Raw genomic sequence first — 72089 nt, 5'->3', positions numbered from 1 at the left:
GGTCCTCGGGGGAATTGCCTCTGGGTACCTGGTGGCATGATCCACTACCACCAGGATAAATCTGTGCCCAGATGCAGCTGGAGGGTCAAGGGGACCAACAATGTCAATCCATACCCTTTCAAAGGGTACCCCCACCACAGGTAGTGGTATCAGGGGGGCCTTTGTTGTGCCACCTGACTTGCCACTGGCTTGGCAAGTGACACAGGAGCGTCAAAACTCCGTGGTGTCCTCTGACATATGTGGCCAATGAAAATGTGGAACAAGCCTATCCCAGGTCTTGTTTTGGCCCAAGTGTCCTGCTAAAGGGATGTCATGTGCTAGGGTCAAGAGGAACCCCCTAAACCTCTGAGGTATTACCAACCTCCTGGTGGCTCCAGGGGTAGGATCTCTAGCCTCCGAATATAGGAGTCCCTCATCCCAATAAACATTATGGGACCCACTAACACTCCCAGCAGCCTCAGCAGCAGCCTGCTGTCTGAGCGGTTCAAGAGAGGGGCAGCACTTTTGGTCCTTACTCAGATCTTCCCTAGAAGGTCCCCCTGCCCCCAAGAACTCAACCTGATCAGGCTCAAGTCCCTCTGGGGCAATGCCTTCTTCGGGATCTGCTTCTCCTCCCTCAAGAGGTGAATCTGTGATCTGAGACAGAGGGGAAGGCACTGCCTTAACCCTACTGCTCATCTTCTTGGGTAGCACCTGGTCCATATTTTCAGGATCCAGAGCTGGTTCAGTTTGATGCATTTTAGCCGGTGACCTGGTCACAGCAAATACCTCTGCAGGGATACCCAACATCTCAGCATGAGTCCATAACTCTACTTCAGACCAGGCTGAAGTCTCTAGATCATTGCCCAATAGACATTCGACAGGGAGGTCTGCACTGACTACTACTTTCTTGAGGCCAGTTACCCCTCCCCAGGAGAAATTCACAACTGCCAGACTATGGTTGGTCCTGACATTGCTTGCATTGGTAACCTGGTACATTTCACCCAGGATGATCTGCCCAGGGTCCACAATATCCTCTGCCGCCATTTATTACAGGCTGCTGTTTGTATTTGCCCAGATTACTGGGGCTCACTAGGAAGGACATATCAATGTCTCCATCACAAATCAGCAATGCCTGAGTGGGTACTCTGACTAGGCCAGAGTCCACTTCAGAACCCAGGGTCAACCCTAATACACCCTTATTCTGATTACCACCTCCACCAGTAGCTGCACTAGGGGGAACAGTTGCCTTAGGGGCAAGAGTGGTGGTGGTTTGGTCTTTGGACTTAGTACAATCAGAAGTCCAGTGCCCTTTCTGTTTACAGAATTTGCACCATGGCTTCTTTTGGCCTTTTCCTTTGTTGGATTGTGAATCCCCACCAGATGCAAATTTTTGGGGCCCGTGTGAAGACTTCTGGTCTTTTGAATTATCCCCACCTTTCTCAGAGCCCTTAGAATCCTGCTTCTTAGTGTCACCCCCTTGGTTCTTGGTTTTCTGCCTCACCCTGGTTCTGACCCATTTGTCTGCCTTATTTCTCAATTCTTGGGGAGAGGTCAGATCAGAGTCCACCAGGTACTGATGCAACAACTGGTTCTGGCAATTATTAAGGCTCTGTCCTCTCATCATAAGATTATACAATCCCTTAAAATCAGAAACTCTACTACCAACCAGCCAACCCTCCAGAGCCTTGGTTGCACAATCTACAAAGTCAGTCCAGTCCCGAGTCTGTGCTTTCTGGGTGTCTCTGAACTTCAACCTGTACTGTTCAGTGGTTAAGCCAAACCAATCTATCAGTGCACTCTTCAGGACTTCATAATCATCAGCATCCTCTTCTCTAACAGCGAGGATCTTGTCTCTGCCTTTATCTGAAAAGGAGAGCCACAAGATTGCTGCCCACTGCTTTTCGGGGACTTGTTGTACTCTACAGGCCCTTTCCATAGCAGTTATCCATTTATGGATATCATCCCCACTCTGGTAGAGGGGAACAACCTTGGACAGGTTCCTATGGTCTGGAATATATTCTCTAACTCTAGGGACACTGTTGCTGCCACCAGGGGTTTCTAACCCCTCTCTTCTAGAAGCTCTCTATAGCTCAACGGCTTCTCTATCTAATGCCAACTGCTTGGCCTTGAGAGCAAATCTTGCGTCCTCATACTGTAGCAGTTTGTACATTCTGTCAGAGGAGGTCTCCCTTCTAGGAAGGTAGGAGTTCCTCTGCTGGACAGATTCTCTGCCAGAGTGATAGGAGTGGTCAGATTCCCTAGAAAGGAACCTAGGCCTCTCCTCCACTCTGTCAGTTCTCTTAGGGAGAATTCCTCTGTCCTTTTCAGACCCTTGTGGGTCTGGCCCTTCAACCACAGAGTCCAGGTCATCTTGATTTTCATTATCTGACCCAGACACTGTAATTGACCCACCCCCTGATTCAGACCCCTTAGCTCCTAGAGCTAATCTAAGATCATCTGCTGTCAGCAGATCTATCAGGTGAAGAGTGGAGGGACTCTGTCCTATCCTCATGTGCCTTGCAGCACACATGGCTTTCAAGTCAAAGAAAGTCATGTCCTTATACTGAGGTTGGGTGGACCCACTGGTTCCAACCCTTAAGAACATTCTAGTGTTGTGCAGTGTTGTACTACCTACACTAGTTTGTGGCCTACTGATCCTAGCTTGAGCTGTAGAAAGGGAGTGCTATCCCTTGACACACAGCTCTAAGTTCAGTAGAACTTATTGATACTAAGCTTGACTTTATATGTACCTTGAGTGCCTTTAGTGGTTTTCAGTTAGTGATTCAAATAGAGATGGTCTGGTAAAACAATGGCAAGCTGTAATCCCACACGCTGCCCGCCAATGTGAGACGTTGGCCTGGTATATGCTGGTCACTAGTTAAAGTGGCCACCTTGCACCAGTACAATTCGACTCTTATGGTAGATAGGTTTGAGATAGCCTTTTAAAGAATGCTATCCTAGTGGTAGCTGTGGAGAGCAGCCTTCAGGCTAAGTCTTTAGAGGAATGTAAAGCAGCTTGTTGAACCTTATAATCTCTTGATTCACTAAATGAAAGGGCACCACACAGGTATATATATAAAATATATATGTATTTATTACTAACAACTCTCTGCTAATCTCTTTATGAGATTAGAAGTCAGGAACATATTGACAAATCAACACTTCACAACAAGTTAAGCACAAATATGGCTGGGGCCCTAGGGGCGTACCAGACCATATACTATGAAAGAGACTTAGAGATAACGACTTGAGAAGGGACAAGGCCTAGGGCCTTCAGAAGCGCTGGGGCCTCACTAATCCATCAAACCAAAAAAGGCTTGGCATCCAGAGGATTCACAATTTTGCTTAGGACCTACACCTCTAGTGGGAATAATTATCTCCCCCCAGTCTCTGGTATTATATCCAAATTAATGTAGTCCTAGACCTCTTTAATTTCCGAAAAACCCTGTATAACAACCCTCCGCTGCCTAATAATCACTCCACAGTCACCAGATCAGGAAAACTCAGAAGAATAAAGGTGAGAGTGAGAGGGCACCTCACGTACGCAACACCAGGGAGGCTACCAGCCGGTTCTCGCCAGTATGCCCACGTTTTATCATCATTGGTTGCTTGTTATACAGGTTTTTTCGGAAATTAAATAGGTCTTGGACTACATTAATTTGGATATAATACCAGAGACTGGGGGGAGATAATTATTCCCACTTAGAGGTGTAGGTACTAAGCAAAATTGTGAATCCTCTGGATGCCAAGCCTTTTTTGGTTTGATGAATGTTGAGAGGAGGGCGGCTTGGCACTTACCCTCTAAGCTCCATGTTCTGATGAGTGCCTCACTAAAATCCACCCAAGGCAGGTAAGTAAAGAACCCACGGGAGACGCATGCAGTGTGAGAACACAGCTGCGGATCCCAATTGACTTCAATGGAGCAAGTCGCGATTGGAAATTTAGAGTTTTAGGATACTTTGGGAGAGTCTACAAGCAAGTCACTTATAGGGTAAGTAGTTCTAGAGCCAACACCCACAGGAGCACCGTAGTGCTGGAGTTACCGCACCCAGGGAAGCCGGGTGCATAGGTGTCTTTTGGTGTCGGGTCGCGGCATCGTTTTCAATGGGAGCCAAAGAAGACTTGCTGCTTGTGAAGACAGGAGAAGTGTCCGGTGGAATCCAAGTCTGGATTCAGAAGAACGAAGACCTGAAAGTAGAGGAGACAGTGTTCAAAGTCACTTGGCAGTGACCCGGGGCAAGGAAGCTGGATGCCCACAGTCGTCGGGTGATTTCAGGTGATCACAGGTGTCTTGACTCTTCAGCCACGAGGTCCAGGAGGTGTTGACGACAACCAGGAGCTGGATTCTGCGTATCACACGAAGTCTGCAGCTTACTGCGGTGTCGGCGACCAGATTGGAGCCAACAAGCCTTGGCAACAGCAAGTCTTGTGGAAAGTGTAAAAAGTCAGCAGTGCAGACCAGCAAGGTTTGAGGGATTCACCCAGCGAGGGTTAGTCAGGGCAGGCCTGGAGCAACCAGAGGAGCCCTTTGGTTTTGTAGAAAAGTCTTCTGGGGACCCAGAAGCCAGCCGGCAAGGGATCGCAAAGATGCCTTGGGAGCAGTGGCGGCTGGTGACATCTGAAAGTGGTGTGGCGTAAAAGTTTGTCAGGAATTCCATGTGGAGAGCAAGTGAAGAGACCATGCCCGACTGCCTTTAGAGAGGCCTGGTGGGGGATCTCCCCCAGTCAATTGTTTTTAAAAAGAGTGGGCAAATGGTGCATTTTCAAGCAAATTTGAGAAATCAAGACGGTTAATGAATCCATTGTGAAAGTTTAGTTATGACATCAAAGAATAGATTTCATATGATAATGATGTAGGTAGCTGCTTATTCAGTATAACCATTCTTAACATACCTGCTCAGTGCTAGCTCAGTGCAGTGGCCTGTTCACAAGAGCACAGTGCACCAAAGGCAAGTGCGATCTCCTGGGAGCTCCATTCTCAAAGATTAGATTAGACTAGAAAGGAGTACAACCTAAGGCAACATGTCTGTGCCAACCCATGGAATCTGTTACCACCAGGCCCTGTGTTTTTTGTTTATTTCCAGACAAATGGCTTGCATTTGAAAGTGCCTACTTTCAGCAAACCTGTTTATGTAGGCTGCATGAAATCCATTTGTCAGGCCATAAAGATATCACACAGCAGGGGTGAGGGCTCAGGAGGAGTCAGATGGGCTGGGAACTGTTTTGCTGGCAAAGGAAATCGAGAACAGAACAGCCTGAGTCCACTGTGAAAAGTAAAACAAGATTTATTTACATGGGAGTCTGCAAGCATTTGTACAGTTTTATCAAGCTTCCTATGGAGAGAGACGGCTGTGTGACCTGGTGCTGCAATTGGAACCAGTTAGGGGTGATATATGTCACTTTTCCAAATTAAGCTGTTCAGCACAAACAAAACATTCTGTACGAGCGGTGCTGCTTATAAATGTTTGTGTTGGTCCCTGTTACGTGCGAACAGATCGCAATACTGAATGCCGTCCTTTAAATGGCAGTGGTTTGATGAACAGGGACATTCAAAGATGCATCGAGCTACACAAATAATAAAAAAAGTGCATCTTTCGCATGGCGCTGCCGAACAAAAGCTGATCCGCAAAGTGTCACTCTGAATGCCATTTGGCCTGGAAAGTGAATTCTTATCGCGCTGCCATAAGTTTAGGAATTGACTACTGCTGCTGTATCTGCATTTAAATTTGCAAGGCAACATCACTGAATGATATATTTCACATGCATTTCACAAAAACGTGTCTAATAATACAACATTCATCTGTCTTGTCACAAAGCTTGTGTTTAAAAAAACACAAAGTCTATTTCACTGTTGTAACCTTACTAGACACAGTGGTGTTCCAAATACACTTTCCAAGCACCACACACTCTCTACATGGAGTATCATACACATCACGTGGGCAAGTGCTTCAACGTCTGGCCTGTTGTGGAAAGCACTATCTAAATGTTATTGTACAATGCAAACGTATAATGCAGTCAAGACCAAAGAGTGTATGGCTCATTCTACCATCAGAAAAAATAATTTGTAGTAGATTCAATATAAAGTATTACAGCCTGGTGAGTTCACTGTGTTCAAACACTGATAATATGTCATTATTATTACCAAATTCAACAGTATTCTTTATCGACAACTGAAGGATGAAAAGCTATGACTGGCTCAGTGACCCTGCCGAAACTTGAATTGGGCCTGGTATTCGCACACAGGTATCTGATTGCAAGTGGTCCCTCTAGCCTTTCCGAAACATGTGGAGTAAATCACGTGCGTTTCAGGAATGTGTGTGCCTCAGTTTCTGCCACTGACGTCCTGGTAGAAGAGTTTGGAGATGTGAAAGGGAATATGTTGTTGTCCCTTTAGTCACCATCGCCATTTGAGGCACCGCTGTTCACAGGCACATGTGCATACTGACAACCATAAAAGCGTACAACTATTGTACTCGCAATTTTTAAACATTTTTCAAAAGTATGAACGGGTGTTGAAAATGATATGCAGATCAAATGGTGATACAATAACATTGTGTACTGAATACACCATGTATATAGTACTATTTCTTGCCTCATTTTCCAAAGCTCTTTTGTATTTGATAATTGATTGCAGCAAAGGAGACCCCGGAGCGCAATGACTCATATTGTCAAAATAAACTAACATGTTCAGGACAAACAAAACATCCTGCACGGGCGGAGGTGCTCATTTAAATTTCTGTTGGTGTCTGACCCTTTCATTCATGTGCACACATACATATCGAGGTCCTGGCAACCGAAAATTACATTCAATCAAATACTGTACTCACATTACAAAGCTCTTTTTGTGTTTGATTAGTAAATGTTCCATTGGAGCGATTTTTGCGCCTACAGGAAAGAAAACCCCGGAGCTCAATTGCTCGAATCCTTAAAATAAAGGAACATGTTAAGCACAAACAAAACATCCAGTACGAGCAGAGCTGCTGTCGCGAGCAAGGGGTTCTAGGTAAAAAAACACAAAGTGCTGTGTGAGTCTCAGAGCTCGGCCCAAGTATACCCTGTGATTCTGGGCAAATCGCTAAGCCTTAAAAAATCTGACCTTGAGTAATGTATCCCGGGCGCTCCTTTAATGCGCGCCAATACTGTTGAGTTGTGTTTAACTACAAACTCTCCTGTGTGAACACCGCATGGCTGCTTAACTGCGCGCACATAACATCCACAAAAAGTGAAGTATATTAACAGCTTAAAGTAAAAATAGGCACCTACCAGCCTGTATTCTTTTGAGCCTACGTTGTAACAAAGACAACAAGACATGGCTTAGCTTCAGCTGCATAACGCTTTTCAAAAGTGAAAGCACACTCGACTACACGTGAGGAAAGGAATGAGCTGCACCCCTCCTACAGCCCGGCCCCTCTCGTGATGACTGGTAATTGTTGCCACCCACTATTCCTTCTCCCTCTCAGCCTGCCCCGCCCCCTGCCATTGAAATGAATAGAGTTCTGCCAACTCCTCCCAGGGCCATTTAGTAAACGCCCGATAAGCAGCCTTATCCATGGCATTCTAACTAGGCACCGGCACGATGATGTCACTGCTGTAGCTTGTGCCTGCAGGTCGAAAGATTACCTCGCCCTGGCAGGCACATGCGCAGCAGGACGTCTGCAGTTTATCACAGCTGCCCCATTAAAAGTAATAGAGCAGCCAGCAAGTGGAAATTTCTTTTCGGCTGCTTGTTTTTTTAAATTTATTTCTTACGTCTCCCCTCAGGCTCTGGATGGCAGGGCAACGCCCCTTTTGCCCCTATACACCAGCCGCCCCTGCTTGGGAGGTTTCACTCACCAGGAGCCCACGGTCACTCGGGACGAGGTAGGCCTCTGATCTTCAGAGGAAGTCCTGCTGGAGGCTTGGACCACACGTGGTCCAATGCACAAGTTCGTAGAATGTCGTGAAGGGGTTGCACTCGAAAATAGTGCCCGTACCCAGGTATTGCGGTTCCTCGTCACTCGTGGGGTCCACTTGCCTCAGCGTCGCTGGGGACTCACGATGACCTTGGAGAAGTCAGGAAATCTACTTTCAGGGCTGCAGGGACTTCAGACTCTGGCAGAGCGGGAAAGTTTGTAACCGTTGATTCAAAGTGTTGGTGCCTGACTCCACTCCTTGACTCCAAGGGAGATTCTTCAGTCTTCCAGAGGTAGTGGAACGTCGAAGGTCCAGGATTCTTTTTCAGAGCGTCATCCAGGGATATCTAGTTTGCAATGGCAAGTGTTCCCTAACTTATACTGCAAGGAAGGGAGGGACTAGCTCTATGACCCCTCCTATGGGACTCACCCACCCAGACCCAATACACTAAACCCTGTCTGGGAGGTGACCACACCTCCATGTGACAGGATGCCTATTGTTGGGCCTCCTCCACTGCGAGTTTCGGTCAGAAGCAGGAGGGCAGCCCAGTGTCTGTGACTGGTGGCATCCATTTTGGGATGCCAGGGCTCTTTCAGATTTCTACCATGTTTCCACAGTAGGTACATGTTTTCCCCTCTAGAAGGGTGGGATGATTCTCCCACACCAGTTACTGGTGTGGGGGTATGATTCCAAAGCGTTTGACACCAAACACGATATGTTTTGATGCAGCCATTCCAAAGTTAGCATTTACCGCTAGGTTATAATGCACTTAAGAGTATATGGTTTAACCACATCCACAAACAGCCACAGAGAATGGACTCTGAGAGATGCAGAGGGGCCCTACTCAGGCAAAGGCACCCCCTCACATGGAAACCAAGCACCCTGCCCTCAGGATTGATAGGGCCTGCCTTAGAGGTGACTGATAGGTTTATATGTGTGTGTGCAGGTAGAGAAATAGTGTACCTATATCTCAGTGAGGAGTGCTAACACCACCTCACCCAGGCTGCAGTAGCAGGCCTGTGGTGTCAGATTTAGTCTGCTTCCCATGGGTGGCATAATACATGCTTCAGCCCCTGGTAGGCCTGTGAAGTACCTATGCCCTTGGTACCTAAGGTACCATATACTAGGGGCTCATAAGGTACCACAGTATCCAATCACTAGTGCATCTAATATGCACTCCAAGTCAGTGGCGGCTGCTCCATTCGGGGCGTTGGGGCAGCGCCCCACAAAAGAATCGGGCAACAGGTGAACAGGAATTTAAACAGATGACTTGACAGCTTACAATTCGTCTGTTTACATTTCCGGACCCGCCTGTGCGCTTCATTGGTGAAAGTGTGCATGTCACGCACAGCGTATGCAGGCAGAGACGAGCAGGAGTTCAGAAGATGGTCTGCACATGTGAGAGAGGAGCAATGCCCCTCAATCACATTCACAAACCATTAGGTTTGCTGCGCATGCCCTGTGTGGAGCAGGAGTTTGAAGATAGGCTCCTGCTCAGGCGGTGATGCGTTTTGTGCAATGTCGCCCCATGCCCTATCAAATACCAGGACAGAGTAAACAAGGTTCAGCCGCCCGGCCCCCCAGTCTCCTAATTGGCAAAAGAAAAGAGCGGGGAGAAGTTACTTCCACCACGTTGCAGAGCAGACGTGATGCGACGCGGGACTGGAGAAGATGCCTGGTAAGTTCTTTTATTAATTAAATTAACCCCCATACCCTCTCCAGTCATGCCGGCAGCGCCTGCTTATTATCCTGTACCATGTAATGTAATGCCTGTGTTTATTGCAGTGCATGTTAGTATTGTATAACTATGTGTTATTGAGGGGGTCCTAGTTGGAACATGGAACGCTGCCATCCGGGTTCCATGTTCCAGGGCGCTTGGAATGTTAGCGTTCAAAGTTGGGGCCGGTTGTTCAAGGCACGAATTAACCTGAATAAACATGAAGTAGAGACCCATCTTGTATCTGCTCTGCCCCGTGTTTTCATTCGTGCCTTGAGAACTTTTCACCTTTCTATTCCTGCGCTGAGAGCTCCTGTAAGTAGAAGCGGGGAGATGCTTATCTTTTCATTTGAAACGCGGCGCGCGCTGGACGGGGTTACATTCCTAAAGCGTGATCCAGTGGATGCTTTTCCCATATTTTCTTTACTTGCCAAATTGTTCGGGTGTATCTTAATTACAGCTTCTAAGATCCAGTCAGTCACAGAAGAAAGGTTCTTTAAGGGCAAAGCAGTCTCCGATACGGTAAAAGATTTACTGAAACACAGCCTGGGCTGCCTTGCGCTGCTCGCGGTAAGGTCTCACAAAACCAGGTCGCACGATATTAGCAGAGAGGGCAGTGAAGCGAGGGGAAGGCTGGAGTTCAGAAGGTGCATAAGCCGTAAAGATGCTTTTTAATTTTTTTCTTTTCTTGTCACATTTGCTGTGCTTTAACCCGTTCGACGCGCATGACGGAACGGTTCCGTCATGCACGTCGGTTAGGCTGTGCTTATGACGGAACCGTTCCGTCATGGCCCCGCCCGCGCACGGAACCTTCAGCGTGGCGCGGAAATCCGCGCCGCGCTGAAGGGGTTAAAGACCGAGGGCCAAAAGTCAGGCTATGTCTTCTGACTAATTGCTGCGTGTTCTTTTAACATGGAGATTGGTGTTTACTTTCTCGCACTGCAAAGTGAACTGTATGACCATCTTGCTGGGGTCCTGGGAGTGTGAGAGGAAAGGATGTAGGATGTCATTTTTTTAAGACACAACAAAATGTACATACTTGTAAATAAACGGTACAAATATTTCAGCAGATCAGCAATTACGAAGTATATTTTTATATAATTCGGAAGTGTGATGGACACAAATATTTTAATAGCATCAAAACAAACCAAGACACCTTACTTGCTGATACATAAATGATAAATATTCACTGAAACTCGATTTCCATACATTTTCGTTTTTTGGCTAAATCTTTTCTCAGCAAAACTATACATTTGTTCTGATGTCATGGCTATTTCAATAGAAAGTATGCTGTCTGTAAGTGTATGAGAGGGTGATCCAAAATGCACACCCAGCTACATCACACCCTTGCTGAATCCATTTGCTATACTTGTTCTATGTGTGATGCTTGGATTTTCATAATCCCTATGACGTAACACTGCTGGCGGCACCCCCAGTCTGAGGACCCAACCTGTACCCCACTTTTGCTCGCTTCGCTCGCGGCTTAAAAGTCATGCTCAACTTTTACGCCTCACTGCTTTCAAATGTCACCCGCCGCCACTGCTCCAAGTTGTTTAGAGAGAACAGAGAGGCTGGGGCCCTGATTAGCAGGGTCCCAGCCAGACTATAGCCAGAAACCAGTGTAAACATCAGAAGAAAAGGTGGGGGCAACATAAGGTGCAGATCCTACTCTCCTACAGTATTTAAAAGTAGGGCATGTAAAAGTTTAATGTTAAACATTTGCTTGCAGTGAAAAGCCCCCACAAGCTTTTTTCACTGTAACAAAGCTGACTGTTCCGTAGAAAAGCACTAGGGTGCAATATTACATACTAATAATGTATCTCAGAAATGGGACTAGCTAGAAAAATAATAATTAATTATTGTTAATAGTAGATAAAAAACAAGTCAGTGGTGAGGTTGGATTTTTACTAAATATTAAGGAACGAAAACTTTTGGAAGGTTACGTTTTGCCTACCTTTTAGTACTTGGAGGCTAAACTACATTTTGCTCTCTCACGTCTGCCGGCCAGTAATCAACCTTTGAATAACTCAATTGATGAGGTGTGAACTTGCTCCCAGAGTTGAGACAAAGGCCATGGGTGTGGGAGGTATTGTGCTGTTGACAGCATGGCCTGTGGAATGGGAACAGGAACTAGATTAATTTCAAAGAGGACTATTCTGTCATAAATATATGTAGCTAACATCCAGGCCTGCCCACTTCCTTTGTTCCCACGCCAAGCAGACTCCAATCACAGTGGCCTTCTTTTTGACATTACAGTGTCAAATACTGCTGGAGTGTCAAATCCTTCCTGACAGGTCTGCTGGGATTTTACAGATAACACTTGGGGCACACTTCAAAGGGCAAGAACTGGATACCAAAACAAGTCTTGTGTATCACTGTCCGGTTGCTGGAAAACTCAGCTTTTGGTTTGCCAGGCTTCTGTCTCTGAGTTTGTTGGCGGTACAGGACCTGTTTCAAATTGGATTTTAGTTTAGCGTTAGTTGTGGAAGAACATTAGGATTATCATAGTACACTCCCCACTTTCACACTCAGCCCTCCGAGCCCAAGTGTAGTGTGGTTAAAGCATTTTTCCATTTTGAAAATACCCAAAGTGGACATGGTTAGCTTCAGTAACCTTTACCCCATTGGTTACGGTGTGCCGAAGGTCATTCCTAACAACTAGCCTGTGCCAGGGATAATGTGGCATCTTCAGTCACCCAGTTCAGAACGCTCCTTTTAGAAGACCTGAAGAAGACAGGTCTTGCTGTAACCATGACAGAGAAGTGGACTCTAAGGGTCAGAAAGCTAACCTCCTATTCAATAAGAGGCCTTTTCTGCTGTTGCCCAGCTGACCAGTAACAACTGGACCTGGATTGCACCCAGCCGTTGGCTTCTGCCTGACACCCAGTAAGTCTCTAAGCACCTTAGTGTAATCATGTAGTAAACTGGTCTTAAAGGACCTAGTCAGAGGGTAAAATTGTTTAGTCAGGATGAACCTAGTTATTGTATCAAAGCCTCACTCCGTCACAATCAGTGTCAAATTGTGCCTAGGTCCTGTTCTACTGCAACTATTGGCTATTATCGGTACTTTGTGCTTCTTGGTGCTCTTTCCACCTAAAACTTTAAAAAATCAAATCTCGCCACAAACATCTGCACCTACCTGTTGGCCATAGCAAGGGACAAGTCCTACCTGCTAGCCCGCCATGAGGGAACGGCAATCCAGGTCTCCAAGCGCCGTGAGGGGAACGGCCGGCGAAGGATCTAACAGACGCTAAACTACATCTCCCAGCAGCCCCAGTCCCAGCCCAGGTGCCTGCCATTGTTGTCATCAGGCTGCGCCAGGGCTGTTGATAAGCGCAGCCGGTGCCCCGCAGCGCGGGACGCGTCGCCACACACTCCTGCACCTACCTGTTGGCCATAGCAAGGGACAAGTCCTACCTGCTAGCCCGCCGTGAGGGAATGGCAATCCAGGTCTCCAAGCGACGTGAGGGGAATGGCCGGCGAAGGATCTAACAGACGCTAAACTACATCTCCCAGCAGCCCCAGTCCTAGCCCAGGCGCCTGCCATTGTTGTCATCAGGCTGCGCCAGGGCTGTTGATAAGCGCAGCCGGTGCCCCGCAGCACGGGATGCGCGCGGGCAGCGTCTGGGCCAAGGCCAGACCTGTCTTTGCCCGTCCGTGGCCGGTAGAGGCCGGGCTGGCCACCTCCCTTTCTATGATTTCAAGGTACTGTTGATTTCTTAAAGAGACTCAAGTGATACCGATTCTTTCAAGCTACAAAATCCCAGGTGCCTCAAACAAGGTCCATATTATGGGAAAAAGGAAGTGCACTGAGGGAGGGGGTGAGGGTTTAAGTGTGTTGACCAAGGTAAAACAAGCATTGGCATAGCCAATAGGTCTCGCCTTTGGGGCCTTATAAGTGTTTAGCTATGCAACATTGCATAACTAAATACTTATAAGGTCCCAAAAGCGAGACCTATTGGCTATGCAAAGCGGAAAGTGAAAGTGATCGCGATCACGATCACGATCAAATATCAAAGCGGCCGTGCGGCCACAAAAGTGAAAGTAATCGCGGTAAAGCGCGGCGTGCGCGCCCGCGCACATGCACTGTTACTCTAGGCTGGCCTGGTAGCACTTTTTGGAGCCCTCTCAATAAGTCTCGCCAGACCAGCGCATGCGCTGGGTCAGGCGAGACCTAAAAAGCAAGGAAGGCAAGGAAACTAGCCACACATGCGGGGAACAATTGCGTTATGGACCGTATTGATGATCTAATCGAGGAATGTGGAGACCTACTTATAGCCAACCCCCTTCCAAGAATGATGGTAGAAAAAGGGTGTAAAAGTCCAGTCACAGCATCGAGGGTTGGCAAAAAGCAAGGCCCAGTAGTTCCTGAAATGTTTGTAGCTAGGAAAAAAGGTGACAATCTTAACAAAGGGCCAGACCAACAGAACGCAGAGGGGGGGAGTGTAACCCCCAACATCAATATCGAGTCAAGAGACATTTGCCCTCTTGTGGTTGACCCCATTATTGTATGTAAAAACAGATTCTCAGCTTTAGCAAATGCAGAGAGTGGTAATCACATGGAAGGCCACGATCTACCTCTATCTAGTGCATGTGAGTCTGATGTTCCCCGGGGTGGCAACGAGTTACTATTGGGTGACGTGCTTGATTTCCCTGCACTCAATGTGGATGGTCGTATTGACCTGACCTCTATGGTTCAACTACTATGTAAGGCAGTTGAGTGCATAAAAATTAAGATTGACAATCTCACGTCTGTAGTGAGCAGTAGCTTATCAGATGAAGGCAACTGTCCAACCTGTTTAGCAAACAAGCAATTAAGCGGGAAATTTAAAGCTCAGGAAAATGTGATAATGCAATCCATTATGCATGACACGTGTAGGAATAGTGGCCTGACCGAAATTGCTGCCCTATATAGTGAAGTGGCCAAATGTAGAAAGGGGGTTGAGAACGCTCATAGCGCCAACCAAAAAAGCGATGGTCCTAGGAAATTATTGCGCAGAGAAAGGAGTGGTAGACAGCAAGTAAGTGATAGGCATAGCAATTTTTCGTTTGCATCTAAGCAAGCTAATAATAAACCTGCCACTGATGCTAGGAGAGATCACCCGAGTGTTGTAAAGACGCCTAGCGTACCCAAAGTTTATATGGTGAATGTCCCGAGACTGGGCCCAGGAAATGACACAGAATCAATAGATTCTTTAATAAATAAGGCTATTCATTGGATTAGGCATACCAGGGGCTGTTGCTCTGTGATCAGAGAAGATATCATTAGGGCGCGTAGGCTTACTCATTGTGGGGAGTCAACCGATTGTATCGAATTGACATTTAAGCAGGCGGTCATGGCTGAAAATCTAGTCTTATTGGAGTTTAGAAGTTGTTCCCCAGATCACTCGACTATACAACTCAGACCCACACCCCCTCAACATTGGCACGATAGCCCGATAAAATGGTTAACCGAGAAAGGTAAGGGCTGTTCGGGCCTTGAGCTTAATGATTGACTAGTGGGGCCAAGCGACCTATTCGATTCACCCCAGGGTAAGGTAGCTGAAAGTCAGAGCAAGCATGAAGCCCCCGATTTAGACATTACCAGCACTTTAGTAATTCCACGGTTATTGGAAGGTTTATCATTCTCCAGGTTAAGAAATTGTCCAAGTGGTCTTAACGAGATTGAGATTCTTAAATCCCCTGATATTTTAGAGAGATCATGTTCAATTCTATCTTGGAACATCGCAGGATTGAATTCAAAAGTACTGATCCCGGAATGGACTACTTTTATTAATTTGCACAGTATTTGCTTATTCCAGGAAACATGGCTTCTCGATCCACAATTTTTTGTAGGGTATTTAAATTTTAATATACCTGCAGTGAAGGGTGCAAAAGGGCGTCCCTCAGGGGGATTGACCATTTGGATCCAGCAGGATCTGGAAATGAGTGTGAAGATACTTCCATCTAATCATAGGAATATCCAGATTGTCAATCTTAAACAAGGGCAGTCTAAACCTGTGGATATTTCTAATGTATATGCTAGGAGCACAGGGGGCAAGAAATCTGAGACAATAGCTGCTTTAGAAGAACTTCTTGAAAGATATTCCACGCAATCACATATAGTCGTTGCTGGTGATTTTAATGTGACATTTGAGCCTTTGCTAAATTGTGACTGGAACCTTTCAATGGAAAAAGATACACAATGGGGTATTCCAAAATTGGAACTTGCGCCAATTAAAAGATGGACCGAGGTGGTAATCCAGATTAATTCAATCTGTTTAAACAAAGGCCTTAGGGCAGCCAATGGTAGGTCTGCGCAGGACAGGTTGGGGGTAAGCACCTATAGGAGCGGTTTGTGCCAAAGTAGAATAGATTATATTCTAGTGAGTCTAAGATTGTGGAACTACCTAGAGGATATGTTGGTTATTGACCGCTTGGAGAGCGATCATAACCCCCTATGTATGTTTTTATCCTACTGGGTGCTGACCAAACCTGAAAGTGGGTACAACGAATCGTCCCCCCCAAATATAGTTCCTACAAATGATATGCGCCATTTGAAGTGGGCGCAAATGGTAGATAACCAGGTGAAAATAGATTTTATTTCCAGTAAGCTAGCACACGCAACCCATGAGATGGGGACCATTCTTAGTAGCGGCTCAGATCTTGAGTCTTTTACCAGGGTTCATGAAACGCTTTTTCAATAACTAAAAAGCCTCTTCGTTAGACCACACAAGTCAAGTAAGGAATTGCCCAATAATTCGCCACGCTGGTATAACAAAGAATGTAGGCAAGCACGTTTCGCTTTGGGGCAGGCTATAAAAGCAGGGCCTAGTAGTGCTGTCCGCTGCGCAAGGACTGACTACAAAAATGTAATGCATAAAGCAAAACGTGTATGGGACGAACAGAGGTGGCAAGAGCTTAAAGAAGCTAGTGCCCTTAAAAACTCAAAGTGTTTCTGGGGTATAATTAAGAGGGGATGTGGTGGGCAACCAGAAAAACCTCAAAACTGGGTTGCTCAGGATGACTGGGTGGTTTATTTTAAGCCCAATATGCAAAAAGCCAGGCACTAAGTATAAGGGATCAACCTACCTATACACCCTTTTTGGATGAGGCATTTAACATCGGGGACGTAAATTTGGCGCTGGAATCTGTGGTAGCTGGCAGGGCGCCGGGCATTGACGGCGTCCCAGTAGACACTTTTTTGTATGATAAAAATTCCTGGGGTAGGTATATACTGCTACTAGCAAATGCAGTGGCAAAAGGAGCACCCATCCCGGTCTCATGGAACGGTGCGGAAATAATACCAGTTTAGAAAAAGGGGGATAAGTCACTCCCTGGTAATTACCGCCCGATTACTTTGTGATAGATTCAATGCAAAAGATTCTAGGCAGAATGATTTTAAATAAAATACAGGACTGGGAGCGAGAGCAGAACATCCTATCGCACCTCCAGGCAGGATTTAGGGCTTGCACCAGCACTATTGACCAAGTATTACATTTTTCAATGTTGCATGCAATTGGATAAGGGTAGTTTATATGCTGCCTTTATCGATTTAAGGGCGGCTTTTGATCTTGTTCCACGCTCTACATTGTGGTTGGTCTTGCATGACTTGGGTATGCCTTGTGCCCTTCTAACACTGGTCATGAGACTCCACGAGCATAATTACGCACAGATTAGGGGGGATTCCCCTGGAAATGTTACCAGCCAGTTCCCAGTAGAGAGAGGGGTACGCCAGGGCTGTGTCCTAGCACCCACCTTGTTTTCATTGTACATTAATGGTGTAGCTAAATTAATGATCGCAGCCAATATAGATGCCCCAATTTTAGCTGGTGTCAAAGTACCCATTTTAATGTTTGCAGATGATACCCTAATTATTTCCAAGACCCCAAGTGGATTACAGAGAGCACTAGCTATTTTTGAAGAATTTTGAGGAATTCTGCACCACACGAGGCCTCGAGGTAAATGTGTTAAAATCTAAATTAATCAGCACAAAACTTTTAAGGGAAAACTTTTTATGAATAACCTACCGCTTGAACAAGTGAGGGCATTTAGTTATCTGGGTGTAAATGTTCAACATGATTTACATTGGAACCAGCAGACAGAGCTGGCAACACTTAAACACCGTCAATTGACTGGAGCTCTATGCTATGAGTTCGCTAAATCATTTACCAAGCCAATTGCTCCAGTCCTCCGAGTCTATGATGCGAAGGTGGTTAGTTCTGCCCTCTATGGTGCTGAGATTTGGGGATTTGAGAATTTAATTAAAATGTCTGTATCTGAGAACAAGTTCCTACGTAATCCTATTAATTTACCCCAGAGTACTCCCATGTGTCCCCTCTTTTATGATTTAGGAATAAAACCAATTAATTTTATTGCTAATTTGCGCCCGGTGCTATATTGTAGGCACCTGTGGACAACTCCGGAATTAAGAACATATGCCACAGGCCTTATGGATATTATCAAGTATGACACCTTTCAAAAAATCAAATGGATAACAGGGGCATTCTTGGAGAATTAGGAATGGAAGCACTCTGGGAGGATCCTCTCAACGCTAGTTTTCCATCTAAGAGGGTTCTCAAGGACATATATTGGGAGATGGTTGCATTTAAGACTTTCAGGACAAGTGCTCCACTTTCTCTCACAGGAATTTTCCTAGATTTTAAAGATGTAATTGGCCTTGAAGCATACTGGGATGACATAACTAAGCCACTAAGCTCTATTTTCAGTTTAGAATTGGAAGCTTGCCAACTAGAGCTTTACATCAAGATGGTCCCAAGGCGGAATGGCCACCTGTCCTTGTTGCCCAGCATCCACGGAATCAGTTACCCATATTCTATTTGGGTGCCCAGCATACTCTGCCCCGCGCAGGATATAGCTGAGACCCATGTGCAAGCTACAAGGTACTAGGAGTGGTCTGTTAGCAGTTAGAATTATCTGCACGAGTACCATTCCTTTTGTTTACATATCAGTGGCAAAGTTTCTTGGGTGGTCTTGGACTCTAAGGAGGAAAACGATTAGTGGTTGATTTGGAAAGATATGGTTTTTTATATGCTGTTTTGTATTTATTATGAAATTATCGCATCTGCATTTTCAGACTATGAAGTTTTTATCGAGCAATGTTTTAGACTTTTTCTTTTTTCTTTTTTTTTTAAAGCAAGGTGATGAATTTTTATGACTAATGCATGTATTGTGCTTTTATGACAATTTTTTGAATAAAGCTTGCTTGAACCTGAACCATATCTCTGGTACCCCATAGTGGCTTTTTGCAGTTTTGGTGTCATTTTGTTTATTACATTTTACTCTGTTTTTCTAATTTTTTAGGGATCTTTATTGTTTTGCATTTCAACTCTATTACTATTTTAGTAATGCATAAATACTTTACACATTGCCTCCAAGTTAAGCCTATGCCATAACTACCAGGGAATCAAACTCAAATTTATTTAGTGACTTTAGGGGTCCATCCTGATAAGGAGTGTGATTCCTATTTGACTTGGGGGGACTTAACCTCCTCAACCAGTAACCCAATTTCTTGTATGTCTATATTGCAAGATTCACAGAAAATTGTTGTTCCCTAGAGAGAGGCTACACATATTTAGCGACTGAGAGTTGATTGATTGTTGGGGTCATACACTGCATCTGCCAGCACAAGAAGTAGGAACCTCAGTACTTGGCCAAAAACAACCTCATGTAGGCAAAACTCGACAATTTGGCAGCCATAATTTTGTTACTCTCAAAACAACATTTCGTGGTAGAATGAGTGAGTCATTATTATGCAGCACAGGTTGTGCATTGTGTAAATAAAATAATACAGTTATTGCCAAAGGCATATCCGCCTTCTTTTATTGAAGGTTTAGATACTGTAGACCATTCAGCATTCAAGGGTCCTGTTAGGCATTGCAGAGGCATCTCAATGAGGAGCAGGCCCGATGATAAAGCTTGCCACCTTCGGGTGGGTGAGAACTAGGCCTCGGTGATGGAGCGCAATAGGGCCCAAATGGACATGATTTTAGTGAGATAGCTGTATTGGGGCTGGACAGTGGAAGCTGCATTGATGCTAAACAGTCGAGATGCATGAGGAGAAGCCGGAGAACCTGCAGAGGTGTGACCTGTAGCAAATGACTGCTAATGCATGGCATCAGAGAGGCCTGGCTGGAGTTAGGGACCTAGGGTGCATCCGCACATCCTCCGTGACCTACAGCACAGCAGTGCACCGCATTTAACAAGCCCACCGAGGATGAGCCCCTAGGAACGCGCTGCAGGAGAGACTATCCCATCACCCGGAGACTGCGTCTGCGCCCTTTCAGAGGCTCAATTGGTGCACTACACTACCTAGCAGTGAGGTGAGACGAGGTCGGCTGGCACATTGACTAAGGGGCAGCCATTTCAGTATTTACTCAGTGCGGCAGAGAACAGCAGGAACCATACTCCTGAGACCAGTTGCTGGGTTGGGCACTCGACAGGGCGCTGCCTCCTCAGAAGACCTAGCGCTACAGCGGAGTGTCTCTTTTGCTGGGATGCGTGTAGCCTGATGGCGGTGTAAACCTGCCAGCCTAGGTGCCAGCATAGATGAGCTTGGTGGAGGATATGCAGGATTTCCAGCAAGACATAGTGGGCTCATAACAGTTGTCAATGCTGCTGCTGGTGGGGGCTCTACCACGAGGGTCTGGACTGGCTGACGCCCACCCAACTAATTCTGGCCTTTCCTCCATGGAATAACCTTTCACGCCCAGGACCACGGTGCAGTCACCATGGAGAAGATCCCCCTCAGGAAGGATCCTGACATGGGCAATGCACCGACGTGTGAGCTCAGGGACCACCCGCCGGTAGAGGGTGTGATGAACTTGCAGCCAGGGTCCCAGGCGGGCCCTACCCTCCAGGACATATTGCAAGTCATAACCACTTCTAGGGAGGTCCTTGAGGCGAACATTTACAGTGATGGATGACATGGGCATTATGAAGGATGATCATTATCATCTGATGGAGGTAGTAACTGCAACAGAAAGAGAATTGGCTTAGAGCCAGCCTAAACCGAGCTCAACGAAAAGGAGACTGGCTGAACTGCAAGGAAAAATGCACATGCTGGAGATTTGAGTTGAGGACGCCGAGAACAGATCCAGGTGCAATAATATCTGAGTTATTGGTTTGCCAGAATGGATCAAAGGGTGACCATGGTGCACTATCTCACGAGGTTCTTGAGAGAAGAGGTTTAGCCAAAAGGACTATCACAGTTCTTCGCCCTGGAGAGGGTGCACAGGGTCCCTGCGAGACCACCGCAGCCCAAGACTCCCCCAAGGCCAGTGGTCTCCAGGCTATTATACTACAAAGACCAAGACCATATTCTGGAAGAAGCCCGAAATAGGGGAGAACTGAAGGTGGAAAACAGTAATGTGATGTTATTCCCAAACTTTAGAAGGGATGTTCCATGCCAAAGATCCACGTTCATGGAAGCAAAAAACTCAACTGCAGCATATGGGTCTGCCATATTCAATGAGCTTTCTAGCCAGGCTTAGGGTGGTGACCCCAGAAGGGGTGCAGTTCTTCCAAATTCCACATGAGGTGTGGGAATGGATAGACAGGGAACCCGCATCAGCAGCAGGTAGGTTGGCCCCCCACAAGAAAGAACAAAAAGAAAACAGCTCAGGCTTGGCACCAAGTGTGGGCCCAGAGTAACCCAGACTAAAAAGGATGTGAAGTTTTCTAGGAAAAGGGGTCAGCCCAGTAACCCAGGGACCTGGGCTGGACAATTATTAACAATACAGTGGTCTCTATGGGGGAAGTGTAGCCCTTCACTTCCAAGGCACTAATATTGCACCAGGGATAGAAGAGAAAACCTCTCAGATGAGTAAGTTTCAGTTATGCGTTTAGTGCATTTATTTATACATATCCTATTTCAAAATGTAAAAAATTGATTTGAAACAGTATAACACAGTATTTATACTTTTCTAGAAACAAGGTGCTCCTAAGAACTGACGGTGCAGTGAAAGTGATATATGGTGAACAAAAAGTGTGCTTGTGCCATATACAAAAATATATACATGTGGCTGATAGGTATAATAGATTGTTTGAAGTTAACATCCTTGAAACAAGTGTTCATATCCACCTTCAAATAAAAAAAAACAACGTCCACATATGTTATTTGTCGATGTTTCGACCCCTGAGCATAGGCATTTAGAGCAGGGTCATCATCAGGACAAAAAATAGATACAGGGGACACCTAAAAGTAAAAAAATCATGTATCAGTTTGTGTAAACACTTGTTTCATAATCAAATTACATTGACAGGTATATTAAACTCCCTATACCAAAGGACTGCGGCAAAAAGTCCCACAATTGGGCAAGTGTCAAACACTATTTCATGGAGCAACTTCAAAGTGGATTCTAGCATGCGGAAATTAAAAAAACCAAAGTTCAAAATTGTCGAATCATGAACTTATACTGAGTTGACTGTAAAAAGTGTGGTCCTAGGACTTACCAGGGATTGGGACTGGGCATCCCACAGGTAAGACTGGATCAGTCAGTCTACCATGCCTCATTTAAAATGTATTTTTTACATTTTGAAATGGGATATGTGCAAATAAATGCACTAAACACATAACTGAAACGTACTCATCTGAGAGGTTTTCTCTTCTATCCCTGATGTAAAAGTACTGCAGTGGAAATCAAGGCTATTCTTCCCCCCATAGGGACCACCGTATTGTTTACAATAGAGAGGAGGTGCAGGAGGAGCAGCCGCGAGCGGTGGCGGTAGTTGCAATATTAAGCAGCAGTGATGCGAGCCACATATCGTCGAAGGGGGGAGATGAAGCCCTGGATTTGGACACTGATCCCAGATCCAGCTCGTCTAGACTGTCAGAAGAAGACCTCTTGAATATCACGCCTGAGACCTTGGACGAAATAATTTGAATATATCATAGAACATTTGTCCTTTGTCTGAGATAGAGACAAGGGGTTGGGGAGTTGAAGCTTCCTATATGAGAAAAAAGATGATGGGCGCTGCGGCCTGGAGACGTGTGTGCGTTGGGATCGGGTGAGGGATGCCCGGCTGGGTGTGCTGGTTCCACACACTACCTTGGATCAGTGTATGCGCAGATACTCCCGCTAGTGTTTCCGGTTGCCTGAGAGTTTGGATGGGGGTCGTCACCTACTTGTCCTGGGAAAGGGGAGTTGAGGGTGAATGTTTTTGTTTGTTTTTGAAGAAATACACGTGGATCGCATCAAGGTGGTGAAGCATAGCTGGGTATACCCAGGGAGGTATATAAACTAGTGTAGGCACATTAGCCAGGAGAGGCCCACCAGACACACTGACTTATCACCGAGATGGCTGCCCACATGACATATCGCCCACTTTCCTAGAACATTAGGGGGATGCATACATTTACTAAATGATACAAGGTGTTCGCCCACCTGAACAGAAGGAGGATTCAGATAGCATTCTTCCAAGAAACACATCTCGTGGCCAAGGAGGGGGCAGCACTCAAGAGAAGATGGAGGGGACAGGTATACTACATTACTTATTTGGCTTATACTCGGGTTGCATTAATTTAGATAAGGGCAGGGATGCCCTTTCAGCACACGAGGGACATTGTTGAACCAGCAGGATGTTCTGTGGCTGTGACAGGCCGCCTTTAAGGCTGTGATATTGCCCTTGACAATGTATATACCCCAAATGTTGATTAGAGAGTGTTCTTTGTGGAGCTCTCGAGGTCTTTAGTTCCTTACCTAGTCCCCACAGATATCATGGGGGGATTACAAGTGTGTAGCGGACCCGGAATTAGACTGTTCCCACCCGCCACTGCAGGATTCCCCAGCTGCTAGGCTCGCCAGAGTATTTTCGAATTGGCAGGAGCAATGGGGGCTGATTGATATGTGGGGGTTCACACACCCCCTTTAGAGAGACTGCTCCTTTTTTGTGCAGAAACCATACTCACCTGATATGTCCCTTGTTATGGTGTAGATACACCCTCATCGGGGGACTGGAGAGGGCTTACAGAGTGGGATGAAGCAGGATCCACCAAGGTATGAGACCTACCTGGAGGGGACACTCCTCCCGTTTGAAGAATTTAGAGGGCTATTTGATTTACCATGGGGACAATTTCTACTCCACGGTGCGGTGACTGCAGAAGTTCACTGCCACAGAGGGGTGGGCCTGGAAGAACCCCCGGCCCATGGGGGATGTCAGTACATGTTCACAGCCTTGGGCACATACAAAGCGGTCACATGCTTATACAGAGTGATACGGGGAGACATATATAAACTGCTCGCTTGCCTATGGACCAGGTGGGAGGAGGATTTAGGACTTCCACTAACCACGAAGAAAGATTGGGTGGCCATATTGGACAGGGTCCCTAAGGTGTCCTGCAATGCCCAATTCAAGTTAATCAACTTCTACATTTTGCACGGGGCGTACCTCACTCCTGGGAAACTCATTAGACATTTCAGTATAGTGGGAACCACATGCCCAAAGTGTAGAGAGGAAAATGTGAAATTCGTGCCATAATGTGGAGCTGCCAAGTGCTCTCTGAGTACTGGGGTAGAGTAACAAGAGAAGTGGCAGATATCACATTCAAAGAAATCCCCTGGCACTACCTACAAAGCTGGTTCCAGCATACAGTCAAGAATAAAGCGACCAGCAGATTCCAAGATTTAGGTACATTCTAGCGAAACAGGAGATCATGAGAAATTGGAAAACACCAGGGGGGGTCTCAGGATTGACACTTGGCGTAGGTAGCTGGAAAGAAGGACTAGTTAGGAGGGTGCAGTGCTCCCTAGAGACGCAACTTAAGGGAGGAGCTCGCTGGAATTGGCCAGAGCCTGTGATGTGACTGCATGCATGACTCAAACACCTTGGGCCCGATTCACAAAAGTGCACTTACTCATTTTGGTATTCACAGAAGGCACTTACTCATCAATGAGTAAGTGCCTTCTGTGAGTACCAAAATGAGTAAGTGCCTTCTGTGAATACCAAAATGGTAGTAAGTTTAGGATTTTGTCTTCAGTTAGTTCCGTGAATTGGGCCCATAGTCTGTGGAAACGTCCCCAGCTAACTCACCAGAGAGTTCTCAGGGTGCTGCTGCCCGAGATGAGGTAGCACTAGAATGTGAAAGGGCATTATTACTACAGGAGGGAGAAAGGAGCACCCTGTGAATTAGTATGGGCCAGCATGGACACTACTGGTATTGGGGCACTACTAAGGGCTTGAGGAACCAAGTTATCCTGCACCAGGACCCCATGGGTGCGGTAGGGGGAGCAAGAAGTTGGGAGGGTGATTTGACTAGTTTCATTGGGCTATCGCACAATAAGGGTTAGGAGTGAACTAACAGGATGTTTAAATGTGAATGTACTTGGTTAAAGATGCAAAACCCAAACCCATTTTTTTTTAAAGAGCAAAGTCAGCTGTCTTCTGTCTTCTGTATAAACCTTAACTGTGATAGATTGATTGATTTATTTTAAGGCACTCTCAAATGGTATGCTTATGGAAAAGGAAGCCCAGAGAAAATCAATTGCCTAGGGTAACATAGGTTGGTCAAGCTGCGAAGCTGGGATTGAAACCGGTTTTCTTTATTGCACACTATGCAATGATGGCACTGTCTGGCTCAACAAAACAGCACACTCGACGGCGGACTGTCAAATCCGCACTTCACTGTTCTGTTTCTTCTTCTGTATATTTTATATTTTAAACGCAGATGTGCACAACAATTCCTGCACCTGGCATCGTTCGGTGCAACTGCAATGCAGAACAGAAACAAATTAATTAAAAAATTAAAAATCTTTAAATTAATTTGTTGTCTAAGACATGTCTCTTCGTAAATGTATAGTTTATCCTTCGGGAATTGTGTTTTTGCAAGTACATATGTCTGTTTGGTATTATGTGTATATATTTATGAAATGCGTCATGGCAGGCACTAGTCCTGTGTATTTTTGTGGCTTACTGCATTAAAAAATCACACTGCTTTTTTCCGCGAAACTTTGTCTGGATATTTTTCCCTAAGTGTGACCGAGGTCCGTGTCTGCTGTTTCTGCCGACGTTTGGCAGAGTGGAACCTTTTTTCGATATATTTATGAATTTATGTATGTGTTGTTTACAGCCCTGATGAAGTTCAAGTGTAAACTGAATGAAACGTGTTGGCTGGATGTTGTGCGTTGATGCAAAGAATCTGAATTGAATAAATACAGAAAGAATTAAAAGGATTACCTGACCTTACGCATATCCCTTTTGATTGTGGATAATACGTTTGATGGTGCACCATTCCAAAATTCAAGATGGCACTGCCTGGCTATCACATTTTTTCATCATCTGCTTTGATTACATTTTTATTGTTGACACAAGAGGCAAGTCTGTTGTTTGTGCCTCCTATATAAGGTTTTCATTGTTGTTATAGCTGGAGCAACATGGCCTATTAAACCATATACAAGAAAGGATTTTGAACAGTGTGTATCCTGAACTGAATCATCTCAAGCTGCTCTTAAAGGGGATTATGATGGAAAAGGAGTAACAATGAAGAAAAGCAATTTTCAGAGTCAGTTTGGTCATACTGGGAAACCAGACTCTGTTGGACAGGGCACCACAACTAGTTTTTGTCGTGAGGCCCCACAAAAGCTACTGACTAACCAGGATTGATTATACAATTGGCAGTGCAGAAGTACTGATGTTTCCTGATAACCGTCTGGTGAACCAACAACATGAGAATGTGCCTGAAAGTTAAACAAGTATTTCAATGCAATTGGTCTCGCATTTGTGAGAGTTAAGCTATTGGCATTGTAAATGACACATGGCCACATGCATCAAAGTAAGGAATTGTGATTCCTAAATTGCAATTTTTAAGAATTCGCAATTCCTTAGGCATGGAGGAATCGCAAAAGAAAATTACGATTCCTACATATTCCTTAATTGCGACTCGCAAATTGCGATTACCGGGCAAGCCTGCACTGCAGGGCGAGGCGCTACGGCTCTGGCCTGCCTGCAGATGCCGCTTGCTCTTCCTGCCCTGCCTACCTCAGATTGTGGTTGCCACGCGAGCCCGGTCTGTTCTGGGGATTCTTGATGGGCTGTCTTGGTTCGGCTGGCTCGTTGTGATGTCCCTGAGCTCAGTTGTGTACATTGATGGGCGCCCATTTTGTTTGTCTTTGTTGTTGTTGCGCATCCATTTTGACCTTCTGCTTCGGAAACTGAAGAGGGGCACCCCACTTCCCTGGTCTCTATGCTATGCCGACCATGTAAAGAGAAATGAGCTTGCTCCACTCTCTACATATGGTGGCCATCTTGGAGTGGTCATTTTACCTTTTTCCCACACATCTGGTCCAGGAGCTCTCTTCTTAACATCATACATGGTCTAATGTTAAGACATTCCCTTCGGCCAATAGGATAATTATATCCTTTTATGTGGACCACCGAGGAAATCGAACACTCTTGGCCTCTGATTTGTCCTTTTTCCCACACACCTGGTCCATGAGCTCTCCTCTTAACATCATACATGGTCTACTGTTCAGGCATTCCCTTTGGCCAATAGGATAATTACATTCTTTTATGTGGACCACCCAGGATATCGAACACTTTTGGCCTATGATTTGTCCTTCAAGGACTTGCACAAAATGCCCTGCGCTCACTACCTACTGTATTCAAATACAATTCTCCACAGAGAATGGTCTTGCTTAGGTTGCCCCGATACCACATAGTTTGAGATGGTTATTTCCTTTAAGGTCGTGCGTGAAATGCCTGCCTGAACTGACTAGTGCGTTGCTAGCAAATGCGATTCAATTGCACACCCCTTCACCCCAAGAAACTCTCCGTCTGCTATCACACTGAACTCCTTCAACACGTTCCCGACTTCCGCCCAGACTCCTGCCCTACCTATACCTCCTATTGGCTTACCTACGCCTTTGTTCTGAGACAAGTCGTGTGTTGGTATGGATCCTAAACCTTCGAACCTCATCTCTCCCTACCTGGAGCCGGCTGGCCATAATGCTTTCCGAGTCATATATCCCCCTAATCTATCAAAAAATGCTGCAAAAAACTTCAAACACAGACTACTTAAAACCCATCCAGAAACCCTTATCTCAGACCCCTTCTTGTCCATCAGAAAGGGTGTTACCATAAATTATCCCATCTTCTACACTAAACGTCATGCTCAATGGCGGAATGCCATCTACTCTCTGCTCAAGATCTCCACTTCGCTGAAACCTCCACATGGTCTTAGATAGATGGTTGCGCCCTCCTTGGCTTACAGAGCTGAAGCCACCATCTCCCTTTACAAAAACGGAGCTATCCTTAAACAAGTTTCAGATCGTAATCTAGTGGTATTTGACAACTTTTTCCCCACCATCTTGAATACAGTGGCTAACTTCAATTCCACCCCCCTCTCCACCACCATCCTCTGACCCTACATCTGTCGTACTTTAATCTCTGTGACCGCGTAGGGAACAGGGCCCTACCCCTGTCTATCTTGGCATTAACAAACCGCAAATGGTAAATGCGGCATGTACAAGTGCTTTATATATCGTTCTAGCTATGAATGCACTGTGTACACGTTATTCTGCTTCACTACGCGGGTTCCATTTTGGAAGCAGTGGCCATCTTGTCATTGCCCTCACATAGGCTATGATGGAGTAAATACGGGCCTCACAGTACATGGGCTTTCCCTCTGACTTCTCTGTGACCTGGGCAGCTGGCTCTGCTGCCCCAGGTCAAACCGGTCTCACGAGCTCCCCTTCCTCCGTCCACCTGTGATTAGCATCAGGGCTTGACCCGTCATAAAACCCTTTCATTCTACACAATCCTCCGGCTAATCTCTTTCACACCTGCTTGTTCCTGCTTTATGACTTGTTTCCCAAAACAGGAGATGCTCATGTTTATTGGGGGGTCTATTGACATCAAATGTGGGATCTGAACCTTACTGTGTAAATCATTGTGGGCTGGCCGAACTGGAATGTGGGATGGTCATCATGACTCTGCTTTTTCGTTTGTAATGTATACTTGTAATGGCCATATCGTAAACCAAGGAATGTGTGCCTGAAGCATGATATTTTGTATTTAAGGAGAAGCCCGTTCCTATGATTTTCAGCAGTCTCCTGAGAACATACACGCTGTTGTACTTCTAGGATACCTGTAATTGGTCTGCAGCCAATAAACGAATCTTTGACTTCACCCAGAAGACTCTGTGTTTCTGTAGGTCTGGAACAGGGTGAACCCAGAAGTCATAGGGTGTGTGCCCCTGCACCGCTGGGACTAAAATACCCAGTACTTCAGTTTGGCGCCCAACTCGGGACGATTTCAGCGGTACCAGTCCAAGCCAGAGGTTCGTGAGGAGCTTCGTGTGGAAATTCCGGAGGAAGGCCGCCACTTCATCGACCCCTGCATGTCGACGTGGTCCGAAAGTCTTTTCTGCGAGGTTCTCCGCGTCCCGACGGCTACGAAGGACTGCTGCCCTGATTAATCGACCTGTTTTGGACCCTTGATGAGTTTTGAGAGAGCGAAACAATCGAGAGAGTCTTCTGGTGACGCCATCGATCAGCAATATTCAGTTAAGTATAAGTGGAGCGTCTCCCATTTGTTTTTGGTATCCTTCGGGATCGTTTGATTTGGTAATTTGGTACTTTGGAGTTTGCAAACGCCAAAGCCAGAGGACTCGTGTATTCACGAGAATATCGTAATCGATAATCCTTTGACGTTTGGATCTAGACTAGTGAGCGAAGATGCCTGGTTCTGGACTATTTGGTAGATTATTCTGTTTGGGTTGTGGAAAAGATTTCCAGCTAGAGGAATCATGTCCGGTTCCTCCGGTTGGAACTCCAACTTATGAGCTCTATGTAAAACATGGCGTAGGCCCCATTGCATATACCGAAGTATGGATCCACTACACTAGGAAAGACGGTGTTTTAAAATGGCCCCAAAATGGTAGTTTCGATACCGATATTTTAGATAATCTGGAAATTAAATTGTTTAAGAAAAAAGCCCGGCCGGCGATGTTTGACTCTTTCCGCTTATGGCGAAAGGAAGCCAAACAAAAGGAAATTAAGTTAGCGAAAAAGAATAAGAGAGAGAAAGGTATGACAGTAATGCAAGCAGCTGTACAATTTAAAGACAATGAAGAGGAGCAGATGAGTGAGCAATTGCATAGGCAGCGCAAGTTAGGGATTGACAAATGTTACCCAGCCTTACCACATTCTAAGCAGAATGGGTTAGAAGAAAAGGAGAAAGATCCCCTGATGTCACATTTGTTGAGTTCGCCACCCCCGTATGCTCAAAATGCCACGGCGCCTCCCCAGCTTGTAAATATGCCACCTCCAGTGAATATACTGCAAGCCTTGCCGCAACCGCCAGTTGCTTTGCAGCCGGCTCTTATCCATATAGCGCAGCCCTCTCAAGGACCGCCAGTTGTGCTTCCAACTGCCCCCGCACTTCCTGCGACTTTGCCTAATACAGCAGCTGCCTCCGCTGACACTCTTCCTTCCACCACTCCAGTACCTGTCTCTACATCCTCTTTTCTTCCCTCTGTTTTTCCCCCTGTTCTCGCCTCAGCTTCTCCTTCAGCGCGACAGCGCTTAGCTAATGTGGTTACTACATTAATGTCGCCTCTCTTTGAGTCATCTGGTGCGACTCCTGGTTTACAGCGTAAGCAGTTGCGCAGCCAATTGCCTAACCCTGACGAGAAAAAGGTAATAGATAACATGGCGCGTTGATGGATTGTTTTCCCTTCACTGTATGATGTGGAATCAGCTGTCAACGTTTTCCACCAGTGGGATGCCCCAAAACAGAGATATGTGTTTGAGAAAATGTGCGAAATTCTCTGTGAAGAATTGGAGGATAGTGGTAAAAATCCGAACCCGCAGGAATTGTGTAGAGTGAGGTTCGATTTTGGAACTGGTATAATTGTGGACCGCGGAGTAGATAAAGCAGTTGCGGTTGTATTGTCCTTCAGGAATGATGATTGTCAACAGTCATTGTTTGAACAAGATGTCCTTGTGGGGAAAAAGGTAAAAGCACGACAATACCCTATGAGAGAAGTTCCCCCGGTATGGAAGGAAGCAGTAGCAGCTGATGCTGGTGCCGGTATCGCCGCTGTGCCAGCGCATTTCCAGCGTGTTTGGGTGCATGTTCCATGGAAGCGCTCTGAGGTGATAACGCTTAAGCAGTCCTTGCCTGATCCCCGTAAAAACCCAGCAGGTTATTATAAAGAGTTGTCGCAGACGGCAGGGTCATGCGTTATGAATCTGGCCGACATAGACATGTTGTTTGGTAATGTTGTTCCACAGCCTCTATGGAGGTCAATTCGTAATGTAGATCACAATGCAGAACTAGGGGATACATGGGCTAACATTGTTGCTGCTGATGCTAGACAAACTGGTGGTGCGAAACCAGAACCTTTAGTAGCTGAACTGCCTGGTAGAATCATTACGTATATGAAGACAATAATGCCTGCGATGCGCGTAAATTGGGACAAGTTATCTGCATGCAAGCAGAAGAAAGATGAGACAGTGTCAGACTTCTTTACTAGGTTTGAAGAAACATTTATTGACCACAGTGGGCAGGATATGAGTACTGAGGGTGGCCAACGGTTATTTGTGGATAAGTTTGTGCAGAATTTACTTCCTGACCTGTGTAAAAAGTTAAAAGATTCAGAAAGTTCTTGGGCTGTTTCTTCTTCAGCGCAAATACTGGCTACTGCACAGTATTATGAAAATAGAGATAAAGACGAGAAAGATAGAACAGAAAAGAAAACGAAGGAACTAAAGACAAAGGTCCTTTTACAGCAGGCCTATCCGCCACGTGGAGGTCAGAATAATGATAGGCAACCCCAAGGTGTCTATCACCAACCCCAACAGTTTCAGAACAATCAGCAAATGAACGGGTATTATCAACCACGTGTTCCTGTAGGTCCCAACCAATGTTCATACTGCAAGGAGGAAGGTCATTATAAATATAGTTGCCCTAAATTAATGCAGCGGAACGGTAATGCGTATGGCGCAAGAGGTAGGGGTGGTCAGCAAGCTCCTAGAGGCAGAGGGCGTAGAAGTGTTCCCCAGAACGCGCGTCCTCTGCCGCCTCAAAGTACCATCAATAGCTTTGATCAGCAAGCTAACGCGACTAGTAATACGGCCCAGTATTATAATAATGATTATTATGCAGAGGACGGTGATGCAGAAAGTAATGATTACTAGGACAGCCATAGACAGAGAGAGGGAGTTGTTTCAGTGCCAGTGGATCAGAGTGGACCATATGTTGAGGTAACTACAGCAAATGTAGCGGAGCCTTTTCTGCTAGACACTGGTGCTGCAAAGAGTTCAATCATGCATTCAAAACTCCCTGGCGCACCTTTGTCTGGCGATATAAATGTTTCAGTAGGTTTTTCTGGCGCCCCAGTTAGGAACCCGATTTCTAGTCCCATGTCACTTTCTGTTGGACCTTGCGAACTGAAAGCATCCCTGATCCTAACAACAGGTTGTGGTGAGAATTTGCTGGGATTAGATTTGTTGAAAAGATTGCATGCTACACTGTATTGTTCTCCTTCAGGAGTACAACTTACATTAGGTAGGAAAGTGATTTCCCCAATGTATTTGTCTAAAAACACAATGCCGCCTGAATTGTCATCCCTTTCGGATGCCCTTTGGGCTACTGGTCCCAATGATGTGGGCCTCTTGGAGATACCGCCATATGTGGTGACTTTAAAGGCTAATGTCAGACTGCCACGTATTCCCCAGTACAAGATCTCTAATGAAGGGCAGAAAGCATTGTTAGACATTGTCAGCGACTTGATTAATAAGGGTGTGATTGAAGAGACAAGAGGCAACGTTTGCAATAGTCCGATTTTACCTGTCTTAAAACGAACGGATCCTTCACAGCCACCTGTTTACAGATTTGTGATCGATCTCAGAGAGGTTAATAAAATTGTTGTGCCACAGTTTCCGGTTGTCCCTGATATAACTGCCTTGTTAACGATGATTCCAGCCTCTGCTGCATGGTTTTCAGTGATTGATTTAAAGAATGCTTTCTTTAGTATCCCAATTGCAGAAGAGAGCAGAGATATTTTTGGTTTTAGTCTGGGAGGCCGAAGCTTCCGCTTCAAACGCGCTCCCCAGGGCTACTGTGAAAGTCCATCAATATACAGTCAAGCTTTGAAAGCGCAGCTTGATGCACTTGTTTTACCTAGTGGCGCTATCCTGATTCAGTACGTGGACGATTTACTGATCGCTGCGGATACTGAGAAGATTTGTAAAGAAGCCACATTGTCACTGTTGCGCCATTTATCCGCTTTCCATCACAAGGTGTCTCTCTCTAAGCTGCAATATTGTCGACAAGAAGTGACCTACTTAGGTCATCTCTTATCGAAGGAGGGAAGGAAACTGACCCCAGAAAGAATTCAAGCCATTGCACAGTTGAGTGTGCCAAGAACACAGAGAGAAGTGCGTGCTTTCTTGGGCATCACTTCATACTGTAGGCATTGGATCCCTAGTTTTTCTTTGTTGGCAAAACCTTTAGTAGCCTTAACATGCAAAGACACACCGAATCCTATCCCATGGTCTGAAGAGTGCCAGAAAAGTTTTGTGGAATTGCGTAATGCATTATGTTCAGCACCTGTGTTGGGCACTCCTGACTACAGCAAACCTTTTACATTGTATGTTCACGAGAAAGATGGTTGTGCGTTATCAGTGTTAACACAGCCTTTTGGCGACAGACCGCGCCCATGCGCATATTTTTCATCAACCTTGGACCCTGTAGCGAGGGCATTGCCAAGCTGTCTGAGAGCGACAGCTGCTGCAGCGATGTCTATCCGACAATCTGCTGGTTTGGTAATGGACAATACATTGATTGTTATGGTTCCACACGCAGTAGACACATTATTAAATAGGACCAAGACACAACACTTGACTAGTGCACGATTATCAGGTTATGAGCTTACACTGTTAGCAAATCACATACACATAAAGAGATGCAATACGCTGAATCCAGCTACATTGTTACCAATTCCAGCAGACTCAGATGAGATTGAGCAACATGACTGTCTGTTCAGAACAGAAGAAGAGACGAAAGGGAGAGTAGATCTAAAAGATACTCCCCTGACTGAGTGTGATGGCACTTTATGGGTAGATGGTTCATGTTTCAAGCTCCCTAATGGTGACACGACTGCTGCATATGCTATCACGACTTTACACACGGTCGTGGAAACTGCACGAGTGCCACATAATTCGGCCCAAGCAGCAGAATTAATCGCCCTCACGAGAGCATGTGTGTTATCTGAAGGAATGAGAGTAAATATATACACAGATAGCCAGTACGCCTTTGGCGTGGCTCATAATTTTGGGCGACTGTGGAAGGAGCGTGGGTTCCTGACGTCGCATGGAGCTAAAATTCGGAATGGCAAGTTGGTGAATGATCTCCTTGAGTCACTAACCCTACCGTTGCAAGTTGCGATCATGAAATGCAGTGCGCACAGGAAAGTCACAGATGATGTTGGACGTGGGAATGCGTTTGCTGATGAGACCGCGAAAGAAACAGCACAGAATGTGAAGACTAGAATGTATGTTGCAGGCCCCGCAAGATGGGTTAATGATGTGGGAATGTGTGAGAACACAATAGAGAGTGTGAAGTCGCTTCAAGCTGAAGCCACAGAGGAAGAGTTAAGCAAGTGGAGAGAAAGTATGGGTAAGTTGGATGAGAATGGTTGTTGGATTGATCTGACAGAACATAGGCGATGGTTGTTGCCTGATGCATATGTGCTTCCAGTGGTTACTATGGCACATGGAATGGCACATATCAGTACGAGAGGTATATGCAAGTTGTTGGCTCCAGTATGGCAGAATGCTGGGATTCCCAAGTGTGCAGAGAATGTGGTCAAGAATTGCATAGTATGCTTGAAGTACAACCCTGGTAGGGGAACCCCAACTCCAGCTGGTCACTTTGCACCCCCATCATGTCCATTTGAAGTTTTGCAGCTGGACTTTATTCACATGGAAAGATGCAACAACCTGAAATATGTACTGGTGGTTGTTTGTGCTTTCTCAAAATGGATAGAGGCTTATCCTCTGAAAGATAACACTGCCCTATCCACAGCCAAAGCCCTTGTGAAGGAATTTTTCCCTAGGTTTGGGATGCCAAGAATGGTGTGGTGTGATAATGGAAGTGAGTTTGTGGGTAAAGTGATGAAGAACGTATGTGAAGGGCTAGGGATAAAGCAGAAGTTCCACGCTGCAAATCACCCCCAATCAGCTGGATTAGTAGAACGCTACAATGGAGCCTTAAAGCTCAAGCTGGCCAAAATCCAGGCGAGCACCGGTCTTAAATGGCCTGACGCTCTGCCTTTAGCACTCCTGTCCACCAGAATGACCATACACTCACGAGTGGGACTTAGCCCTTACGAGGTTGTTTTTGGCCGTCCGGCCAACGTATGGGGTGTACCGAGGCCTACGAAGTTCAGTGAGATAGAGCATCCAGTACTGCTTGATTACCTGTATGATTTGACTGTTAAACTGCGTGTTTTGCACCAACAGGTACATGATACTCTCCCTCAAGCCTCTGAAACTCCTGGACACCCTATCAACCCTGGTACGTGGGTGCTAGTCCGAAACTTCCAGCGCAAGAGCAACGACGAGCCTCGCTGGATCCGCCCTCATCTTGTTCTTCTTTCGACAAGATCAGCAGTGCGAGTAAAAGGGAAGAAACACTGGATCCATGGTACCCACTGCAAAGTAGTCCCCTTGCCTCTGCCATATGACCAGTGGGTCAAGGAGGGTATCGCCGACTCTGAGACGGACACTGTGCCTCGTTTTGTACCATTCAGTGACGCACGCCTAAAAGACACAGTTTCAGACCAAGAGAGTGACAATATTCTGCAGGAAGCTGTGCCACCATCAAATCGACTGGACACCACTGAGCCTGAACTTTTGTTTCAAGACCAAACAGCAGCTGGCCGTCTCCGCTATAATTTGAGACCTAGGCCCATGGACAAATAAAGATTTCCTCACTATTTCCTTTTTGACATTTTTGCTCTCCCATCTGAAGGACTTTCTTGATTTTTGTTTTTCGAACCACCATCCGGGTTCTGCCGCAGGGTCGCGGTGCCAAGACTTTGGGGTACAGGCCGAAGACGCTAGGTCAACGGTTCTGGTGGGTCTAGGGCGTTTCCCTGGACTGACAGGCGTACTCCTTAGCAGAAGAAACTCATCCACCGCGAGCGGCCCGAGTAGAGGATGGAGTTTTTTAAGATGGAGAGACCGATTGAGGAAATGAACTTTAACGCAAGGATGTGTAGAATTGTAAAAAGTAAATGTTTTGTCTTTTTGTGCCTTTTTACACTGTGTAGCATAATAATGTTTATTGTAGGATTTGTGTTTTTCTCCGCTCAAAAGCCCATTGCACCCACTCAACAGCCTATATCTCCTTCTACCGCCTCCTCTCACTCTTTTCACCCTTTGCCTGAGCACGAACAGACCAGACGATCAGAGTTCGTAAATAACTCGTTTATCCAACTCTTGCACCAGCACCAACTGGTAATGAATACGACCAATTGCTGGGTGTGTGGGTTAATGCCACATACCATTAACAAGGGTATTCCCTACCTAGTGCTGCCGTATAGTTACAATGGATCGTCATGGGCATTCCAGACCATGTTTCTCTATGCTCTAGATACATATTCCCCTCGCCAACCGCGTTCCATCAGACCTATCACCAATAATAAGGCTTTGATAAAAGGAGTTGTCGATATGAGTAGGGATATCGATGCATACTCATCCATTCCCAAAGAAGAGTTGAGACCTTATGTAGGATGGAACGCGACGGGGTATAGTATTAGTCTGGGTGAAAGACAGCGAAAAATCTCATCTCCAATCTGGGTCGTACCCCACATGGGTCGGTTCTGCTTACAGGGTAATGGTCAGAATCCTAGAGCTCAACTGGGAAGGAGTGACTGTACTGAAACGTACACCTTCCCGTCGCAGTTTTCCCCTGCGTTTTTGGCTGCCAAGGGCACATATTTCATCTGTAATGACCGAGCATATACATGGCTGCCCCCTGATTTCTCGGGCACATGTTATATTGCGAACTTGCTACCGCCGACATTTACTGCTGCCTCTGACTATCACAAGACCAGAGTTGTGAGAGGTGTGATTAGTAAGGAGGACACTGCGGGTCAGGAAGCGGGAGACTTCTTCTTGGGTTTCCTGCCGTTTTGGGGACCTATGGTCAATAGTAGGAACCTGAGACAGCTGACTCGTGTGGTTGAATCCACCGTCAATGTAACGGCTGGTGCCCTTGGTAATCTAACAGCTGAGCTCCAAGCGGATCGCCTTATGACTCTGCAGAACCGCATGGTTCTAGACGTTATTCTTGCAGACCGCGGTGGGGTATGCAAGGTCATCCAATCCAGTTGCTGCATTTTCATACCAGATAATGCTCCAACAGTGTATCAAGCCATCTCCAAACTCCATAAAATATCTGAATCCATACACGTGGATAAGGGAGATTGGTCACTGGTGGGGTGGTTCTGGGAATTGATATCTGCCTGGGGTTGGAAAGTTCTGATGGTCATTGGAATGATCTTAGCCATTCTTTTCCTGTTCTGTCTGTGCATACAGTGTGCTCCTGCGATATGTGGTCTCTGTGCTACCTTATGTGTAAGGAAACCTGTATCGAGGGACGAACTAAGTAATAGGATGATGCTACAGCAACATCTCCATGACTTTGTGAATATTGACCTAGACTCGGATTAAGATGAGTATAGTGATTGCCTATGTAAGGTCAAAAGGAGGGTCTGTCGTACTTTAATCTCTGTGACCGCGTAGGGAACAGGGCCCTACCCCTGTCTATCTTGGCATTAACAAACCGCAAATGGTAAATGCGGCATGTACAAGTGCTTTATATATCGTTCTAGCTATGAATGCACTGTGTACACGTTATTCTGCTTCACTACGCGGGTTCCATTTTGGAAGCAGTGGCCATCTTGTCATTGCCCTCACATAGGCTATGATGGAGTAAATACGGGCCTCACAGTACATGGGCTTTCCCTCTGACTTCTCTGTGACCTGGGCAGCTGGCTCTGCTGCCCCAGGTCAAACCGGTCTCACGAGCTCCCCTTCCTCCGTCCACCTGTGATTAGCATCAGGGCTTGACCCGTCATAAAACCCTTTCATTCTACACAATCCTCCGGCTAATCTCTTTCACACCTGCTTGTTCCTGCTTTATGACTTGTTTCCCAAAACAGGAGATGCTCATGTTTATTGGGGGGTCTATTGACATCAAATGTGGGATCTGAACCTTACTGTGTAAATCATTGTGGGCTGGCCGAACTGGAATGTGGGATGGTCATCATGACTCTGCTTTTTCGTTTGTAATGTATACTTGTAATGGCCATATCGTAAACCAAGGAATGTGTGCCTGAAGCATGATATTTTGTATTTAAGGAGAAGCCCGTTCCTATGATTTTCAGCAGTCTCCTGAGAACATACACGCTGTTGTACTTCTAGGATACCTGTAATTGGTCTGCAGCCAATAAACGAATCTTTGACTTCACCCAGAAGACTCTGTGTTTCTGTAGGTCTGGAACAGGGTGAACCCAGAAGTCATAGGGTGTGTGCCCCTGCACCGCTGGGACTAAAATACCCAGTACTTCACATCTGCTCCAAAGGTCCCCCTTCTAGATACCTTAACTCCTAATAACAATTCCCCCTCAATGCTACTTGTGAACAAACCGCGACATCACAGTGATCACGCTAGTCTACCTGCTCCCCCCTCACTGTTAGCTGCTCTAACTCCCCTCACTCCACTGCTCACAGCACTGCCCTGATTCTCCCCAGGATACCTTCCCCCAGCCCAACCCGCTATCCCGACCTGCTCCCACAGGCATCTAGGGGTCTCTATCCATCTGACCCCTCCTCCCCTATCCTACCCATCCCTCCGAGCACGCAACACCATTTCCCAGAACCCCTTCCTCGGGGCACATTCAGTCACCACCTGTCCTACTTTCTCCCACCCCCACTAGCTCTCTACCGCTGCAGGGTCCCCTGAACCTATCCTTCCAATCCCATTCACACACTTCATTGGAAGGCCGACTTAATGAGATAACACTCTGCCTACAACAACTTAAGGCAGAGGTACGTAGCCTATTACATATCACTGAGGAACTGTCAGCTAACTCCAAACTAAGTTGCTCCTTTACGAACAATCACCATCTCCGCTCGCTCCCAGCTGGTGGGTGTTACGGGCTTCCTCCCCCCCTATATTCGGTGGTCACCATCGCACATCACACACATACCCCATAGTTGGGCCGCCGCTCCGCACCCTAATGACCCTTCTCGCCCCTCCAGATGTAGAGCATCCCTGTCAGGTAGGGATATTCATTCTCTCCTACTCTCATATGATCCGGCACTTCCCTCCACCTTATCAAACTTGCAACAAATTGAATCCATCTCCACTTATCCCTTCAGGGAACCTAGGCCAAACACCAGAACTTTAAATGAGAACAACTTCACGAGAGTCACCACCACCCTACCTGCATCAACGGGCACCAACATAAGACTCAAATGCGTGCTCCTAAACTGTAGATCGGCTGTTAAACATGCTGCGGACATTGCCGACCTCATCCTTGCCCAGGATCTTGACCTTCTAATGTTGACGGAAACCTGGCTAAATGACTCAGCTGCTCCCATCCTGGACTTTTTAATGCCTCCCAATTACGATATCATTGGGTTGGACAGAACTGGTGGTCAAGGTGAAGGCATCGCATGTTTACATCGTTGCAGTCTAAGAGTGAAAGAACTACATGCCGACCTCCTGCCATCTTGTGAATACATATGCATTAAAGTGACTGGTTGCAACAATCACTCATGCAAATTGCACATGTTTTACCAGCCCCCTTGCGACAACCTTCCCTTCACAGAACAGATCATGGACATTATCTCGGCCAATGCTGATTTGCATGGTACTCAGATCTTCCTAGGAGATTTCAACCTCCACTGGAACAATGCAAATGATGTGGATTGTCAATAGCCTTAAATCCTTCCTACTTGACCTCAACCTCATCCAAATCTGTGACAGCCGTACTCATATCAAACTTGTCATTGGTAAGCCATTGGTAAGTCCAACTCCATCCTCCTGGATTCGATCCTCCCATGTGATTGGACAGACCACTATTGCATCACTTTCCTCATCGGTAAGAGCAAGTAGAGCCCAGCCTAAGAACCCAAAACAGTTGAAAAGATGTCCACGGAACATCAATTCGTAAGATCTGACTCCTCTCTGTGATTACATCCTGCCCCCTCCCTTGAACATGTCGGATGTCCACGACCTCACGGCCCACTATAACCACTCAATACTTAATGTACTAGACTCAGTTGCACCACTACAGCTTAAAAGAATGTCCCCTAAACTCTCCAAACCATGGTTCATTGATAGTCTCGATTCCGAAAGAAGAAATTTAAGACTTGCAGAAAGGTTGTGGCAATCCTATCCCTCCCTTGAACATCTCTACCATTTGAGATCCCTGAGAAGCATATACAATAAACGCATTAGATGCTCGAAGGCCACCTTATTCAGAACTCAACTAGACCAAGCAATATACTGTCCAAAAAACCTGTTCGAACTCATCAAGTCCCAAGCTAACAATCATCCTGATCTCTTGTCACTAGGTCAAGGGTCATTGATGAACTGTGAAGAATTTTCTGACTTCTTCATGGATAGGACTACTAAGATTGAAACTGAATTACGCTCTTCCCTTGATCACCTGTCGATCACTCCACTGAACACCCTCCGTCCCCCAGGTTTGGATATTACTGACCCTGCACAGTCCTACCTCCCCAAAAACAATGCATCCTGGTGCCTGTTCCAAACCTTAGATGAAGGCATTATACGCAAAAAGCTGTCGACTTTGAAACCTTCCAATCACTACAACGACCCTCTGCCATCGAACCTTTTCCCAGAAATTAGATCCTCCTTACTAGCACTTTGGACTACGATCGTCAATACATCAATTCGGCAAGTTGCTATTCCGGATTGCCTAAAATCGGGTCAAGTTTCCACGATTCTAAAGAAACCATCTGTTGATCCCACGGATCTTCATAACTTTCGCCCAATCTCTAACATTCCCACCTTGGCAAAGCTCCTGGAGATATGTCTACTCGCCCAACTCTGTAACCACATTGACCATTTCCAACCCCTGGACCAATGCCATTCTGGTTTCCGCCCGGGCCATAGTACAGAGTCGGCACTAACGCACATTGTCGATGATACGCTAAGAATGTTGGATTATAATGAGTTGTGCCTATTGGTCCTTCTTGACCTTTTGTCAGCATTCAATACGGTCAAACACGATAACCTAATTGACCTCCTGAAACACAGGATGGGGCTGTCTGGGCCTGTACTTAACTGGTTCGCTTTGTTCCTTCAGAACAGATCCCAAAGCTTCAAGGTGAACCAATCCCTATCTCATCCTGCACCGGGGTTTACCAAGGTTCAGCACTTGCCCCCACGCTCTTTAACCTGTTCATGGAGCCTCTGACAGAAATTCTGAAATCATCCAGCATTCATTATCACGTGTATGTGGACGATACTCAACTATACCTGAAGATCGCCTCCCCCGAGGACATTCAATCCCTCAACTTAGTCCTGTTGGATACACAAAGCTGGCTGACATGTAACCACCTGAAGCTAAATGCTCTAAAAACAGACTTCCTCCTAGTCCCACCCCACAAACAATCTCTGGTCATCGAACAATGGTTAAATCAGCTTACTGCTCTTAACTGTAGACGTCACCTTGTGGATTCTGCATCCTCTCTAGGTATTATATTAGACAAAAGCCTGAACATGCAGAAGCACATCAGCTCCCTTACCAAAGGAGCGAACTTCCAACTCAGTATCCTAAGGAAACTCAAACCCTATCTCCCTGCTCATGACCTAAAGGTTGCAGTGCAAGCATTAGCGATCTCAAAGCTGGACTATGGTAGCGCAACGCTTTGCGGCTTGCCCAGAGTAAAGACGGCTCCTCCTAGGGTTGCCCTCAATTCTGCTGCTAGGTTCACAACTGGCACAAAAAAATTCAACCATATTTATCCGGACTTGCTGACCCTGAAGCCCTGATAAAGTTAAAAATTGCATGCATGGCACACAAAGCCATCTACTTCAAGACCCCGCTGTACCTCGCTCAGAAACTTGAGCTCTCATGTAGTTCGAGAGCCTCCAGAAGCACCAGCACCCTTTTGCTCAAACCACAAAAATTCAAGAAAAAAAAGACTTACCATAGAGCCTTCTCAGGTATGGCTCCGGGGATCTGGAACTCCCTTCCCCCCGAAGTCAGGGTGAATCCTTCCGTGGTCCTCTTCAAAACAGAAGTCAAAGGGCTCCTGATGAAGAAATGTTTGCCTCAGTCTGGCTTCTCCATTTGATTCTGGGGCCATAGCCGTTGATCTGGGGTCCAGCTGCCTGGCTCACGAGAATATCGGACATTATAAGACTGTGAATTTTTCATTTTGTTGATTTTGTTTTGTTTGCTTGTACCCTTCTTGATGCATAAACTGTAAAGCTCTCTGATACCCTCGGTGGTCATGTTCGCACTATATAAAACTTTCTAAATAAATTAATAAGGAATGGCTTCCCATTAATTCCTAGGCCCATAGGGATGAATGGGATTGCATGCGCAATTTGCGTGTACCAAATAGGTACTCACAAATTGCGCATGCAATTTGAAGGGTGCAAGGGGGCAAAAAGGCCACCCTGATGCACCCCCAAAAAAGGTAGGTATTCACTTGTGGTGCACACACAAATTGCGGTTTCCTTAATTCCGAATTGCAAAATAGGTACATGCATCTCAAAAGGCCATTTTGCGGTCGCAAACGGACGAATTTTGCGATTATTTTCAATCGCAAAATGGTATGATGCATGTGCCCCAAAGCCTTTTATTTATGTTTTAAAAACCAACACATAAATAAAAGTCATTGTCATTTTCAATGTCAATATCTCAAACTCATGTACTGCATTGCAAATGCTTGTTTTATTTCTACAGCAGGAATAAAGTAATAAATATATAGATACATAACTACATAGGATGCCATACATGTATATGGAAAACAATAAAGATATATAAAGTTGTGTTATATAAAGTCCCATGTGTGCAAAAACATTGCAGATAGTTAACACCCATTTGCGCCCTTGTTGTACCTTTGTTGCTCCAGGCTGGGGACTACCCTGCTGTGAGGACATCACGCGACGCAAAGTTTGTCTGAAGAACGGGGTAGAGAGGCAATTGAAAAGGAAAGTCAACCCAAATCAGTTCTCCTGGCCGAGTCTTTCGCTATATTAAGCTTGATCTAAAAAGTTTTATTTATTTTTGTTAAAAACCTTGATATGTTTACATTGTCAGCGTCCTCCTTGAAGTTAAAACGTAGCTGCTTCCTATTTCATCCTTTCTGATCACTCTGGGCCTCCTCTGCTATCACTTGGGAAAAAAATTGGAGCGCTGAACCCAATTTATCTGAGACCAAATAACGTCTCTCCGCTCTCTCCAGAACCGGATGAATGGAAATTTCCCATAGGGTAGCGCCACCTCAAGACAAAATAAACAGTGGAACATAACAAGTGATACTAACTGAACTGGCAATGGAACCGAATATAAATGACTGCTTTGTGTGTAGTACTTCTAAATGTATGGGTTGCGTGCTAGTGACCGGGACACAAAGCGAAGATAAGCATTAAAGCAACTCAAAGCAGAAAATAAATACTTAACCCCTTGAGTGCCCCGCCCTTTCCCCGCCCTGTGCCGGCCCTTTCATTAGCGGGCGGGGTTCATGACGAGATAGTCTCGTCATGGGCACAGCGCAACCGCGGCCCATGACGAGACCATCTCGTCATGGGCACTCAAGTGGTTAAGCGGAGCTCCTGTGAGAAACATACAACAAGCATTTGCAATGCAATAGGTCTCGCATTTACGTGAGTTTCACCTATTGACATTGCAAATAACAATGCCTTTTATTTTTGTTTTTAAAACATAAATAAAAGGCATTGTCATTTACAATGCTAATAGCTTAAACTCGCGTAAATGCGAGCCCTATTGCAACCAAGGACCAAGTTAGACCTGTGCATGGCCAACCTCTGTTTGGAGCAGTAGAGGGTAAAACACGATACATTAGAAATGGTAATTACCAGTTGCTAATTTTAATTCGAGTGTACCAGCAACCGTTTTTTTTTTCTTTGGCATGTTAGCTCATCTTCAGCGATTAGCTTTCTTGGAGCTAGCACATTCTGTTTATTTTATTCCGCAATATATCCCAAAACCGAAAAGCCACTACCCCGAGATACAGCCGACCAATCTGCGCCATGCAAGAGTTTTACTCCAGGAAATATTTTACTCTTCTCCAATAAAGACGAATGCAACCCACATCACCAACATTCACACACCTCAGATGCCAGGCAGACTCTAAGTATGTAATGACTTTTTATGAGAAGTGATGGATGGAGGTTTGGGTTTACTCTCAACACTGGATCCTGGGGGGTTTCAACAGCACTTTGTTTTAAACACTTTGGGATTAACAGTCATGGATAAGCCACCAGCCAGCCGCTAGAGAAATAAAAAAGTTCTAGACACCAGTTGCTACAAAAAATCGAAAAAACATTCATGAAAAAATATAAAATGATAGATGAATGCGAAAACCCGGGGTACACATGCCGCTCCAACCTGGCAAGCGGGCTCGACCTGTGGTCAAGGGGTGGCCGGCTGTTTTTCACAGAGTAAACACATCATATTTCCTTATTTCCCAACTCCCCACGGTGAAGTATTGCAGCCACTTCTCACACATTGGAGGAAGGAGAGCGGGCTGCTCAAACTTGAGGTCATCACCGCAGCCTGCTCCACTACGCGCTGGGAGAAAGGGGGCCTGGAATCAGTGGGGGAGTCAGGGGGGCGGTGCCACTAGTTCTGAATATCTGGCATTCCTCAGACCCTTTCAGGTGCCAGGGTGTGAGAAGCAAACAATGGCTCCTGTGGATTAATAACGAAATATAGAATATACAAAGCACAATGGCAGTATAAAGGGTTAAAAGTAACGTCAGAAAGAAAAGTTGACCATACACATTAGAAACTTGGTAGAAAACAATATTCTAGTATTTATAATGAAAAAGTTTTTTTGGGGCAATATCATAGTACACATTCAAAACAAAATGACAGTTTTAATAAACAATCCTAGAAGGTGTCCCAGTGAAAAAAGTGATTAAACCTAAGCTAAACAAGTGACATTAAAGTGCAACAAAAGTGAAAGGTTTCAATTATTCAATATAGAGGCGATCATAAAGAATAGTACAATATAATTATCAACACTTATTCATCGTAAGTGTTGAATAACGATTCGCCTCTTATTTTTCGTCAACGGCGTTTCGACCCTATTTGAAATAAAGGGTCTCTTCAGGACAATCTAATGTAGGGACACCTAAACGGTGGTAATGCTGCCTAACGTGGAAAGATAGTGTCACCGTGTAAGATGTGAAAGAAATAACTCACAGGGTACCCGGCCGGGTGCCCTGTGAGGGTTGACTCAGGAAAAACAACTGCCACACGGAGTGAAAGACGTTCCTCTGTTGTAGCGTAATGCGGAATATTCAGACATCCTAACGGCTTCGGGATAGTTTATCGAAACCCTCGAGGTCAGCGAGAGCTAGTACGCGGCTCGCTCATTTTTGCTAATCCCTCAGCCTTCCCGCCACCACATTGGTTTTACGCTTAAAAATTTCTTATTATGATGCAAGCATAAGATAAACAACGATTTGGCAGTTGTTTTTCCTGAGTCGAAACGCCGTTGACGAAAAATAAGAGGCGAATCGTTATTCGACATTTACGATGAATAAGTGTTGAACTTTTTCATTATAAATACAAAGAATATTGTTTTCTACCAAGTTTCTAATGTGTATGGTCAACTTTTCTTTCTGATGTTACTTTTAACCCTTTATACTGCCATTGTGCTTTTTTATATTATATATTTGGTTATTAATCCACAGGAGCCATTGTTTCCTTTTAATAATTAGTACCCAGGCTCCATGCGAGTAGGGTTCCCTTGTTCTTTGATTAGTGGGTGTGAGAAGAGGCGGCTCGCGCGTCCTGCGGGGGTATTAACATACAATCCACAGCATGCCCCGCGGGAGAAGGACATGTAGGGGAATGGGGGAAATCAGATAAGAGGGGAGGGAGAGGGACACAGAGCAATTAAATGACATGGTTGATCAAGCGATGATGGGGGGGCATAGTGCAATGTGGTTGGTTGGCACGCAGAGCAATCGACAGGAAGCGGGCAATCCGCCCGTACCTAACAAATACATTTAAATAGATCTGACATTGTGCATAACGAAACTGGTGCGAATGTGATGTGCAATGTAGTTTGTGCTCACGTAAAGGGCTCCAAAATCTTCAAGTCCAGTTCGCGCTATAGAAAGCTGCAAAGGCGATCCCTAAAGTAAAAGAGGACCACGCTGCAAATATAAAAAAAAGAGTGCTCACCGACTTATGGAGACCGTGGGTGTAAAGCTGCAAGCAAATGATCCAGTCCGGGTGGGTGGGGCCAAAAGGAGACAGGGCGGTAACAAGGAGGGACTAAGAAACCTCCTTTTCAATCGGAAGCCAGAGTTTAGCATGGACGATGACGCCAGTCAATCAAAAAGATTTGTTGGGGCTTAAACTTCATTTCTGAAATATCCCGATTACAAGAAGCCTCGCAGAGCGAGCAACGCATGCGCGCTGCAACGCAGGTCTGCGAGACCTAAAAAGGAACTGCATTTTAAACGTGTTTCCTCTAACCTCACTATAGTGCTAGACATGTCATGATACTGTAATGTACACTATAAACTTCGCCACTTTAAGGCGCTCAGGACTACTCAGAGCATTGATGTCAAGCTTTTGAAAGATGCAGAATCAACAAAACTTTTTAACTAAGGTTATTAACTGACGAGATGCGCCTTAAAACCTTCAGCGCAACGACGCACAGGCCAAAGCAATGTGTGCCTTAAATGACTTTCAGCCCAGGACGTGCACCCGCCCTTCCATATTTTACGTGTGGTTGAGATCCACTACATATTTAAACATTTCTGCGAGGTAATCGCCCAAATTATTGCTGTGAAATGCAGATTAATATGCAATGTGCACGTCTACGAATAGTGCCAATGGCCTCCATTTATTCCTGCTATCCATATCACGTTTTGGAGACGATGTAAACATTGGTAACAGTATTGTTTGTGCGCACAGAAATAGTCAATATGAAAACTAACTGAAATCGAGATGTTTCAGTTTCGATTTTGGATGTGAAAATATAAACAGGAACTGACAAAGCCTATCTTTAGGTAAGATTAGATGAGCTTTGTGAATGTGAAGCGCAAACAACAAGCTGCTGATTAAAGGCTATAATCGAACAGACTAGGGTTGAACATTTTCATGACAAACAGCATACATCAACCACAACTAAAATGCTTTATAGTAAAGCTATGAAGGCCACACACTTGCAGTACTTAAATTTTACCAACATCGTGTCACAAGGGACACCCGCTATGGGAAAGGAGGCACGATAGTCTGTGTTATGGGGTTATGGTTTCTTTATTGTTCCACAGTACAAGACACCAGGTAAAGGATGTGATCACTTCTTCCTTCTTGGCTCGCCTTCCCTTGGGACGCTTTCCACGGAGTTAGGTGCTCGTCCGACTCTCCAGGGAGATAGACCGAGGGAAACAAAAAGAACACGGGAACGCACAAAGGTGAGATGAAGGAGCTTTGAATGGCTTTGAGGCAGAGTAAGGGGAGTGAAGGGTCACCGGGGCTGCCACCACGTAGAATTCTCACAACAAAAAAAGAATGGAAGTCTCGCAGGTGAAGGTGCAGGGAACAGGGTGGAAGAACGTAATCTGTGTCCCACACACGCACACCCCTCTGTGACCTCCCCAACTCAATCCTACCCCGTCCCTCCCCGTGAAAAAGCAAAACTCAGGACTCGGTCCCGTACCTTTCCCAGCCACGCTCCTCCGGGAACGTGGCGGGGCGAGTCGCGGTTACGTTGGCCTCCTGGCTGTTTCAGATCCTCGACCTCGTCTTCTCCGATCCCTCCGCTCGTTTTCTCGCCGTCTCCACCGCCTCGTTGCTCTTGCTCTTCCTCTCTCTCTCCGCTTCTGCTTCCTCCACCGGCTTTCGTGACTTGTTGGTCTTCCGGGGTCTCTTTACAGGCAAATACGTCCCGTGATTGGAGGGTTGTCGCTGACGTAGTTCTTACAGGCTCCTCCCCCAGGGAAGTCCAGTCCGGAATAAAGGGCCCGCTCTCGTCCTGCGGCCGAGGTGGAAACGAATAGTCATTATCGTCTCCAGCTCGATCTTTCTCCAGTGTGACCCCCTGACACATCGCCAATGCACATTCGGAGTCAACAACATTACCCCATCCCTTAACATCACCAAAAACAGCGAATAAACAAAGAGGATGCCAAGGGGCAGCAGTGGGATTTTACTGACATCAGTGCAAAATAGAGGCTAATGCGTTTCGTTTAGAGGAAGATCCAAACTCCATACTGATGTTACGTCTACATTAGTGAATCATCAAGCAGTGGTGCTTTTAGGATACTCCCTTAGTTGCATTTCATATCCCCCAACCAATCGTCTAAAGTTTGTAAATTCTGATGGTCCTGAAGAAGGTGGTCATAACGTGGCTAATACCACCGAAACGTACGTCGACCTGTCTGAGTATGCACCCAGCCCACAACACAGGCACGGAGACTTAAACATCTTCATCCCTTGTTTGACCAGTATGTGTATGTGTTCTTGGGTGGGTTGATAGTGTTGATGATACGGAAGAGTATGAATGTGGATGCGAGAGGTTAGTATGAGTATGTGGTGAATTGATAGGGGTACATTGAGAGAATTGTACTTTGTGTGCAAAAATGTTCATGTAAGTAAAGAAATAGAGGTCAAGTGGGAGGTTCAGATAGGTTGTTTGGTTTGATTGTCCCCCTTTTCTCCCAGATCCATAATTGAACAATTAGAGGGGGTTCCCTTCTTTAGGAGAGTCCATCTGCATTGGCATGGTTACTCCCAGGTCTATGTTGCACTGTATAGTCTTTCTCTGTAGGGAAATGGACCACCTCAAAAGTGTGGGGTTTTCACCCTTCATCTGTTTTAGCCATAGGAAGGGCTTATAGTCTGTCTGAACAATGAAGTGAGTGCCAAACATGTATGGCCTCAGCTTCTTCTTGGCCCAGACCAGAGCAAAGGCTTCCCACTCTATAGCTGACCAACGTTTCGCTCTGGGGGTCAACCTTCTGCTGATAAAAGCTACTGGTTGATCCTGACCCTCTGCATTAAGTTGTAACAACACAGCCCCTACCCCCAACTCAGATGCATCTGTTTGGACAATAAATTGCTTGGAGTTGTCAGGACCCTGCAGAATGGAAGCAGTGCACATGGCCTGCTTGAGATCATCAAATGCCTTATGACAACTAACTGTCCAGTGAACCTTCTTGGGCACTCTCTTTGATGTAAGATTATTCAAGGGAGTCACTATAGACCCATATCCTTTCATAAATATTCTATAGTACCCAGTCAGGCCCAAGAAAGCTCTGACCTGATTCTGGGTAGTAGGAGCAACCCAGTCCATGATGGTCTGGATTTTGTTTTTGGTTTGGGATCTTCAGCTAGTCTGATTTGCCAATAGCCAGCAGTGAAGTCAAATGTGCTCAAAAACTTGACTGAGGCCAAAGTATCAACTAGCTCATCTGCCCTGGGAATTGGATGATCATCAGTCCGAGTGACTGCATTGAGTCCCCAGTAGTCAACACAAAACCTCATTTTTATTTTACCACCCTGGGTGTGCGGTTTTGGTACCAAGACCACTGGACTAGCCCAAGGGCTATCTGAGGGCTCAATTACTCCTAACTCTAGCATCTTTTGGATCTCAGTCCTGATGCAGTCTCTGACATGGTCAGGCTGCCTGTAAATCTTATTTTTAGCAGGTAGACTCTCACCTGTGTCCACTTCATGGGTACACCAGGTGTTCTGACTAGGAGTCAGAGAGAACATGTGTCTGTATTGATTGAGGACCTTCCTGCAATCAATTTGTTGCTGGTCATTGAGGCTGCCTGCCAAAGCTACACCATCAACTGACCCATTATCAGGGTTCTGAGAGAGGAGAACAGGGAGAGCGTCACTCTCTTCCTCCTGTCCCTCATCAGTTGCCATGAGCAAGCCCATGTCAGCCCTGTCAATATATGGCTTGAGCCTGTTCACATGGAGCACCCTATGGGGGCTCCTGGGAGTACCAAGGTCCACCAAGCAGGTGACCTCTTCCTTTTGCTTAAGCATGGTATGGGGTCCCTTCCACTTGTCTTGGAGAGCTGCTGGGGCCACAGGCTCCAACACCCATACCTTCTATCCTGGCTGGTACACAGTCAGAACAACCTTTTGGTCATGCCAAGCTTTTTGCAATTCTTGTTTTTATTGGCCTTCTTCGTGTACTCAGCCATCCTGGAGCGGAGACCAAGTACATAGTCCACTATGTTTTGCTTAGGAGGTTTGAGAGGTAACTCCCATCCCTCCTTCACCAAACACAATGGACCCCTAACTGGATGCCCAAACAGACGTTCAAAAGGGCTGTAGCCAACCCCCTTCTGTGGGACTTCTCTGTAATCAAAGAGAAGGCAGGGCGATAGGACATCCCATTTTCGCCGGAGCTTTTCTGGGAGGCCCATGATCATGCCCTTAAGGGTTTTGTTTAACCTTTCAACTAACCCATTGCATTGTGGGTGACAGTGTGTGGTGAACTTATAGTTCACTCTACACTCCTTCCACACTGCGGTAATGTAACTGGACATAAAGTTAGTACCTCTGTCAGTTAACACCTCCTTAGGGAAACTCACTCTGGGAAATTTCCCAGGAGGGGTCTGGCCACCACAGGAGCTGTGGTGGTTCTAAGGGGTATTGCCTCTGGATACCTAGTGGCATGGTTCACCACCACTAGAATATAACTGTTCCCAGATGCAGTAGTAGGGTTCATGGGACCAGTTATGTCAATCCCAACCCTCTCAAAGGGAATCCCCACCACAGGTAGTGGTATTAGGGGGGCCTTTGTGGTACCCCTTGACTTACCACTGGCTTGACAGGTGGTACAGGAGTGACAAAACTCCCTTGTGTCCTCTGACATGTGAGGCCAGTGAAAGTGAGGGACAAGCCTGTCCCAAGTCTTACTTTGGCCTAGGTGTCCTGCTAAGGGATGTCATGTGCCAAGGTCAGTAGGAAGCCTCTAAACTTCGGAGGTATGACCAACCTCCTGGTGGCTAATAAGGGAAAAGGTGAACACCGGGCACAGTGTCGGGTAGATACTAATTGCAAATTGACTCCCAATTAGACAAAGCTATCTCACATTCCACTAACAGTTAGCAAAATATGCCTAACACACATAAATCTAAAAATGGATAAACAAACAGGCTAATAAGTGCATGATATATCTCTTTAATTAATACAAAATATAAATATATTTTTTTTGTTTTTCGTTTTTCAATATATTTTTTTTACAATGAATTGTTTTCTTTATGTCAACATATATATTTTTGGACAGCAAGATATCAATACGTCATCATGTTACTAATATATATACAAGTTAATTCCTATATACAATATGTAGGTTCTGATTAAACTGTGATTAGTTTTTCATAATAAGTTTACATAGCCTGCTGATGTTATCACAATAATTTCTCATTTCTTTTACTATGATTATTTTTCCTCACACATTCAATAGACTGAAACAATATTCAAAAAACAGTGAAAACTTATTTTTATCAGATTTATACTCAATTGATGATAAATGAGCACATAGGCGGTCGATTGACACAACGCGTTTCGGCTAGGCCTTCGTCAGGAACCCGCTCTGAGTTTTACACTATATGTGAAAAATAATAACAAAAAAACATGTACCAATTAAAAACCAATTTTACGAATTGTTTTTGGGAGTCAATGTGGCAATAATTATTCATTAACAAAAATAAATTGTGTATAAATTCATTTGAATTATCGGATCCAATCCAAAGTCTCTCCACTCTGTACTGAACTCAACACTCCTAAAATAAAGTTGTAGAATGCAACAACCCTGTATTCCGTTAAGAAAAGGACGCTTTCAATCTACTGTAACCGTACTAACAATGACCAATCGGCTAATAACCTTGGATCTGATATGACAGGAGAATGACAGGCCCTTCTAATTCTTACGTAGAAATAAGTCCTCTACTTCTGAATGGGATGTATCTTAATGGCGCTTTTCTGGAACTATGCGAGGTACATACACGTCATCTATACTATATCCCTAACCTACTTATATCTGTTAATCTATTTCAAACAAATTCATACTGACCCTTTTTCCAATTGGCTCTCGTTTTTGACCTCGGTTAGTAAGTTGAACCCAGATTGTATTCTTATTTTGAACGACGATATATGATATTTTGACTCTAAGGACAAGAAAGATAAATGTGTGTCTCACAAACTGAAGGCCGGTAAATATACGGTCCTAATCTCTAATTATTAACATGTTCTTATATTATCTTCCATACATTTTCCTCGAGTACTTACTTGCTCAAACTGTGTTCTTCTGGATATCAATATGACTTCCAATAAAACATATATATGGCGGAGGATTGCACCTTCTTTTCTGTCTTCATGGGAGGGATCAGATCTGCGGGTTTAGATATATGAGCGAGTATATTGTGGAGGTTTTACTTTTAATAACTCTTTTTAAAGAAAAGCCCTTGTTCATAAACATATTGATGTTACCTAAGCTGATGTCGATAATTGGCCAGTTACCTATATGTCTATTTGGTTAATTTCAGATCTAGCTGGTTATATAGTGTACACTGTTACCAAATATTTCGTTTGTGCATTTATAATTCGCCCGTATGTATTTGATACACATACCTTGTTCGCTCTTATCTTTTCGATCTATTCATGATAAATCTTTTTCGTTATCGTCTGTCCTGGCGATATCTATTCTTCCGCGTCTCGCGATCTATTCCGTTCTCCTGTTTGGTGGCATAAATAAATGTCTATCAATTCTTACTAAATATAACCACACCAGGTTGAACGTCTATTTGAAAGTGCTCCCCATGGTTCAAATAACTCCAGATATTATAAAGAACCCACCCTGTCTCCAATTAATCAGAATGTGAGCCTTCTAGAAATCGAGTGTCATGATGGCTTACACTCCTTAAGGCTTCCGGTCAACACGGTTTGTATTTCTGGGTAAATTTAGCTTGCCAATTTGCCTGAGTCTATATGCAGTTTTATCTCTAATTTTTGTCTTTCCTTCTCCTAATATGAACCTAAAGCTACATTTACCTCCTCTCTGTTGGGCTCCGCGTCCTCGTCTGGTTCAGCAGTAATCAGGCTCGCGGCCATTTTTGGTCTATTTACGTACGCCGGTTGGACGTGCGTTTCCTTAACGTGCTTGATCACTCGCATGGATATAGGACTAGTGGCAAACCCGATAATGATTCCTTAACTCTCGCCATATTTGAATGATTGGTTTATCTCTTTGTTATTCCCATCTTATTTGGTAAACATCCAAATGGCGGCTGTTACATATTTTAGATTAAAGCATTCTAAAATGCCCCCAGTTTGTTCTTTGTCTTCAAAGGTAGTGAATAGGGTTTTGTTATATATAGACTCTGACTGTCGGTGACGTGTATTCTATGCACTGATGAGATCTGCCAATCATTAAGTCCAGCAGCGCTGGTGGTAACACCCCTCTGTGTGTGATTAGAACTAAGACCTAAATCTCATAGTATTGTCTTCTTAATAGTTTGTCGACTGCAATCTTTTATTATCTCGTCTATATTTGCTGCTTATGTTCGAACCTCCTATGGCATGTTACCACTAGATGAGAAATCAGTATTTTATTAATCGGTGGTTCTATGTCCATTCCCTTTTCTTTTCAGTTTATTTGACCTGACATGAGGTCAGGTTAAAATTTAACTGGACTGACCTTTGTCATAAATATGGATTATCCATTATTTTTAATAGCTTGATCCCAAGGTATTTCTTGGTTCAACCCTGATGTAGCTGTATTAAGGATAAACATCCAATACACCTCTCTCATTTTTCTGATTTTATCCGTCTGTTCTCCTACTCGGGGCCAAATCTTTTCCAAAATATACCACTTAATGTCATCTGGTGTATGTCCCAGATCTAAAAAATGTTGCACCATGGGTGCCGATGTTTTCTGCGTTCTAATTGCAGATCTATGCTCTGTCAGTCTGACATTAAATGCTCTCCCTGTTTCTCCCACATATCCCATGTGGCATGGACAAATAATCAAGTAGATGACATTTGTTGATTTACAGTTGTTAAATGTCTTGGGAGAAATATTAACGCCATTGAATGTGAATGTCACTGCTTCAATGGCCATTGAGCAAGATTTACACGTGGTGCATTTGAAGTTCCCCTCCACTTTTTTAGAGCCTTCCAGATTGGTTTGGATAAAGGTAGTCTCATTTTTCATCCTTGAATGTACTATGTGGTCTCTCAAGCTTTTATTGCGCCTGTATGCAAATAGCGGTTTAGGTATTATTTCCCCTTCTTTAGAGTTTTCTACATTTAGTATATGCCAGCTAGAGCATACTGCTTGACGTATTCTGGCATTCAACATAGAATGCCGTGTTGCAAAGACCAGAGGTGGATTTGTTTTGGTTTTTATATTTGTAAGTAGGTGTTGCCTATCATAGTAGCGTGCTCGTTTGTAGGCATCCCGTACAATTTTGTTCGGATAACCTCTGGCATGAAATTTTTTCTTCATGTCCTCTGATTTCTCATCGAAATCACTGATGTTCGTACAATTTCACCTGAGGCGCAGAAATTCCCCAAACGGTATGTTATCCTTTTGGCTCTTGGGGTGATAACTGTCGTAATGCAGTAGTGTGTTCCTGGCAGTGGTTTTAGTGAACAACACGACTGTTAATACTCCCTGCTGATGTTTAATGAGGATGTCTAGATATTCTACTTGTTCAGAACTAATGTTGTTAGTAAAGCTAATATTCTCATCACATAAGTTAATCCACTCAATGAATTCAAGCAATTTCTCATATGTGTCTGACCAAATAAAAAAGACATCATCAATAAATCTCGACCATTTGGTTACTGATTCATAAAATGGTGCTATTTCGTTGTAGATGTAGTTCTTTTCAAAAAAGGTCATGTAAATATTCGCAACCGTTGGGGCACAAGACGCCCCCATACTGACGCCTTGATTCTGTTTGTACAGTTGTTGATTAAACTCAAACACATTATCCTCTAACACAATTTTAAGGCATTCCAACACAAAAACAGAAGGACATTCAATGTTGTAAGCCTTTATGAACCAATGCACGGCCGCGATGGCTCCTCCAATGGGAATATTACTGTATAAGGCCTCTATGTCCATAGTGACCATATATTGATTATCCGTGCAAAAAGGTGTGTTCTCCAAAAGATTGATAATATGTCTAGTGTCCTTTACAAAAGCTGGAGTTTTGGGAATGTGTTTACATAATAATGCATCTACGTACTTAGCTAATGGCTCCGTCGCTGATCCAATAGTGGTGACTATCGGTCTCAGCGGCGGGTCGCTAGCGTTCTTATGTACTTTTGGTATGCCGTAGATGCTAGCCATTTTAGGTTTTTCTTTATTAAGGAATGTCCATTCTTTAATGCATATGTCTCCATTTTTCAGTGCCTTATTTGTTATTTTGAGTATTTGTTTAACGATTTGAGCTGTGGGGTCTCTGGTAATAATACGATAGTATCTTGTATCTCCCAGCATTTGATTCATTTTTATGACATATGTGGGAGTGTCATATACGACTATACCCCCACCTTTGTCACAGGCTTTAATCGTTAAATGTGATGCCTGTTTGAGGGTTTGCATTGCTGTGTATTCCTCTTTTTTCAAATTGAACGGTGTTGCAGGAACATGTTTAATGATGTTCAGAACTTTGTTGTAGACTACTTTTTCAAATATCGCTACCTCTGGTGGAAGTTGGTCTAAGGTAGGTGTAAATAAAGATGTTGGTGAAAGACCAGATAAATTTAGGGTTCCCTGTTGAGGGTCTGCGCCTGCAAAAAATACCTTCAGTCTTATTTTTCTGAAAAGAGCTACAAGATCTCTCACTAACTCAAATTTGTTGAGGCCTGAATGAGGGGCAAACGTCAATCCTTTGGACAATAAGGCAATAGTTGAGTCAGATAAGGGCGTATGACTTAAATTGAATACAGGTAGGATATTTATTCCCTCCAGTATTGCGCATTCCGGGTTACCAAATATTGGTCGTAGTCCATCGCTGGATTGCCCTGGAAGCGCGGTTGGAATTGTGGAGTGGGGTAGCGTGATTGATATCGGGGTCTCCAGTTTTGACGTTGTTCTGCTCGATTTTCCTGGCCTTCTTGTGTTAACAAGCGATTGAATGTGACTTCAGTCTCTTACCATTCAAGCCTAAGGGTTAGAGTAGTGAATGGAGCCTATTTACTAGGCACTTCGACATGATTCTGTGCTCTTCCCCATAGATCAGGGCTTGCACACATAGCCTAGGGGATAGATTCGTTAGTATTAGGGATAACCTGTCCTGTAGTGAGGGTATTTCATGGAGCCGTGCTGAATTCAGGCCTGGTAGGCCTCAAACGGGAGAGACTCCATCTTTCTTTCTGCTCCGGCAGCTTGGGATTCTTCTAGGTCAAGAGTAATGTTTTAGTTATGAGGTGTTATTCGCTTGGAGAGAACCGGTTCAGGCCGGCCCTTATCGAAGGATTGTATTTTTCTTCATGCCGAAGACACTACATCAGGCCGGCCGGCTGGGAACGTGTCCTTGGTACGGGGAGGTACAAGAATTTGGTGGGCGGCAGGTTACGGGCCGGAATTTTCCATGAGGAAATGCACCTCTATATTAGTGAAAGTCGGAGGCAGTTACATGTTCAGTCCGTAGGCGGCATCTAGCCGTTAGCAGTAAAGCTACTACTTATTCCAGGGAAGACAGACGCCATCTTGAAGGCGGAGAAGAACCGAGAGACAGATGCTTTCCTAACAGAATAGCCAGAGAGGAGAGAGTAGCCGATAAGGAAGAGGTCCCAGTGACTCGGAGAAGGGTGATTCCAGGCGAGCCGAGGCACAGACGAGAGGGGAGCCTAGATGACCACTGAGTGCAGGCTACATACCACTAAGGTGATGTCGACCCTTTCTTATTAGAGTGTACAACTTAATCTTTCACTTTTCTTTGCAGGTTATGTGTTATATCGTAATGTTATGTGATTGTGTATGTAATGAGTAATAAAGTATCCAGTTTGTAGTGAACCAACATGTGCTGCGTGTTCTTGTATAAGAGGGTAGCCTATTCTTCTAGTCAGCTGCGGCTATGAACAGATGTTAACCCTGATCAGGTAAGTGGTAACTGAATAAGGGAAAGAGGAGCCCCTCAAACCTGAGAACAGGCTATGCCCGAACTGGCAATCCTTGTGTGATCTGATGAATAGTGAGACTGATTCCCTTTTTGTATGTTATGGTGATCATAGGATGAACTGTCGTATGAGACTGCCGTCTAGGTAGAGAGGTCTGGATTCGTAGGGGATCGCGAGGCCGCCGATTGTGCTGAGACTGCCGTCTGGGTAGAGAGGTCTGGGTTCGTGTGGGACCGCGAGGCCGCCACTTGTGATACTGTCGTACGGGCAGAGAGGTCTGGGTTCGTATGGGACCGCGAGGCCGCCACTTGTGATACTGTCGTATGGGCAGAGAGGTCTGGGTTCGTATGGGACCGCGAGGCCGCCACTTGTGATACTGTCGTATGGGCAGAGAGGTCTGGATTCGTAGGGGATCGCGAGGCCGCCGATTGTGCTGAGACTGCCGTCTGGGTAGAGAGGTCTGGGTTCGTATGGGACCGCGAGGCCGCCACTTGTGATACTGTCGTACGGGCAGAGAGGTCTGGGTTCGTATGGGACCGCGAGGCCGCCACTTGTGATACTGTCGTATGGGCAGAGAGGTCTGGGTTCGTATGGGACCGCGAGGCCGCCACCTGTGATACTGTCGTATGGGCAGAGAGGTCTGGGTTCGTATGGGACCGCGAGGCCGCCACTTGTGATACTGTCGTATGGGCAGAGAGGTCTGGATTCGTAGGGGATCGCGAGGCCGCCGATTGTGCTGATACTGTCGTATGGGCAGAGAGGTCTGGGTTCGTATGGGACCGCGAGGCCGCCACCTGTGATACTGTCGTATGGGCAGAGAGGTCTGGATCCGTATGGGATCGCGAGGCCGCCGATTGTGAGATCTTGGTATGCATAGTAGGAATCCCCTGTCCTTAGGTGATAGATTTATGTGGTTCTAGGATTGTAAATAGGTTCTAGGGAGGGGGTAATGTTCTGGCTGGGTTAGTGAGGCTCTGATGAGCGAGTTCTATCTGATCCGAAAACCCAAGCAGAACAGACGTCTGGTGTAACGCCTCCCTAAAAAATTAGACTGTCTTCCTCGTGATCTTCCTGCATTGAATCCATTATCTCTGAACTCTTGAGCTTGTTCTTCCTGATCAGAGTCTGTTGTGTCAGAGAATGTGGTAACTTTCCTACTGACTTGTGTTGGTCTATTCATAGCTGATTCATATTGCATGCCTCCTGCTTGATTGTAAAATTGTTCAGCTAAGTATGGGTATGTACCTTCCTTGCTGAAATACCTTATATCTTTTCTTAGTTTCTCTATCTTGCGTTTACTGAGATATTCTGTGTAGGAGTACAGATCTTTGTCTATTTCTTCTAATTTCTTTTTTGCTATCTCTACTGCACAAGAGGCTTTGATTTTATTTTCCAGATCTAAGATTTCAGCAGCTAGTTGTTCAATTACCTCCTTTGCTGTTTCCACAATCAACATCATATAGTCGCAGGAGCAGCGATTGGAAATCATAGCCCACCGTTCAAGAAATTGTTTGACTTGAACAAATAGCCCTGGTATGTTTCTAACTCTTAGACCCTGCGGTATAACTCCTGCCTTCAGATATTCCAACATATATTGGCCATGTAGTTCGATACGTTTGATCTTTTTCCTAAGGGCTAAAAGTGATGTGACATCATCATTTTTATCTGTACCTGTAAGAGTTTGGTGTCCAAAATTACTTGAACTGCCTACCATATTGGCAAACTGTTCATCTGTAAATCCAAATGTTTGGAGATTGGCCATATTTAGTTAGTTTTGTGTTCTTTACGCAATGATCAATATCAAGGTGTATTAATCAGTCTAAGCCAAGAGACTAATGGATTAGGATCCTAAATTCAATAATATAACTAATCTAAAAGCTTCAAGTGATGATATTCAAAAAAACCCTCACAGACAGGCTGCGAGATAATATGTTTGGTAAAGCAACGGGGCCCCTGCTGACTTGATATACAGCCCAAGCAGGGAATAAACTAATAAGGGAAAAGGTGAACACCGGGCACAGTGTCGGGTAGATACTAATTGCAAATTGACTCCCAATTAGACAAAGCTATCTCACATTCCACTAACAGTTAGCAAAATATGCCTAACACACATAAATCTAAAAATGGATAAACAAACAGGCTAATAAGTGCATGATATATCTCTTTAATTAATACAAAATATAAATATATTTTTTTTGTTTTTCGTTTTTCAATATTTTTTTTTACAATGAATTGTTTTCTTTATGTCAACATATATATTTTTGGACAGCAATATATCAATACGTCATCATGTTACTAATATATATACAAGTTAATTCCTATATACAATATGTAGGTTCTGATTAAACTGTGATTAGTTTTTCATAATAAGTTTACATAGCCTGCTGATGTTATCACAATAATTTCTCATTTCTTTTACTATGATTATTTTTCCTCACACATTCAATAGACTGAAACAATATTCAAAAAACAGTGAAAACTTATTTTTATCAGATTTATACTCAATTGATGATAAATGAGCACATAGGCGGTCGATTGACACAACGCGTTTCGGCTAGGCCTTCGTCAGGAACCCGCTCTGAGTTTTACACTATATGTGAAAAATAATAACAAAAAAACATGTACCAATTAAAAACCAATTTTACGAATTGTTTTTGGGAGTCAATGTGGCAATAATTATTCATTAACAAAAATAAATTGTGTATAAATTCATTTGAATTATCGGATCCAATCCAAAGTCTCTCCACTCTGTACTGAACTCAACACTCCTAAAATAAAGTTGTAGAATGCAACAACCCTGTATTCCGTTAAGAAAAGGACGCTTTCAATCTACTGTAACCGTACTAACAATGACCAATCGGCTAATAACCTTGGATCTGATATGACAGGAGAATGACAGGCCCTTCTAATTCTTACGTAGAAATAAGTCCTCTACTTCTGAATGGGATGTATCTTAATGGCGCTTTTCTGGAACTATGCGAGGTACATACACGTCATCTATACTATATCCCTAACCTACTTATATCTGTTAATCTATTTCAAACAAATTCATACTGACCCTTTTTCCAATTGGCTGTTCTCGTTTTTGACCTCGGTTAGTAAGTTGAACCCAGATTGTATTCTTATTTTGAACGACAATATATGATATTTTGACTCTAAGGACAAGAAAGATAAATGTGTGTCTCACAAACTGAAGGCCGGTAAATGTACGGTCCTAATCTCTAATTATTAACATGTTCCTATATTATCTTCCATACATTTTCCTCGAGTACTTACTTGCTCAAACTGTGTTCTTCTGGATATCAATATGACTTCCAATAAAACATATATATGGCGGAGGATTGCACCTTCTTTTCTGTCTTCACGGGAGGGATCAGATCTGCGGGTTTAGATATATGAGCGAGTATATTGTGGAGGTTTTACTTTTAATAACTCTTTTTAAAGAAAAGCCCTTGTTCATAAACATATTGATGTTAGCTAAGCTGATGTCGATAATTGGCCAGTTACCTATATGTCTATTTGGTTAATTTCAGATCTAGCTGGTTATATAGTGTACACTGTTACCAAATATTTCGTTTGTGCATTTATAATTCGCCCGTATGTATTTGATACACATACCTTGTTCGCTCTTATCTTTTCGATCTATTCATGATAAATCTTTTTCGTTATCGTCTGTCCTGGCGATATCTATTCTTCCGCGTCTCGCGATCTATTCCGTTCTCCTGTTTGGTGGCATAAATAAATGTCTATCAATTCTTACTAAATATAACCACACCAGGTTGAACGTCTATTTGAAAGTGCTCCCCATGGTTCAAATAACTCCAGATATTATAAAGAACCCACCCTGTCTCCAATTAATCAGAATGTGAGCCTTCTAGAAATCGAGTGTCATGATGGCTTACACTCCTTAAGGCTTCCGGTCAACACGGTTTGTATTTCTGGGTAAATTTAGCTTGCCAATTTGCCTGAGTCTATATGCAGTTTTATCTCTAATTTTTGTCTTTCCTTCTCCTAATATGAACCTAAAGCTACATTTACCTCCTCTCTGTTGGGCTCCGCGTCCTCGTCTGGTTCAGCAGTAATCAGGCTCGCGGCCATTTTTGGTCTATTTACGTACGCCGGTTGGACGTGCGTTTCCTTAACGTGCTTGATCACTCGCATGGATATAGGACTAGTGGCAAACCCGATAATGATTCCTTAACTCTCGCCATATTTGAATGATTGAGTGGCACCAGGCTTGGGCTCTCTGTCCTCTGAGTATAGGCGTCCCTCATCCCAATAAATCCTGTGGGATCCACCTATACTCCCAGCAGCCTCAGCAGCAGCTTGCTATCTGAGGGGTTCAAGAGAGGGGTAGGTTTGCTGCTCCAAACTCAAGTCTGCCCTTGAAGGGCCCCATGTTCCCAAGAACTCAACCTGATCAGGCTCAAATTCATCTGGGACAGTTCCTTTACAGGGACTAAGATCATTTCCATCAAGAGACTGATCTTCACTCTGAGTCTGGGGGGAAGACACAGCCTTACCCCTCCTGCTCTTTCTCTTGAAAGGCCCTTGGTCCATGATTTCAGGATTCAGGACCTGTTCAGTGTTAGCCAGTTTGGCCTGTGACCTGGTCACAGCAAACACATCTGCAGTGATGCCCAGCATTGCTGCATCAGTCCTTAGTTCCACCTCAGCCCAAGCTGAAGTTTCCAAATCATTGCCCAACAAACACTCAACTGGAAGGTCTGAGATAACAACAACTTTCTTAGGGCCAGTTACCCCTCCCCAGCTTAAATTAACAACTGCCAAGGAATGATCAGTCCTGACATTGTTAGCATTGGTCACTTGGTACATTTCTCCAAGTATGACTTGGTCAGGGTCCACAAGATTCTCTGTCACCATAGTGACACTTGCTCCTGTGTCGCTTTATGCCATGGCCTTCTTACCATTGATCAAAGGCTGTTGTCTGTATTTGCCCAGTTTACTGGGACTGACAAGGTGGCAAGATCCATGCCACCTTCACAGACAAGCACAGACTGAGCTGGAGTTCTGACTAGGCCAGAACCCATCTCAGAGCCCAAGGTTAACCCTACTAATCCCTTGTTCCCTGTACCACCACATGTACTAGTGCTAGGGGGCGCAGTTGCCTTAGGGGCAGTGGTGGTAGGAGGATTGTACTTGGCTTTTGGACAGTCAGTATCTCTTGTCCAATGTGTCTTCTGTTTACAGAGATAACACCAAGGTTTATGTTTGCGTTTACCTTTGTTACATTGTGTCTCTTCCCCAGGTGCAGGTTTTTGGGGCCCTGATGAAGACTTTTGATCTTTACCCTTGTCCCCACCCTTATCTGGATTTTTAGCATCTTGCTTCTTTTGGTCACCGCCATTGTTCCGGTTTTTCTGCTTCACCCAGGTTCTGACCCACTTATCTGCCTTCTTTCCCAATTCTTGGGGAGAAGTCAGATCAGACTCAACCAGGTACTGATGCAATAACTGATTTTGGCAATTATTAAGGATCTGCTCCCTCATAATCAAATTGTACAATCCCTTGAAATTATTCACTTTGCTGCTAAGCAACCAGCCTTCCAGAGCCTTAATGGCACTATCCACAAAGTCTACCCAATCCTGATTCTGAGTCTTTTGGGTGTCTCTGAACTTAATCCTATACTGTTCAGTGGTTAAGCCAAACCCACCAATGAAAACACTCGTCAAGATTGAGTAGTTGTCGGCATCCTCTTTTCTAACAGTGAGGAACTTATCTCTATCTTTGCCAGAGAAGGAGAGCCCCAAGATAGCTGCCCACTGCTCTTGAGGAACCCTCTGAATTTTACAGGCCCTCTCAAAAGCAGTTATTCACTTATGGATGTCGTCCCCAGCATGGTAGGGAGGGACAATCTTGCTCAGGTTCCTATTATCAAAGGAATGTTCCTTAATTCTATTCTAGGGACACTGTTGCTACCACCATGGGACTCTAGTCCTAGCTCTCTGGACTTCTAGGGACTCTTTATCAAGGGCCAGTTGCTCTTGCCTGAGCCTAAGCCTAGCTTTTTCAAGTTCACAAAATTGGTATTCCATATCATAAGAGTGGTCCCTCTTGCTAGATACAGAGGCCCCTACAGACTGTCCTGAGTGATTAGACTCTGCAGAGGGATATTCTTGGTAAACTCTGCACTCTTCCAGGAGGATTAAAGAGAGGGCCACCATGGCCTCCTCCATTCTCATCTTGAAGGTCTGAGTTATCCAGGTGAGGACCATCAGCTTCTCCCTGGTCAGGGTTAGATTCCAGGTCATAAAAGATGTCACCTCCTGTCTTCATTCCCTGTCCCACCCACTCTGTCCTGTTCATTTTACCCAGGAGTCTTCCTTGGGTCATCTAACAGTAACACCTCTACTAGTCGTTGAGTGTTGGCACTTCTCCCTGTCTTCAACTTTCTAGAGGCACACAAGGCTTTCAATTCTTGGAATGAAAGCTCACTGTATCTAGAAGGCAGAGAGTCTCTGACATCTCCTTTAGTAGACATACTAAGTGTGGTGTGGTGTTGCAGTACCTAACCTAGTGGGAAATAAACTCTCTGAGGTTGGAGAAAGGGTGTGCTAAACCCTCGACGTACCTAACCCTAAGTTCAGTAGAACTTACTTATTCCAGTATTATATATACCTAGTACTTAGTGGTTTTCAGTTAATAAATACAAAGATTTACCTGGTAAGACAATGTAGGCTTGAATCCCAACCGCTGCACACCAATGTGAGAAGTTCGCCTGATATATGCTGTCCACTAATTAAAGTGGGCACCTTGTACCAGTCCAAACAACCCTTATGGTGATTTAAGAGGTCAAAGATAACCTTAGAAAGCTATCCAAGTGGTGGCTGTGGAGAGCAGCCTTCAGGCTTAATCTTGAAGGAATTTTAAGCAGCTTGTTTTACCAAGATGCAACTTTATAGTGTTGGTTAAATGAAAGGAGAACCACACAGTAGTTATAAAAATATGTATTTATTGATATAACATTCTCTAGTACCACCCAGTATTTTCTACATGAAGATACTCACAAAGCACACAATACAGTAGCAAAGAAACAATTGTAAATAGCACAATAAACAGTCGGCTACAGGGGGAGACCAAATCATATACTAAAATAGTGGTATAAGAACCACGACTAGAGTCAAAACAGTGTCTAGAAGATGTAGAATCGCTGGGACACCAAGGAACCACCCAAGGTGAGTAAGTATGTGCCCCACGGAGGACGGGTGCAGTGTGGAACATGACTGCGTGCTCTGTACAATTCTATGGGGAAGTCGCTGTTGAGGTTTTAAAGTTTAAGGACCCTTCCCATTGGACTGTGTCAGTGTCTGAAGGTACTCGTAATAACATGGCCAGGTTTGGATCCATTCTTTCAATCGTGATGATGTCATAAGCATTTTGACTAAATACGGATCATGGATACTTTCAGGTCACCTCAAACGGTCTCCCAGATGTGATGGGATTGACGTTTTTACTACCCATTTGTATTCAACTTTACCATCGGCCTTGTTTAACTTACCTGCCCCATCCACATATCAATTTGTTCATTTTTTACCTCTCTGAGGCTATAGCCTTTGGCCCTACCATTTAAATTTTGACCGCATGAAGTTGCAGGACGGTCTCACACGGTGTGTCCTCTCACCCCTTGTCCTGATGAAGACCCCATGTAAGGATTGATATACCTACAAGTTCTAGTGGGTCGAAACGTCGACAGTCTTTTCAGAGTGGACAAGTACTGACATAAGAGAGATTAAATATCGGTGTCTGGATGTTACTATGTCCATGTATTAATTTCGCCTCAATGTGGCTGCATTGGTTTCCAACATTGTTCTAATGAGTATCACTTGCACATAACCTTTCCTACCCTCACAAGTACACACTTTCCTTTTTGGGCAAATTTTCACCTCCACCTGGAGCACCTGTATTATATACTAATGATGTATGGACTACCCATGCTGTCTTTCATTGAATAAATCAATATGTTTTGAACTAAATCCATTGTAAGATTTGATTACATGGTGATGGTGTGTTCTATATTTTAAAATGAGTACTGCTGTGACCACTGCTTTCTTGTACCGTAATTTACCCAGGTCCAGTAGCCTATCGGGTTACCCCATTATTGTATAACTCCTGATGAAGTTAGGCGGTTGGAGTGCCACCCCACCTTTGGATACCCTAGTACCAGAGTTACCTATCCTAGCGAAGCTGGGTGCATAGGTCTGAAGTGGTGTTGAAAACCGCCGTTGATCTCAATGGAAGACTTCGAAGAAGAGCCGCTGCTGGAAGGAAGAAAAGTGTCCATTGGCATACAAAGGTTGATTCTTGTCGAAGAGTACCTAAAAGCAGAGTCGATAGAGTCTGGGTCACTCAGGAGTGACCAGGGGCTCGGTAGATGAATGCCCACCGATGTCGGGTGCTTCAGGTGCGTTAGGACTAGAACATTTCAACTCTGTAAAAGTGGCATTTTCAGAATTGTGACTTAAAATCCCACTTTACCGTTAAAGAGGATATTACATTAGAATTCATTTGAGTTCAATTTCTTTTTTGCATTATTTCTTTATTCAGTTTTGCAACAACATACCACAGATCCACTGTATGCATTTTCAAAAGAAACAGTACACATGCGAGAGACTATTATCAACATGTTACAGTGCTATTTGCCATCTATTTTCTCAATTGTATGTGAACACTGGTGCAAAACAAAAACAGTAAACGGAACCATTATTACAATGTACCTATCCCCGACCAATGGAGGAGTAACTAAAGCAGTTTGTCTTCAATTTCCGCATGTGAGGAAAAGGGAAATGGGATGAGGGCCCATCTAGAGACTAAAAGCAGCCCTATGTGTAATAGATGCTTTCAGTGGTATTGTAGTTTATGGTGGTCTCTCATCTGTTTTGGCTTTCACCTTCTTCACTCACACACTCTAAAACCCCTCCCAATGTGTCGAAGTTGCAGGGTGCCTAGCAGGAACCGTGGTTTGTGTAGCCATGTCCAATTCAGCATATGTACCCTTTTTTATGTCTTCTAGCCAGTTAGAAAGCAGAGGATGCAGCGGGGATTTCAACACCATCACTATACAGCCTTTGCCAGCACCAAGGCGCGGTCAAGGAATCTATGCATGTTTTTTGTGGTTTTGGTGGGCTTTGTTAGCCCCAGTAGACAATGAACGGGGTCTGCACTGATCTGCCTGCCCATTATCTCTGTCAGACTCCTTGCCCACTCCAGCCCAATATCTCGTAATTCACAGGCATAGCCACATCATGTAGTAAAAGTCTCCATCTACTTCTGCGCACCTTTTGCATCCGTGGGGTGACGCGGGAAATTTGAGGCCAAACCTGACAACCCTATCTGTTCTTTATCGGAAGTTAGCCCTTATTACATGTAATAAGGTAACCCAATGTTATTCAATAGGAGATATTACAGTAGGTATATACGAATTTAGGAGTTTTTCACTAACTGGACATGTAAAACTTAAATGAAATAAACCCTATTATTTAAATTAAATAAACCCTGCCCTGTGTACTGTTTAGGGTCTACCTTAGGGCAGCGGTAGCTGCCTCGAAATGGGGGTGGTGGGGCGGGGGAAGGGGATAAAAAAATAGTAAAAAATAAACTTACCTGTCGCCGTCGCAGCCGCCGCTGCCTATCCTCCGTCCGAAGAACCGGAAGCACTCAGGCTCCTTGCCTCTCCTAGCCAATCACAATGATGCATCAGCAGCGTAGTGATTGGTCTGAGTGCTCCCAGGCTCAGGCAGTGCCTGGGAGCCTGGGCATGTTCTCCACTGGGCTGTGCAACACAGCCTGGTGGAGAGCATGCTAAGTGAGCACGACGGTTTGGCCGGCCCAAAAGGACTGGTCAAACCGTCATGCACACTCAGGGAGTGCAAACCACTCCTTACTGTCCTCTGACAGCGGCGATCCCAGCCCTACCCCAAGGGACTTAGCTCTGAGTCTTGCAAAGAAAATAAAATTATAATAACTATTGTTATTATCATATTTTGTTTTGCACTGCTAGCTGAGCAGTGGAGCAACGCTCCTCCACCTTAGCGGAAGAGTCGTCACCGCCCTAGGGTGAATTATATGTATAAAAAAAGTTGTTTGGCCAGGTCAAATTGGCTGTTTTAAAACTACCCTTCATGCTGCAACGGCTGGCCTGAGACATATTTTAAAAGGCAACTTTAGTGGGATGCACAATGATTGCTGCAGGCTCTCTAGTAACATTTAATGTACAGGCCCTGGGTACATGTAGTTCCATATACTGGGGACTTGTAAGTAAATTAAACATGCCAATCAGGTGTGAGTCAATCGTACCATGTTTTAGGGAGAGAGCACAAGTACTTCAGTCCTGGTTGGCAGTAGTAAAGTGCACAGAGTACTGATGCTAAAACAACGTATTCAGAAAAGCAGGAGAGGTAAAGGCAAAATGTTTTGGTGTGACCCTGCAGAGGGCCATTCAAACAGACCTCCCAGACCAACTTTGCAGCTAGCAGCCGAGTACCATATTGGCTAGGCTCCACCATTTTATAGGAATGGAGAGTCCTTGCAAAATCATAAACATATAACAATGTGTTTTTACGACTGTCATATTGGTGCCCTTTTTCAATTCACATCTTCAAGCATTTATCAGTCTAGATGTGAAAGGGAGGTTGGAGTGGATACAGTACTGATTCAGTGCTGCTTGAATTAACTCTTTGGCATCTCCCACATAAAACAGAAATTTCTGTAATGCAATTGTAAAGACTCCAGCATATATCTTTACAACAGTTGCGTAACAATTGCCCCCGCGGTGTGGGGAGGGGCCCTCCGGCACTGTGTACGAGTGGTGGGCCCCAGGCCTATGAGCTCCTGACTGGGCCCGGAGCTTAGGGGAACCCCTGCATGTACTTTGCAGGGGGGCTCAGGTTTTGTTATGTCACTACTTTACAAGGGTCGTTGGGAATAGGGTAGATGATGTCCTGAAGACAATAGGGCGAACTGGTAACTAGTCAGTGTGTACAGGTGATAAATACAGTAATTATTAGGACCTCTGGGCACCAAAGAGAACATAAAAAAGAACTCTGTAGTGGCCATTTACATTTACAGGGAGTAACATAATATCAAAAGTTGATTTCTGTATCAAAGCCACCTAGCCATTAGATTTCTACTTCTTTTTAAAGCTAAATTCTTTGACTTATTTCCTGGAGAAGCGTACTGTTAGAACTGAAATCCTACACTTGGAGCAGGAGGGCATAGAGAATCTCACACAAGTTAACTGGCACTGATGCTCTGCGGCCCACAAAGGCTTTGATTACTAGTGCCTTGTTCATTCTGAAGGTGCTGGTGATAGGGATTAAACCGCCTGTGGTAAATCTGTGTACCCAGTGTCTTTCACCTGGAAACTTTGGCTGCTGAAAGCAACTAAAGTTTCTAGATGACATTCTGAAGGGGATGCTTTGTGTGCCTGGACACACCAGAAGGCACTTGTTGGGGAGCAGGAGGTATTGTCCTTCACTGAGCTCATTTTGGGGGCTTATTTCCATTACCCCCTCCTCCAAAGAAGACTCTTTTAAAAATATAACTTGACTGGATATTGAGTCTAATTTCTATGTGATTTTATATTTGTATTCCAACCCCTTTACAACCTCCTGGAGTAAGTCTTAACTTATCACTAGTGGCACCTTTGGAGAGACAGGTTTGCAAAATGAATAACTGTTATCCAAATGAAATGGAATAGTCTAGGCACCTGAAACACCAGTATCAATCACGGATACTGTCCAGTGCCCACCTGTGCCCTAGGACCTAAAAAAAAGTCTCATAATCTACTTCTTTCCTTTTCCCAATTTATGAAAATATGAGGGCAGTGGTGGGGGCCTTAGAAAATGTACACAATAGTTGCAGCAAATGCTATAGAAAAACACCCATTTCACTTGGGTGGGAAGACACCACCCCTAGATTTAACATCTAATCCTGTCTTCACCACTTTACCTGAAAATGCTATAAATAAACATTGGATTATTTATTCATCTGGGCACAGCATACAGTACAGTGATATTTTTCTGACAAGGGTGATTCTTTGGTTTTTTCGCCTTGACTTTTCCAATCACTGCCATCTAGTTGTGGTCTAGTTGGAACCTGGAACCAGAGTATATGGTTTTTGATCCGGCCTCCCCATTTGGACAAATGTAATGCTCTTGAGCGATCAGTTTTTAACTTATTCCTCTACCCCTATTTTTAATCCAAGATTGGGTGTATTATTTAGAATCAGCCTAAAAAGTGTTACATAGAAAATGTTAGTAATTTGTGGTTTAAAAAAAAACTGCCTTCGATATTCCCTAAGGGCAGAGTGGGTAGACAGCGCTCACTCTCCTGGTCGATTCACCCAAATATAGTATGGTGGTAAACTAATAGTCTTTGGAACAAGCAGTACTGCATTACAAACACGGGTTTACCAAAATGGTTGATCATGGGCAAATCATACATTCCCTGTACCCTTCACGGCTGATCTGACCATATATGTGAGCCTTCGAAGAGATTTAATGGGAGAACTGAACACCAAAGGCATATTCCCAGCACAGGTCTGCATTCTGGTTTTCATTCGCTCAGTCAGAGTTGATTAACTCCATGTGTACAATTCAATGTTGAATTCTCTACAAGCGACTGTGTCTGTGAAGTTGCATTGCACAGGTCTCTTTCCTCTGTAACCATAGACAAGCCCTTCTCTCACAGATCATATGGGGCTAAAATAGTGAGGTGCCGACACCCTCTGAAGGCACTCGAGGAGTCCTGTCAGTCGGCTAGCTGTGATTAAAAAAAAAAAAACAACAACACACAAACAGGCATTGACAATGCCAATAGGTCAGAGTTTAAAAGAATGTTGTATGGTAATATGAAGCATTAAAAGTAAATAGCATGGAAATTGACATGTATTTGAGTGGAAACAAAGAACTGTAGAATAATATTAGTGTAGGTTACAAGGTCAGGTGTGTGTTCCAATGTCAAGTCAGACCTAAAACATCCATATAGGTTAATGATCGCCCTCCTCCAATCTGTGCTTTTGCTAGAAACACTATAAATTATCTAACTATCTAGAGCACTTCAATAGCATTACAGTGTTATGTGTGTGCCCTCGAAGGTTGAAGCTCAGGCAGCTGGATAAATAAACAAAATCATCACAGCTGTGAAGAGGGCAAGCACTTCTTTTGTGGACACACACAACTTCTACCCAACCAAACATGTACTCCTGATTCCCAACACAACCAAAGGCCCTCTGTTGTGATGTTCACATAATTGTCAGGCAACAGCTTCACTGCCAAACCACACCATAAAAAGGGGGACATTTGGGACCCCGAACTAGGGGGCATATTATCAAGCAGGGTGTTAAAATTATCGCCGCTTTAGCGGCAGAAAACTGCCACTAAAGCGGCGATAATGAACTTGATAATATGCTGCAGAGAATTCTGATAGAAGCCTATGTTGACACCAGAACATGGGCTTCTAGGGGAATTCTCAAGGGCATATTATCAAGCCCATTATCGCCGCTTTAGCGGCAGTTTTCTGCCGCTAAAGCGGCGATAATTTTAACTCTGTTTCTTGATAATATGCCCCACGTTGAGTACAGGCAACGGGCCAAGCCACCCAAATGCAGGACAAAACTGCAAAAAATAAGGAACGGTCGGACAGCCTAACTCGAATCTGTGAGAATTATGGATTTAATATGGATATTGAAGCTTTTTAATATCTTTTAAAATAATTAGCACTGGATGTTTCCACTGCTATATGCGTGTTTTTAATAGTACTGTGGAATTTTTTGAAGATAAATTTAATGGATGATGTTTGTATATGGCACGTTTTAAATGTTTTTATGGGTATTAAGCACTTGTTGATTGATTGCTTGCCAGCCCTGCCCCTATAGCGAGAACAATGAGTTTTTCTATATAGTAGTACCAGTTACCAGCTATATAAATTACTATGTAGCATGTACAGACCTTCTGGCCTACCACAGGTTGCCCAGGAGATCTCATAGAGCTAGTCATGACTGGCCTCACCCAAATTATATTATTCACTTATGCTAAAAGGGATTCTCCCCTGTTTTTTTTAAAGTTATAATAAAGTGAGATCTGCAAACAATCAAACTTCCGTTTCACAAAGAAAGGCCCTTACAATATACTCTTCTATTTGAAGGATATGGCACAGAAAACACACACATGAGGCAGTCCATCCTTTGTAAATTTAAGAAAACTGATATTTTGGGTCGTTTTATATAGCCTGGATTTAGTGTAAGGGCATTAAAACACTTTACATTAGAAGCTGATTAAGTTACACATTTTTAGGCACAAGAGATTAAATGGTTCACCTAGATGTTGTGCCTAGAATGGACATGAATCAGGTTCCCACTTCCAAGGTCAGCAGCTCTCGCCATTAGGTCAGTTATTATACGGACAATACTTAACTAGTGTAAAATTAAGACAGAAGTTTAGTGAAAAACATGATGGAAGTAAACTTTAGTTTTGCTGTACCCACCGACAAAAAACTGCAGTGATGAGCTTTGTACTACCAGCAGACTAAAGGTGGGGAACAACTGAGAGCTGCAAGCCAGGCTTGAGCCTGAAGCCTGGCCCTGGTTCAGCTCGAGGACCTGTTGGACTCTCGAGCCCAGAACGAGACAAGCGTTCACGTGGCTTCCATCTGACAGCTGCTTCCACCTGCCACCCTCCCTCTACCCAGGGTGTGGCTTTCCAGCCAGAGCTGCCAGCTTTGGAACTGGGGAGCCAGGTTTGAGGCTGGTGTTGGCTCAACATTCTGTTATTCTGGGCAAATCCCTTAGGGGCATATTTACAAGGGCTTTATCTACGCTTTTTTAAAAAAAATATCGCCCTATTAACAAGAGGGTGCTAACATGCATTAGCGCATGTTAGTACCGTTTTACCCAACGCCTCCCTTTGCATCTCTAATGAGATGCAAAGTGGGCGTCACTGGGCAGGACAACCTTGTAAATATCGTTGATGTGCACATCCCGATATTTACAAGGCTGCCAACGCATTTTAGCAGACGTTAGTTTTGGGTGAAAACCGCTGTTTTCGCCGGAAACTAACGTCTGCTAAAATGCAGACTTAGGCATACCTATTATGGGGGTGGATTGTGCTGCGT

This window comes from Triturus cristatus, chromosome 10, assembly GCF_964204655.1.
Source record: "Triturus cristatus chromosome 10, aTriCri1.1, whole genome shotgun sequence".
Classification (NCBI taxonomy): Eukaryota; Metazoa; Chordata; class Amphibia; order Caudata; family Salamandridae; genus Triturus; species Triturus cristatus.
This window is presented reverse-complemented; position numbering follows the sequence as displayed.